General features: G+C 42.5%; 4 protein-coding genes across 6 annotated transcripts in view; 1 reads left to right on the top strand and 3 right to left on the bottom strand.

Moving 5' to 3' along the window:
• The window catches only part of UQCRC2 (ubiquinol-cytochrome c reductase core protein 2), a gene marked incomplete at its 5' end in the record, with an annotated part of 30,475 nt that extends 16,054 nt beyond the window's left edge, over positions 1-14,421 (bottom strand). Inside the window, 7 exons of the mRNA XM_079718361.1 lie at positions 5,995-6,092; positions 8,059-8,183; positions 8,616-8,672; positions 10,024-10,088; positions 11,047-11,196; positions 11,294-11,377; positions 14,389-14,421. Coding sequence (XP_079574487.1) covers positions 5,995-6,092; positions 8,059-8,183; positions 8,616-8,672; positions 10,024-10,088; positions 11,047-11,196; positions 11,294-11,377; positions 14,389-14,421 — 612 coding nt within the window. The remainder of the gene's footprint in view (positions 1-5,994; positions 6,093-8,058; positions 8,184-8,615; positions 8,673-10,023; positions 10,089-11,046; positions 11,197-11,293; positions 11,378-14,388) is intronic.
• A 13,654-nt stretch (positions 14,422-28,075) lies between these two features.
• Positions 28,076-29,263, bottom strand: LOC307063255 (apoptosis-associated speck-like protein containing a CARD; the record flags this gene model as incomplete). 3 transcript variants are annotated; one of them, XM_079719278.1, is made up of 2 exons in its annotated part: positions 28,076-28,332; positions 28,948-29,263. In XM_079719278.1, 2 exons carry the CDS (start codon positions 29,261-29,263, stop codon positions 28,076-28,078), a joined length of 573 nt encoding a protein of 190 aa, XP_079575404.1. The 3 variants fall into 3 exon arrangements, with proteins under 3 accessions (XP_079575404.1, XP_079575402.1, XP_079575403.1); XM_079719276.1 differs by having other exon boundaries at positions 28,076-28,402; positions 28,997-29,263; XM_079719277.1 differs by having other exon boundaries at positions 28,076-28,393; positions 28,997-29,263.
• A 10,892-nt stretch (positions 29,264-40,155) lies between these two features.
• CRYM (crystallin mu) lies at positions 40,156-56,722 on the top strand (the record flags this gene model as incomplete). The annotated part of the gene is made up of 8 exons (XM_079719171.1): positions 40,156-40,325; positions 40,827-40,980; positions 42,885-42,947; positions 46,157-46,258; positions 50,301-50,484; positions 53,872-53,993; positions 54,679-54,763; positions 56,614-56,722. The coding sequence occupies 8 exons, from the start codon at positions 40,156-40,158 to the stop codon at positions 56,676-56,678; spliced, it is 945 nt and encodes a 314-aa protein (XP_079575297.1). The 3' UTR covers positions 56,679-56,722.
• A 5,089-nt stretch (positions 56,723-61,811) lies between these two features.
• ANKS4B (ankyrin repeat and sterile alpha motif domain containing 4B) lies at positions 61,812-71,440 on the bottom strand (the record flags this gene model as incomplete). The annotated part of the gene is made up of 2 exons (XM_079720127.1): positions 61,812-62,886; positions 71,277-71,440. The coding sequence occupies 2 exons, from the start codon at positions 71,438-71,440 to the stop codon at positions 61,812-61,814; spliced, it is 1,239 nt and encodes a 412-aa protein (XP_079576253.1).
• Positions 71,441-71,755: the final 315 nt, after the last annotated feature.

Genomic DNA, 71,755 nt, shown 5'->3' with positions numbered 1-71,755 from the left:
CCCCACATCCAAAGACAAAGGAGAAGCCACAATGAGACGGTAGGAGGGGCGCAATCACAGCAAAATCTAATCCCATAACTGCTTGGTGGGTGACTCACAGACTGGAGGACACTTATAGCACGGAAGTCCACCCACTGGAGTGAAGGTTCTGAGCCCCATGTCAGGCTTCCCAAACTAGAGGTCTGGCAACGGGAGGAGGAATTCCCAGAGAATCAGACTTTGAAGCCTAGTGGGATTTGATTGCAGGACTTCGACAAGACTGGGGGAAACAGAGACTCCACTCTTGGAGGGCATACACAAAGTAGTGTGTGCATCGGGACCCAGGGGAAGGAGCAGTGACCCCAGGGGGGACTGAACCAGACCTACATGCTAGTGTTGGAGGGTCTCCTGCAGAGGCGGGGTGTAGCTGTGGCTCGCAGTGGGGACAAGGACACTGGCAGCAGAAGTTCTGGGAAGTACACCTTGGCGTGAGCCCTCCCAGAGTCTGCCATTAGCCCCACCAAAGAGCCAAGGTAGGCTCCAGTGTTGGGTTCCCTCAGGCCAAGCAACCAACAGCGAGGGAACCCAGCCCCACCCATCAGCAGTCAAGCAGATTAAAGTTTTACTGAGCTCTGCCCACCAGAGCAACAGTCAGCTCTACCCACCACCAGTCCCTCCCATCAGGAAACCTGCACAAGCCTCTTAGACAGCCTCATCCACCAGAGGGCAGACAGCAGAAACAAGAAGAACTACAATCCTGCAACCTGTGGAACAAAAACCACATTCACAGAAAGACAGACAAGATGAAAAGGCAGAGGGCTTTGTACCAGATGAAGGAACAAGATAAAGCCCCAGAAAAACAACTAAATGAAGTGCAGATAGGCAATCTTCAGAATATGATAGTGAAGATGATCCAGGACCTCAGAAAAAGAATGGAGGCAAAGATCGAGAAGATGCAAGAAATGTTTAACAAAGACCTAGAAGACTTAAAAAACAAACAAACAAAGATGAACAATACAATAACTGAAAAAAAAATACACTAGAAGGAATTAATAGCAGAATAACTGAGGCAGAAGAACAGATAAGTGGCCTGGAAGACAGAATGGTGGAATTCACTGCTGTAGAACAGAATAAAGAAAAAAGAATGAAAAGAAATGAAGACAGCCTAAGAGACCTCTGGGACAACATTAAACACAAAAACATTCGCATTATAGGGGTCCCAGAAGGAGAAGAGAGAGAGAAAGGACCAGAGAAAATATTTGCAGAGATTATAGTCAAAAACTTCTCTAACATGGGAAGGAAATAGCCACCCAAGTCCAGGAAGTGCAGAGAGTACCATACAGGATAAACCCAAGCAGAAACACGCCGAGACACATAGTAATCAAGTTGGCAAAAATTAAAGAAAAATTATTGAAAGCAGCAAGGGAAAAGTGACAAATAACATACAAGGGAACTCCCATAAGGTTAACAGCTGATTTCTCAACAGAAACTCTACAAGCCAGAAGGGAGTGGCATGATATACTTAAAGTGATGAAAGGGAAGTAACTACAACCAAGATTACTCTACCTGGCAAGGATCTCATTCAGATTCGATGGAGAAATCAAAAGCTTTACAGACAAGCAAAAGCTCAGAGAATTCAGCACCACCAAAGCAGCTCTACAACAAATGCTAAAGAAACTTCCCTAACTGGGAAACACAGGAGAAGAAAAGGACCTACAAAAACAAACCCAAAACAATTAAGAAAATAGTCATAGGAACATACATATTGAAAATTACCTTAAACGTGAATGGATTAAATGCTCCAAGCAAAAGACACAGGCTTGCTGAATGGATACAAAAACAAGACCCATATATAGGCTGTCTACAAGAGACCCACTTCAGACCTAGGGACACATACAGACTGAAAGTGAGGGGATGGAAAAAGATATTCCATGCAAATGGAAATCAAAAGCTGGAGTAGCAATACTCTTATCAGATAAAACAGACTTTAAAATGAAGAATGTTATAAGAGACAAGGAAGGACACTACATAATGATCAAGGGATCAATCCAAGAAGGTAAAACAATTATAAATATATACGCACCCAACATAGGAGCACCTCAATACATAAGGCAACTGCTAACAGCTGTAAAAGAGGAAATCGACAGTAACACAATAATAGTGGAGGCCTTAAACACCTCACTTACACCAATGGACAGATCATCCAAAATGAAAATAAATAAGGAAACAGAAGCTTTAAATGACACAATAGACTAGACAGATATAATAGATAATTATAGGACATTCCATCCAAAAACAGCAGATTACACTTTCTTCTCAAATGCGCACGGAACATTCTCCAGGAAAGATCACATCTTGGGTCACAAATCAAGCTTCAGTAAATTTAAGAAAATTGAAATCATATCAAGCATCTTTTCTGACCACAATGCTATGAGTTTAGAAATGAATTACAGGGGAAAAAAATGTAAAAAACACAAACACATGGATGTTAAACACTACGTTACTAAATAACCAAGAGATCACTGAAGAAATCAAAGAGGAAATCAAAAAATACCTAGAGACAAATGACAATGAAAACATGACAATCCAAAACCTATGGGATGCAGCAAAAGCAGTTCTAAGAGGCAAGTTTATAGCTATAAAAGCCTACCTCAAGAAACAAGAAAAATCTCAAATAAACAATCTAAGCTTACACCTAAAAGAACCAGAGAAAGAACAAACAAAACCCAAAGTTAGCAGAAGGAAGGAAATCATAAAGATCAGAGCAGAAATAAATGAAATAGAAACAAAGAAAACAATAGCAAAGATCAATAAAATTAAAAGCTGGCTCTTTGAGAAGATAAACAAAATTGATAAATCATTAGCCAGACTCATCAAGAAAAAGAGGGAGAGGGCTTCCCTCGTGGCGCAGTGGTTGAGAGTCCGCCTGCCGATGCAGGGGACACGGGTTTGTGCCCCGGTCTGGGAAGATCCGACATGCCGCGGAGCGGCTGGGCCCGTGAGCCATGGCTGCTGAGCCTGCGCGTCCAGAGCTCCGCAGTGGGAGAGGCCACAACAGTGAGAGGCCCGTGTATCGCCAAAAAAAAAAGAAAAAAAGAAAAAGAGGGAGAGGACTCAAATCAATAAAATTAGAAATGAAAAAGGAGAAGTTACAACAGACACTGCAGAAACACAAAGCACCCTAACAGACTACTACAAGCAACTTTATGCCAATAAAATGGACAACCTGGAAGAAATGGACAACTTCTTAGAAAGGTATAACCTTCCAAGACTGAACTAGGAAGAAACAGAAAATATGAACAGACCAATCACAAGTAATAAAGTTGAAACTGTAATTTTAAATCTTCCAACAAACAGAAGTCCAAGACCAGATGGCTTCACAGGTAAATTCTATCATTTAGAGAAGAGCTAACAGCCATCCTTCTCAAACTCTTCTAAAAAACTGCAAAGGAAGGAACACTCCCAAACTCATTCTACAAGGCCACCATCACCCTGATACCAAAACCAGACAGACATACTACAAAAGAAGAAAATTACAGACCAATATCACTGATGAATATAGATGCAAAAATCCTCAACGAAATACTAGCAAACAGAATCCAACAACACATTAAAAGGATCATACACCATGATCAAGTGGGATTTATCCCAGGGATGTAAGGATTCTTCAATATACGCGAATCAATCAATGTGACACACCATATTAACAAACTGAATAATAAAAACCATATGATCATCTCAATAGATGCAGAAAAAGCTTTTGACAAAATTCCACACCCATTTATGATAAAAACTCTCCAGAAAGTGGGCACAGAGGGAACCTACCTCAACATAATAAAGGCCATATACGACAAACCCACACCAAACATCGCTCTCAATGGTGAAAAACTGAAAGTATTTCCTCTAAGATCGGGAACAAGACAAGGATGTCCACTCTCGCCACTATTATTCAACAGTTTTGGAAGTCCTAGCCGTGGCAATCAGAGAAGAAAAAGAAATAAAAGGAATACAAATTGGTAAAGAAGAAGTACAACTGTCACTTTTTGTAGATGACATGATACTATACACAGAGAACCTAAAGATTTCACCAGAAAACTGCTAGAGCTAATGAATGAATTTAGTAAAGTTGCAGGATACAAAATTAATGCACAGAAATCTCTTGCAGTCCTATACACTAATGATGAAAAATCTGAAAGAGAAATTAAGGAAACACTCCCATTCACCACTGCAACAAAAAGAATAAAATACCTAGGAATAAACCTACCTAAGGAGGTAAAAGACCTGTACTCAGAAAACTGTAAGACACTGATGAAAGAAATCAAAGATGACACAGACAGATGGAGAGATATATCATGTTTTTGGATTGGAAGAATCAATATTGTGAAAATGACTATACTACCCAAAGCAATCTACAGATTCAATGCAATCCCTATCAAATTACCAATGGCATTTTTTACAGAACTAGAACAAAAAATCTTAAATTTGAATGGAGACACAAAAGATCCCAAATAGCAAAGGCAATCTTGAGGGAAAAAAACGGAGCTGGAGGAATCAGACTCCCTGACTTCAGACTATACTACAAAGCTACAGCAATCAAGACAATATGGTCCTAACAAGAAACAGAAATATAGATCAATGGAACAGGATAGAAAGCCCAGAGATAAACCCACACGACTATGGTCAACTAATCTATGACAAAGGAGGCAAGGATATACAATGGAGAAAAGACAGTCTCTTCAATAAGTGGTGCTGGGAAAACTGGACAGCTACATGTAAAAGAATGAAATTAGAACACTCCCTAACACCATACACAAAAATAAACTCAAAATGGATTAGAGACCTAAATGTAAGACCATACAGTATAAAACTCTTAGAGGAAAACATAGGAAGAACACTCTTTGACATAAATCACAGCAAGATCTTTTTTGATCCACCTCCTAGAGTAATGGAAATAAAAACAAAAGTAAAAGAATGGGACCTAATGAAACTTATAAGCTTTTGCACAGCAAAGGAAACCATAAACAAGACGAAAAGACAACCCTCAGAATGGGAGAAAATATTTGCAAACGAATCAACGGACAAAGGATTAATCTCCAAAATATATAAATAGCTCGGGCAGCTCAATATTAAAAAAACAAACAACAACCCTATCCAAAAATGGGCAGAAGACCTAAATAGACATTTCTCCAAAGAAGACATATAGATGGCCAAGAAGCACATGAAAAGATGCTCAACATCACTAATTATTAGAGAAATGCAAATAAGAACTACAATGAGGTATCACCTCACACCAGTTAGAATGGGCATCATCAGAAAATCTACAAAGAACAAATGCTGGACAGGGTGTGGAGAAAAGGGAACCCTCTTGCACTGTTGGTGGGAATGTAAACTGATACAGCCACTATGGAGAACAGTATGGAGGTTCCTAAAAAACTAAAAACACAATTACCATATGATCCAGCAATCCCACTACTGGGCATATATCCAGAGAAAACCACAATTCAAAAAGACACATGCACCTCAATGTTCACTGCAGCACTATTTACAATAGCCAGGTCATGGAAGCAACCTAAATGCCCATTGACAGAAGAATGGATAAAGAAGTTGTGGTACATATATACAATGGAATATTACTCAGCCATAAAAAGGAATGAAATTGGGTCATTTGTTGAGACGTGGATGGATCTAGAGACTGTCATACAGAGTGAAGTAAGTCAGAAAGAGAAAAACAAATATCACATATTAATGCATATATGTGGAACCTAGAAAAATGGTACAGATGAACCAGTTTGCAGGGCAGAAATTGAGACACAGATGTAGAGAACAAACGTATGGACACCAAGGGGGGAAAGCCGTGGGGGGTGTGGGTGGGGGGTGAGCTGAATTGGGCGATTGGGATTGACATGTATACACTGATGTGTATAATATTGATGACTAATAAGAACCTGCTGTATAAAAAAATAAATAAAATTAAATTAAAAAATTAAAAAAAAAAGTAATGTGTTTTATCAGTACCTCATCTGGTGTCACTTTTCCAATCCTATAATCAGGACAATATAAGGAATTAGCCAAGGCATTTCGGTAAGCTGCAGCATGCAAATTTTCAATGACGTCTGAAAATAAGTAAAGAAGCAGTTACAGAAGTGTGATTTAAATAAAGACAACATGACGTTTAGAGCCTAGAAAGCAACTAAACTATACAACTTTGGTCATCGAATTCAAGTATTAAGAGGACTGAAAATATAATTTCATTTAACCTCTAACAACTGTTAAAATTCTGCCACTCGAATGTGCTGAGAAAAATAAAGTTTCTATGATAGCTGCTTCTAAATGTCAGAGTCCACCTAAACCCTTCTCTAACTTTAATCGACCTGGTATGATCTGGAAACCATATATGGGTTTTAGATTCAGAAGTCTGAATCTAATTACAGTTCTGCCACTGATTTGCCGTGTGACCTTGACTAAGTCATCTAATCTGAATTTTGCTTACTTCTAGATTCCCTCTCGAGGTAACAAGGGAGTCATCAGGGTAAGAGGAGATATGAAAGTATCAGTGTTAGGTCATATTACTAGCTTACAGGGGTCAAATGCTACTGTCAAATTGTACACCTCCCTGGCACTGTTCCTACTTTCCTGGTTCAGTGCCTTTGCTTGAGGTATGTCTCTTTTATTTGCTTATTATTTGGGCGTCCCTCCATGCCAGGCACTGTGCTGGAAATACAGAGGCCAGTAAGACACATGTGTGCCGTCAAAATGTTGAGGGGGAAAAACTGTAAAATAAAGTATTATGGGTGTGATGTTAGTAGGTATATCAAAAGTGCAGCGGGGGCACTAGGGAAGGGCAGTGGGAATTGGAAAGGAGTAATAAAAGTAAAATCTGGGATGAGTCTTACAGAATGAGGTGTTTCCCAGGTGAATGATCTGGGAACAGCATTTCAGGCAGAGGACACAGACAAAGGAATAAAGTATGACAACAGTCTGATTCAAAGGGAAATTGCAGCTAGGAGGGAAAGAGAGCAAGAAACAACAGAGGGAAGCAGAGGCCAGATCATTAGAGTTACCATATATGCTAAGTTAAAGAGTTTGCCTTTAAAGGATTTTCACTGGATTTTCATGTCAGAAGGATCACTGTAATGGCAACGTAAGATGTACACTGCCATTGGTGGAAGATGTACACCTGGGGGCAGAGACACAAGCCAGGAAACTACAATAACTGTCCAGGCAGAAAGGATAAGGGCTGGAGCCTCACTGCTACCAGTGGGGAAGAAAGCTACTCTGGATACTGAAATCATCTTTTGTACATTTTTACCATTCTATCTATTTCTTTGGTAGAGGTCTGGAGTAACGAAGTTATCTCCATGAAATAATATGAGCTAACAGGAACCAAGCACTCATTATGTTCCAGACACTTGACAGGAGACCCTCTCTTGACAGGCCTGCATCTGAGAAGTCCATCCCATTCTGAGCCCCTGCAGCTGGTCACCTGCTTACACCTCAGTGGTCTACCTGCACACTTCCGCTCCTACCAGAAGCGCTACGACTTCTGAGAATCAGTGGTGATTTTTTTTAAAGATTTGTTTTGCCAGATGTGCTTGTCAAGATTAGATAACTAAACATTATATAAACACAAACATGAATACAAAAAAGTTTTTTTTTTAATTAAGTTGATTACTTTGGAAAGACACAATAAAAGTGAGTTGGCTAAACAATAATAGCAGCAGCAGCAACAATAAACTGCTGCCAGATTTAGTGTAAGCAAAACAACCACTGAAAAAACACCAGGGGTGGGGTGGGGTGGGCGGTAGGGTGGATGGGTGGGGAGATGAGGGTTGGGGGAAGACACAGGCAAAAGGCCTAGGATTCTATAGTCAATTTACTTGCTATCAAAGATGAAAAATAACAATATAAATGTTTAGAAATGAATAATATGTTTTAAAAAGTGGACAAATTTTTGGAGAGGGTATTTTCAAACCCAAGGAGAAAAAGAATTTCGATAGCAATTCTATTCTTCTACAAATTGATCTTCTCAAAAACCCAGTATCTTAGAAACAACGGAATATAATCTGAAAGTGTACTTACGAGTCTGAGGATTCTGAAAAGCCACAGCTTTGTCAATCCTTAGCTGAGACTGAAGGGCAGCTACCTCCCAGCGACGAAATTCTGGTGCTGTGGTGACATTGAGCAGGAACTCCATTAGAATATCACTACAGAAGACATGAAAATAAGGGTTACCAGTCAAAAATTTAAAACCAACATCCATTCTACATAACTGTATTGCTCTCATTATTAAACTTTAGGCAGTTTGTGAATAATAATCCGAAACCAACATCGGAGGTCATAATGCCACATTAAAAAAAAGACTACAGGGCTTCCCTGGTGGCGCAGTGGTTGAGAGTCCGCCTGCCGATGCAGGGGACACGGGTTCATGCCCCGGTCTGGGAAGATCCCACGTGCCGCGGAGCGGCTGGGCCCGTGAGCCATGGCCATTGAGCCTGCGCGTCCGGAGCCTGTGCTCCGCGACGGGAGAGGCCACAACAGTGAGAGGCCCATGTAACGCAAAAAAAAAAAAAAGACTACAACTGAGCAACTTAGTATTTCTTTAAAAGCAGATGTTCTAAACACACAAAGGTACTTACACATCATCCCGCAGGCATTCCACAGTATAAGCCATGTTTTCCCTTGTTGAAATCACACTGAGTCAAAAATAAATTACAGTGAATTATCTAAATCAGAAGAACAAGCTTTCCCTTATATCTTCGTAAGTCAACCAATTCTTTTGGAAAAAATTATTTTGAAGTACATAAAGTATAAATAATAGTATAACAAAAATACACTCAACTAAATTTAAAAGATATTTTTAAAAATCTTAAGAAAACCGCAAATATTTCAACCTTAAAAAAAAGGAAGAAAATCCTGACATGTTACACATGGATAAACCTTGAAGACATTTTGCTAAGTGAAGTCAGTCAGTCATGAAAGGACAACAAATACTATATGATTCCACTGATACGAGGTACCTAGAGTAGTCAAAATCATAGAAAGAGAACACAGAATGGTGGTTGCCTGGGGCCGGGGGAAGAGGGGGATGGGGAGTTAGTGTTTAATAGCTACAGAGTTTCAGTTGGGGAAGATGAAAACATTCTGGACATGGGTGGTGGTGATGGTTGCTTAATGACACTTATTGCCATAGAACTATACAATAAAAGATGCTAAATTTTATGTTAAGTATATTTTACCACAACTTAAAAAAAAAGGGCAACTTTAAAGTTGAAGGTCTCTTTGTACCATTCCCAGGCTAACTCTCACACTTTCTCCCACTCTAGAGACAAACATAATCATAGGCATTACATATCATTTTGTTAAAAACCTCATATCTTAAAAAAGTATTGAAACTTGTTTTTCCACAAAACATTTTGTTTTTAAGTCTGCTATGTTGAAACAGATTGAGTTCATTCTTAACTGCTGTGTAGTAGTCCCAGCATATTACTATATCATACTTCACTTATCCATGTCTTTAAAGATAGGCATTTAGATTGTTTCCGGTCTCAATAACGATAAAGAATCCCTTTGTGCATGTGGATTAAAAACTGTTAGGTTGTAGAATATGCTCATGTTCAATATTAATAGTCCTTGATTCTTTCCTATGTAGATGTATCAATTTATACTCCCACCAGCAGTATAAAATGGTTATCACACTGCTGATTATAAGTAAATATCATTGTTTCTGGCTTCCTCTTCTGGGAACAGCCTGTTCCTCTCCTGTCTGTCCATTTACTCTTTGGTTGTTTTTTCCTAATTTGTAGTTCTTTATTTTTCCAAATAATCCTCTCTATGTTACATATGTTGCAAATATCTATTCCTAGTTACTTAAATTTTTACTTTAAGGCATAAAGATGTTTTACATTTTAGGCAGTCAAATTCATCAGTCTTTTCCTTCTTGTGCCTTAAGAAATTGTTAACTACCTTGATAACAGAGAAAAGTTCCTTTACAATTGATTATCTTCTAGTGTTTTCACTATTTCCGATTACTTATTTTTAACAAACCTTAATTTGCCACCAACTGCTTCAATTCCACGGGTTATCTTGAAAGATGAAGCTCCTTTTGTAGTCTTAGAAATGAAAAAACAATTGTTTTTAGTAGTTTTTTAATGCTAAGCTTGCCAAACATCACTTTATGTCAAAATCTAAAGTCTAATTGTCATTAAATTCAAAAGGAATGCTAACTGAATAGTGAATCCTTTTTAGTTTAAGAATTATAAAACAAAGTTGACCAAAAATCACAAGTATAGACTTTTATACAAAGTACATTTAGGTAAAAATTCCATTATCAAATAAAGCTTACTGGATTCATCCATTTATTCTGAAAGAGATTTGCATACGAGAAAGAGTAATTTTCTTTCCGTTTCTGGCACTTCTTTTTTAAAATTAAAAATTTTGTTTTTTACTGATTTCTTATGCTCTAGCACTAATATTTGGATGGACACTAATTTAATGCTTCTCTATGGTAAATATCCTGTGGTTTTTTATAATGTATTAGGGGACTGTACTGGGTTGAAAGTGTCCCCCAAATTCATGTCCACCCAGAACCTGCAAATATGACCTTATTTGGAAATAGCCTTTGCAGATATAAATATTTAAAATGAGGTCATGCTGGATTAGAGTGGGCCCTAAATCTAATATGACTGGAAAAATTCAATAAGAGGGATATTTGGACACAGAGACACAGAGAGGGCCATGTGAGAACAGGGGCAGATATTGGAATGATGCAGCTGCAAGCCAAGGAATGCCAAGGATTGCTGGCAACCACCAGAAGCTAGGAGAGACAAGGCAGCAAGATTCTTCCTAGAGCCTTTAGAGGGAGCACGGCTCTACTGACACCTTGACTTTGACTTCTAGCCTCTAGAACTGTGAGAGGATAAATTCCTGTTGTTTAAGCCACCCTGTTTGCAGTAATTTGTTATGGCAGCTCCAGGAAACTAATATAGGGATGGTGCTTTTAGTTTTTCTTTTCTGTAGGACCAAGGTGTCACAGATTTCTAAACATATTGAGGTAGTAAAGATGCTTACCAAACTGGATGCAAGACGAAGCAAGTGAGAGGTTCCTAAATTGTTGGAGTCCTCATATCTGCTGCCTGCTTTAATGAACAAACCAATTCTTGATGCAGGAGCATAGTTTTCAAGAGAAGCAATCACTAAACCATTTGGTAATTTGGTAAACTGTATTTAAAATAAAGTAGGGATGTGATTAATGTCTTTATATTACCAAGGACAGTAAGGCACGTATGTGTCCAGTGAGCAACTCAGTGGGACTAACCTCAAGGTCCTGAGGATGTGGAGGCGCTCCTGCAGGGGCAGTTGTGGCTTTAGCTTTGGGAGCAACTTTGAGGGAATAAAATCTCTAAACACAAAAAAGACAGGTTACCACATTTCTCAAAAGAATAGTGCATTGTATCCAAGTGGGCCCAAGCAATAGAGGGTGTTCAGTGGTAAAAGAACTCCATGGGAGGATTTAGTTGATTAACTTTACTATGAAATTACTATCCACCAGTTTACCCATGCCACTCTTAAATCTCTAGTTATTTGTGATTTGTAGAGCCTGAAGGAATACTGAGTTGAACATGTTCATTTCGTACTATGTAAAGAATTACTGTATTTTCTTTTACCTTTTAACTACCTTATTAAAACTTCAAGTGGTCCTCTCTAGCTCTAATGCTTTGGAATTTTTTGAAAAAAAATGTGGAATAGCCACATTCATACCCTTTTATAGATTTCAGCATTATTGCTTTCCTTATCTGCCTAAAAAGTCTCGTCTTTTTAGTCTATTTTCCAATATGACTTCATTTCCTTCATCAGTTTAGTAATCTTTAAGAAAGACAAAGTAGGGCTTCCCTGGTGGCGCAGTGGTTGAGAGTCTGCCTGCCGATGCAGGGGACATGGGTTCGTGCCCCGGTCCGGGAGGATCCCACATGCCGCGGAGCGGCTGGGCCCGTGAGCCATGGCCGCTGGGCCCCTGAGCCATGGCCGCTGGGCCTGCGCGTCCGGAGCCTGTGCTCCGCAACGGGAGAGGCCACAACAGTGAGAGGCCCACGTACCGCAAAAAAAAAAAAAAAAAAAGACAAAGTATATCAAAGAAAACTTCTTCCAGCCCCCAATATTTCCCATAGTATCTTCACTCTCTTCTGTGCTACATTAAGATTATACAACCAAAGGTTTTATCTTCTTTGACTAATATACCCTGAGATTAACAAGAGCTTCATCCATAGTAGATTCTCAGTAACATATAATATGCAGCCACTGGAAGGGTAAAGGGGTCCTCTTAAATGTCAGATAATGGATCCAAAATGCATAACTTTATTCAGTTTTTTTTTGGCGAATGATATACAATGCCACAGAATTCATTTTGATTATGTCTAAGGATCTTAAGGTTACTAGTGGAGATGCTGAGAGTCAATCCTTGGTACTCCCAGGATCAAATGAACATGCTGCTAGAGTTTCCCAAGGACCCCCCTCAGAGGCTACAATGCCTCTACTCCGTGTTGTCCAGGACGGCTGTCTGTTGTGCATTCAGCATCAGTGCTATACTATCGATAAGCTGGTTCCTAGTTTTCATTTGCTGTTAGTGCTTTCAAATTATAAATTCTAATTAGCTTTGCTTTATCACCATCAATTTCATTTCCTGGGTGTGGTATAGTTAACCCTACTATTGATTCTAGCTTTTGATTTTCCAGAAAGTAAAAAAACTGCTGTGGGCACAGCAGTTCAAATAATCCATAGTTTTACTGCTAAGGTACATTTAGGTGCTCTCCTCTCAAATGTGCCTGAACAGTGATACTTTGTTGGTTAGGTTCTTCCTATAATTTGCCCCATTCAAATCTGTTGCAAAATATTATCCTAGTAATTGTCCATACAACTCCTATTTTGTTTAAATAACAAAAGGTGTATAAATTTATTCTTATATATAATGTGTTATAAGTAGAAACAATTGCTTTCAAGCTTATTGCAATTTGTTTACATTGGTCCTCTTCAACTGTTATCTTTGAGTTCTTTTTTCTACTGGAAGGTGGGGATGGATGCAATGGAGGAAAATCTTTTGGGGCCTTCTGCCAGTCTAACCGGGCTTCTCTCTAAGGGTTATTAATCACTGGTAGTCTAGGGGTGCTAAGAAAGGTAAGAGAATTACAGCCATTTGTATAATTCATATTTTATCTATTTAAACATTAAGCACAGGGAAACTCCATTCCCCGGTCTTCTGCACCTCCTTCTAGAAGGTTACCAGGTTACTCAGTAACCCAGGTACTCTCGGCACTTTGGGCTGGAAAATTCTTTGTTGTGGGTGGCTTTGTGCACCGTAGGATGGTCAGCAGTAGCACTCCCCCCCCCCCCAGGCTGTTACAACCAAAAATGTCTCTAGATACATTGCCAACTGTCCCCTGGGGGGCAAAATTGGCCTCGCTGAACTTTTTTTTTTTTTTTTTTTTTGCGGTACGCGGGCCTCTCACTGCTGTGGCCTCTCCCTCTGCGGAGCACAGGCTCCGGACGCGCAGGCTCAGCGGCCATGGCTCACGGGCCCATGCCGCTCCGCGGCAAGTGGGATCCTCCCGGACCGGGGCACGAACGCGCGTCCCCTGCATCGGCAGGCGGACTCCCAACCACTGCGCCACCAGGGAAGCCCCTCGCTGAACTTTTCTAATCTCAGAGACTGAGACTGCCCCCCCTTGACAACCACCGGTTCACACTGATATAACACTGACCCTAGAGGAGTTTTCCCCAAGCGACAGCTGTGTTTCACTCGGGCTTGAAGGAGGAGCCTTAAGAAGCTCTAGAGGGCACGCCAAGAAACCCTCCTGGATAAACTCTAACAAGAGATCAAGAAAAGCACACTTTATACAGCCAGGACACCACAGTAACAATCAAGTTCCAGGCACAGTGAAAAAAGCTATAAAGGCATTAGCTCATTTCTTCTTTATGATTTTACTCATAAGCCCACTTAACCGTTGGGGAAGCTGATGCTCCGTGATACGCCAAGAAGCAGAGACCGCAATTGATAGGTTAGGGATGGGGTACTAGGTCTACGCCGGCCTCCTGCGGCCCAGATCTCGCGGTCTCCTCCTGCACGCCAAGTGCAGCAGTGACCTTCAAAGGTGTCTCCACCCGAGTCGCTTCACCTCTGCTCTTAAGCCCTCCCCCTCTCTTCAGGTTTTCCGGCATTTAGTCTCCTCTGCTCAGAGCAGGAGCTGGCCTTCCGACGCCCGATACCCCCAGCCTGCAGCCCACTTGGCCGGCAGGATTCACCTGAAGGGCAGAACAAAACCCAAGGCCCCGGGACCCCAAACCAGGCACCTCCGGTACGTATGACCTTGCTGACAATCTGCTCCCCCACCCTCCTCCAAGCCCACCAGATGTACTCACCGAGAGGGACCCGACTCTGGCTATTAACTTCATGGCTCAAGATTCCTCTGAGCCGCGGTCACGACCGCTTTAGAATAAAGCAAGATGGCGGCGGGCGGCGGAAGCGGCCCAGAACGCCCCGCGACACTCTTTCCCACGCCTCCTACGTGAGGGGACTCTCTATACGACCGACCGCACTCTACTGCTCCTTGGAGGAGGTTGGAGCAGTCCAACTCCTCCAAGACGCAGGATACGGAGACGCATAATTTCGTAACGCAGTTTTCAGAAGATAATTTAAGTTACCGCTTTTTGGGTTCTCTTCCTGGCCCGGATATCCGCTCTGTAATCCTCTTTTGACTACGTCTGCCACAGCCCATCGCACCCCCCCCCCCACTTTGGATTCTTCCAATCCGGCTGTCCAATGAAAGAGCCCCGGTTCGCCGGATTCCACCCGCGGCCTCTGGGCTCCAGCCTTCTGAACTTCAGGACTTCCTGCATTGTGGAAGCCGCTGACTTTAGGAGACTTGTCCGTATCTGCCCTTCTACAGAGACATAGGCTTTGAAGCCGGGTGTGATCGCCTCTTGCTTGGTGAGGTCCTCACTAGCTCATTAGCTCCATAGGAACAGAGCCCTTGTCCAATGAATTCGCCGCTCTAACTCCCAGACCAGGCCTGGGACACACATAGGTGAGACCGAAACCTAGGAAATACTTACGACTAAGGTCTCTGGTCTCATGGAGTTTATATTCTAGGCTGAGATTACGTAGAAAATAAAAACTGAAATATAGTTTTGTCTTAGAAAAGTTAAAATGTTTTGAATAGTAGTGGTGTGTGTGAGAGAGACTTCTGATCTGAAGCCTGCTTATGGAGAGTCACGTGACAGCTTTTGTGGGAAGAAAATTCTGTGCTGTCTTCAACGAGTGTTAGCTAATAAGTTGCCTGTGCCAGACACTATACTAAAGATTAAGGCACGGTTCCCCCCCTTCAGGGACGTATAATCTCGTACCTTGCAACGTTGCGTGGTTGGGAAACCAACATTAATGTCATTTAGGGGTTCGTTAGAAATGCAGAATCTTCAGATTACATAATGGATCAAAATCTGAGTTTTACAAGGTCCCAAGGTGATTCGTATGCACATTAAAATTTCATAAGGGCTGGTTGTAGGCGTTACAGAGCATAGACAAAATTTATGCTCTCGGCCTGTGTCCGAATTTCTTCACACTTACAAGTGGTTCTCTAACAGGAGATTCCAGGTGACATCTAAGACCCGGTCATTAAGAATCCGGCAGGAGTTCCCTGGTGGCCTAGTGGTTAAGATTCGGTGCTGTCATGGGTTCAGTCCTTGGTCAGGAAGAGAGATCCCGCAAGCCACGGGTGGTGCGGCCAAAATATATTAAACAAACAAACAGACTTTAAGACTCTGGCACAAAACTGTGGTAGATTTACATAGTGGTGCATGAGATGATTTAAAGTAGGTACATAAATGAACATTGTTCTACTTTAATAGTTATATATTTATTTTGAATATTTTTTATGGCAAGCAATGGTGGTAATGAGTTTCCGCTTGATACACGTTTGTAAAAGAATAAAAGGTTGGTTTGAACAACATTAAGTAGATTAACTGTAGGTGATATGAAGATAAGGCAAAAATCATGAAGGTGTTATAATGAGTGAAGTTTGAGAAGCATTTTGCTGATCAAGTCACCCACCTGCTTAAACTTTTTCACTGATTTCCCATGTTTTTCAGGATAAAGTTCAAATTGATTAACATGGAATACAAATCTCTGTCTCCAGTACTTTTTTGAATTTTTTAATCCCACCACTCTCCCCCACTTCCCCCCCTTGGTGTCCATACGTTTGTTCTCTACATCTGTGTCTCTGTCTCCGCCTTGCAAACCGGTTCATCTGTAGCATTTTTCTAGATTCCACATATGTGTGTTAATATATGATATTTGTTTTTCTTTTTCTGACTTACTTCACTCTGTATGACAGTCTCTAGGTCCATCCACATCTCTAAATCACCCAATTTCGTTCCTTTTTATGGCTCAGTAATATTCCATTTTATATATGTACCACATCTTCTTTATCCATTCGTCTGTCGATGGGAATTTAGGTTGCTTCCATACCCTGGTTATTGTAAATAGTGCTGCAATGAACATTGGGGTGCATGCGTCTTTTTGAATTATGGTTTTCTCTGGGTTATGCCCCATAGTAGGATTGCTGGATCATATGGTAATTCTAGTTTTAGTTTTTTAAGGAAACTCCATAATGTTCTCCATAGTGGCTGTATCAATTAACATTCCCGCCAACAGTGCAAGAGGATTCCCTTTTCTCCACACCCTCTCCAGCATTTGTTGTTTATAGATTTTCTGATGATGCCCATTCTAACCTGTGTGAGGTGATACCTCATGTAGTCTTGATTTGCATTTCTCTAATAATTAGTGACGTTGAGCAGCTTTTCATGTGCCTCTTTGCCACCTGTATGTCTTCTTTGGAGAGATGTCTATTTAGATCTTCTGCCCATTTTTTGATTGGGTTGTTTGTGTTTTAAACATCGAGCTGCATGAGCTGTTTATATATTTTGGAGATTAATCCTTTGTCCGTTGATTCATTTGCAAATATTTTCTCCCATTGTGAGGTTTGTCTTTTTGTCTTGTTTATAGTTTCCTTTGCTGTGCAAAAGCTTTTAAGTTTAATTCGGTCCCATTTGTTTATTTTTATTTTTTATTTTTTTTTGCAGTACGCGGGCCTCTCACTGTTGTGGCCTCTCCCGTTGCGGAGCACAGGCTCCGGACGTGCAGGCTCAGCGGCCATGGCTCACGGGCCCAGCCGCTCCGCGGCATGTGGGATCTTCCCGGACCAGGGCACGAACCCGTGTCCCCTGCATCGGCAGGCAGACTCTCAACCACTGCGCCACCAGGGAAGCCCTATTTTTGTTTTTATTTCCATTACTCTAGGAGGTGGGTCAAAAAATATCTTGCTGTGGTTTATGTCAAAGAGTGTTCTGCCTATGTTTTTCTCTAAGAGTTTTATAGTGTCTGGTCTTACATTTAGGTCTCTAATTCATTTTGAGTTTATTTTTGTGTATGGTGTTAGGGAGTGTTCTAATTTCATTCTTTTACATGTAGCTGTCCAGTTTTCCCAGCACCACTTATTGAAGAGACTGTCTTTTCTCCATTGCATATGCTTGCCTCCTTTGTCATAGATTAGTTGACCATAGGTGCGTGGGTTTAACTCTGGGCTTTCTATCCTGTTCCATTGATCTATATTTCTGTTTTTTGTCAGGACCACATTGTCTTGATTGCTGTAGCTTTGTAGTATAGTCTGAAGTCAGGGAGTCTGATTCCTCCAGCTCCGTTTTTTTCCCTCAAGATTGCCTTTTGCTATTCAGGGTCTTTTGTGTCTCCATACAAATTTTAAGATTTTTTGTTCTAGTTCTGTGAGAAATGCCATTGGTAATTTGATAGGGATTGCATTCAATCTGTAGATTGCTTTGGGTAGTATAGTCATTTTCACAATATTGATTCTTCCAATCCAAGAACATGGTATATCTCTCCATCTGTGTCATCTTTGATTTCTTTCATCAGTGTCTTATAGTTTTCTGAGTACAGGTCTTTTACCTCCTTAGGTAGGTTTATTCCTAGGTATTTTATTCTTTTTGTTGCAGTGGTGAATGGGAGTGTTTCCTTAATTTCTCTTTCAAATTTTTCATCATTAGTGTATAGGACTGCAAGAGATTTCTGTGCATTAATTTTGTATCCTGCAACTTTACTAAATTCATTCATTAGCTCTAGCAGTTTTCTGGTGAAATCTTCAGGATTCTCTGTGTATAGTATCATGTCATCTACAAAAAGTGACAGTTGTACTTCTTCTTTACCAATTTGTATTCCTTTTATTTCTTTTTCTTCTCTGATTGCCATGGCTAGGACTTCCAAAACTGTTGAATAATAGTGGCGAGAGTGGACATCCTTGTCTTGTTCCCGATCTTAGTGGAAATCCTTTCAGTTTTTCACCTTTGAGAATGATGTTTGCTGTGGGCTTGTCATATATGGCCTTCATTATGTTGAGGTAGGTTCCCTCTGCCCACTTTCTGGAGAATTTTTTATCATAAATGGGTATTGAATTTTGTCAAAAGCTTTTTCTGCATCTATGAGATGATCATATGGTTTTTATTATTCAATTTGTTAATATGGTGTGTCACATTGATTGATTCGCGTATATTGAAGAATCCTTACATCCCTGGGATAAATCCCACTTGATCATGGTGTATGATCCTTTTAATGTGTTGTTGGATTCTGTTTGCTAGTATTTCATTGAGGATTTTTGCATCTATATTCATCAGTGATATTGGTCTGTAATTTTCTTCTTTTGTAGTATGTCTGTCTGGTTTTGGTATCAAGGTGATGGTGGCCTTGTAGAATGAGTTTGGGAGTGTTCCTTCCTCTGCAATTTTTTAGAAGAGTTTGAGAAGGATGGCTGTTAGCTCTTCTCTAAATGATAGAATTCAACTGTGAAGCCATCTGGTCCTGGACTTTCATTTGTTGGAAGATTTTAAATTACAGTTTCAATTTCATTACTTGTGATTGGTCTGTTCATATTTTCTATTTCTTCCTTGTTCAGTCTTGGAAGGTTATACCTTTCTAAGAATTTGTCCATTTCTTCCAGGTTGTCCATTTTATTGGCATAGAGTTGCTTGTAGTAGTGTCTTAGGATGCTTTGTATTTCTGCAGTGTTGTAACTTCTCCTTTTTCATTTCTTATATTGTTGATTTGAGTCCTCTCCCTCTTTCTTGATGAGTGTGGCTAAAGGTTTATCAATTTTGTTTATCTTCTTAAAGAACCAGCTTTTAGTTTTATTGATCTTTGCTGTTGTTTTCTTTGTTTCTATTTCATTTCTTTCTTCTCTGATCTTTATGATTTCCATCCTTCTACTAACTTTGGGTTTTGTTTGTTCTTCTTTCTCTAGTTACTTTAGGTGTAAGTTTAGATTGTTTATTTGAGATTTTTCTTTTTTCTTGAGGCATTGCTATAAATGACCCTCTTAGAACTGCTTTTGCTGCATCCCATAGGTTTTGGATTGTCGTGTTTTCATTGTCATTTGTCTCTAGGTATGTTTTGGTTTCCTCTTTGATTTCTTCATTGATCTCTTGGTTATTTAGTAACATATTGGTTAGCCTCCATGTGTTTGTGTTTTTTCCTTTTTCTTCCTTGTAATTGATTTCTAGTCTCATAGAGTTGTGGTCGGAAAAGGCTCTTGATATGATTTCAGTTTTCTTAAATTTACTGAGGCTTGATTTGTGACCCAGGATGTGATCTATCCTGGAGAATGTTCTGTGTGCACTTGAGAAGAAATTCTATTCTGTTGTTTTTGGATGGAATGTCCTATAAATATTGATTAAGTCCATGTGGTCTCTTGTGTCATTTAAAGCTTGTGTTTCATTATTAATTTTCTTTCTGGATGATCTGTCCATTGGAGTAAGTGAGGTGTTAAAGTCCCCACTATTATTGTGTTACTGTCGATTTCCTCTTTATAGCCGTTTTATAGCATTTGCCTTATGTATTGAGGTGCTCCTATGTTGGGTGCATATATATTTATAATTTTTATATCTTCTTCTTGGATTGCTCCCTTGATCATTATGTAGTGTCCTTCCTTGTCTCTTGTAACATTCTTCTTTTTTTTTTAATAAATTTATTTGTTTATTTTATTTACTTTGGGCTGCATTGGGTCTGTGTTGCTGCGCACAGGCTTTCTCTAGTTGCAGTGTGCAGGGGCTACTCTCTGTTATGGTGCGCGGCTTCTCATTGCAGTGGTTTCTCTTGTTGCAGAGCATGGGCTCTAGGCACGCAGGCTTCAGTGGTTGTGGCACGTGGGCTCAGTAGTTGTGGCTCACCGGCCTAGTTGCTCCACAGCATGTGGGAACTTCCCAGACCAGGGATTGAACTCATGTTCCCTGCGTTGGCAGGTGGATTCTTAACCACTGTGCCACCAGGGAAGTCCCCTATTTGTAATTTTATTGATTTGAGTCTTCTCCCTTTTTTTTCATGATGAGTCTGGCTAATGGTTTATCAATTTTGTTCATCTTCTCAAAGAAGCAGCTTTTAGTTTTATTGATCTTTGCTATTGTGTCCTTCATTTCTTTTTTTTTTTTTTTTTTGGTACGTGGGCCTCTCACTGTTGTGGCCTCCCCCGTTGTGGAGCACAGGCTCCGCACGCGCAGGCTCAGCGGCCATGGCTCATGGGCCTAGTCGCTCCGTGACACGTGGGATCTTCCTGGACCGGGGCATGAACCCGTGTCCCCTGCATTGGCAGGCGGACTCTCAACCACTGCGCCACCAGGGAAGCCCCCATTTCTTTTTTATTTATTTCTGATCTGATCTTTATGATTTCTTTCCTTCTGCTAACCTTGGGTTTTTTTTTTTTGTTGTTGTTGTTGTTGTTGTTGTTCTCTCTCTAATTGCTTTAGGTGTAAGGTTAGGTTGTTTATTTGAGATGTTTCTTGTTTCTTGAGGTAGGATTGTATTGCTATAAACTTCCCTCTTAGAACTGCTTTTGCTGCATCCCATAAGTTTTGGGTCATCGTGTTTTCATTGTCATTGTTTCTAGGTGTATTTTTATTTCATTTTTGATTTCTTCAGTGATCCCTTGGTTTTCTAGTAGCATATTGTTTAGCCTCCATGTGTTTGTATTTTTTACAGTTTTTTTTCCTGTAATTGATATGTAGTCTCACAGTATTGTGGTCAGAAAAGATGCCTGATATGATTTCAATTTTCTTAAATTTACTGAGGCTTGAGTTGTGACCCAAGATGTAATCTATCCTGGAGAATGTTCTGTGTGCACTTGAGAAGAATTTCTGTTCTGTTGTTTTTGGATGGAATGTCCTATAAATATTGATTACGTCCATCTGGTCTAATGTGTCATTTAAAGCTTGTGTTTCCTGGGGCTTCCCTGGTGGCACAGTGGTTAAGAATCTGTCTGCCAATGCAGGGGGCACAGGTTCTAGCCTTGGTCTGGGAAGATCCCACATGCCACGGAGCAACTAAGCCTGTGTGCCACAACTTACTGAGCCTGCACTGTAGAACCCATGTGCCACAACTACTGAAGTCCATGCGACTTAGAGCCCATGCTCCAAAACAAGAGAAGCCACTGCATTGAGACACCTGCACACTGCACGGAAGAGTGGCCCCAATCGCCCCAACTAGAGAAAGCATGCGGGCAGCAACAAAGACCCAACACAGCCAAAAATAAATAAATAAAGTTAAATTTAAAAAAAAAAGCTTGTGTTTCCTTATTTATTTTCTGTTTGGATGATCAGTCCGTTGATGAAAGTGGGGTGTTAAAGTCCTCTAGTATTATTGTGTTACTGTGGATTTCCCCTTTTATGGCTGTTAGCATTTGCCTGACGTATTGAAGTGCTCCTATGTTGGGTGCAATTTACAATTGTCATATCTTCTTCTTGGATTGATCCCTTGATCATTGTGTAGTGTCCTTCCTTGTCTCTTGTAATAGTCTTTATTTTAAAGTCTGTATTGTCCTATATGAGTATTGCTACTCCAGCTTTCTTTTGATTTCCATTTGCATGAGATATCTTTTTCCATTCCCTTACTTTCAGTCTGAATGTGTCCCAAGGTTTGAAGTGGGTCTCTTGTAGACAGCGTACATATGGGTCTTGTTTTTGTATCCATTCATCCAGTCTGTGTCTTTGGTTGGATTGTTTAATCCATTTACAGTTAAGGGAATATTTGATATGTATGTTCCTATTACCATTTTCTAACTGTTTTGGGTTTCTTTTTGTAAGTCTTTTTCTTCTCTTGTTTTTCCTGCCTGGAGAAGTTCCGTTAGCATTTGTTGTACAGCTGGTTTGGTGGTGCTGAATTCTCTTAACTTTTGCTTGTCAGTAAAGCTTTTGATTTCTTCATCGAATCTGAATGAGATCCTTGTCAGGTTGAGTAATCTTGGTTGTAGATTTTTCCCTTTCAACACTTTAAATATATCCTGTCACTCCCTTCCGACCTGCAGAGTTTCTGCCGAAAAATCAGCTGATAACCTTATCGGGATTCCCTTGTATGTCATTTGTTTCTTTTCCCTTGCTGCTTTTAATATTTTTTCTTTGACTTTAATTTTGGTTAGTTTGATTAATATGTATCTTGGTGTGTTTCTCCTAGGGTTTTCCTGTATGGGACTCTCTGTGCTTCCTAAACTTGGGTGGCTATTTCCTTTCCCATGTTAGGGCCGTTTTTGACTATAATCTCTTCAAATATTTTCTCAGACCCTTTCTCTTTCTGTTTTTCTTCTGGGACCCCTATAGTTCGAAAGTTGGTGCATTAACTGTTTCCCAGAGGTCTCTGAAACAGTCCTCATTTCTTTTCATTCTTTTTTCTTTATTCTGTTCCTCGGCAGTTATTTCCACCATTCTGTCCTCCAGCTCACTTATTCATTCTTCTGCCTCAGTTATTCTGCTATTGATTACTTCTAGTGTATTTTTCATTTCAGTTATTGTGTTGTTCATCACCATTTGTTTGTTCTTTAGTTCTATGTCCTTGTTAAACATTTCTTATATTTTCTCAATCCATGCCTCCATTCTATTTCCGAGACTGTGGATCATCTTTACCATCATCACTCTGAATTCTTTTTCAGGTAGATTGCCTATTTCCTCTTCATTTATTTGGTCTAATAGGCTTTTACCTTGCTCCTTCATCTGTAACACATTTCTCTGTCGTCTCATTTTTGTTGATGGGTGGGGCTGTGTTCCTTTCTTGCTGGTTGTTTGATCCGAGGTGTCCAGCACTGGAGCTTGCAGGCAGTTGGGTGGAGGTGGGTCTTGGTGCTGAGATGAGGACCTCTGGGAGACCTCTGGGAGAGCTCACACCAATTAATATTTCCTGGGGCCTGAAGTTCTCTGGTAGTCCAGTGGCTCAGACTCGGTGCTACCACCACAGGGGCTCAGGCCTGACCCCCGACCTGCAAACCAAGATCCCGCAAGCAACATGGCATGGCAAAAAACAAACAAACAAACAGAAAAACCCTAAAATAGACAAAGCCCAAGGCAAATAATAAAAACAAAACCAACCAAACAAAAACAGACAAACAAAAAAAGAAAACAGACAAAACCTGAGACAAATAACAAAAACAAATCCAAGCAAACAAAAAGCAAACCAACAACAACAAAACAACATGGATATCAAGAAACAAAACACCCAAACAGAGGGCCCCCAAACCATAACCAATAATAGAAATGAAACTAAACAGAAACAAGCAATAAAACAAAATAAAAAACAAACTAAAAGAAAAGCTAAGAGAAAAGACAAACACTAAAATGACAAAAACAAACAAAAGATAAAAAGCAAAAAAAAACATGAAAGAAAACAACACAAAAATATCAAAAGAACAAACCACCACCACCAAGAAAACAAAAACAGACAACAAATGGAAAAGAGCAGAACAATAACAGAATAAAAAACAAAATAAGAAAAATAAAAAATATATTAGAAAAAAATAAAAATGAAGCAATGACAAAACGAAAGAGGACAACAGCAAAAAATAAAATTGAAAAAGTGAAAAATTCCCTGGTGCCTCTGCTATCAGTGTCCTTGTCCCTACAGTGAGCTACATCCAATCCCCGCCTCCCCAGGAGGCCCTCTGAGAACTCTAGGTAGGTCTCTGGACCTGCTGTGTCAGCCCCACCTCTGCATGTGTTCTTTTTACCAGCATCTGCTCCTGAAGCTGGCTTGGAGCACACATGCTCGTGCAGGCCAGGTGGACACAGGCTTCCACAAGTGTGTCCACAGGGGCCAGAGGAGGCTTTGGAGGGTGGTGGCACTTGGCCCGCCTGGACCCATGTGGCCAGAGGAAGCTTTGTCAGGGGTGGCCCATGGGCCACCACAGAGGCTTGGACGGGGGAGGGCCGGTGCTCAGGTCCATTGGGACTGCGGGACCCTCAGAGGCTTTGGCGGACATGGGGCTCAGGCCCGGGACCTGTGCAGCCATACTAAAATTCCTAATATGCTTGAGGCAGGAATAGATGTATGTCAGGAGTTTGGGTCTGAGAATAGTGCTCTGTGGATGGATTGTGCTCTCTTAGCTTCTTGGATTGTGGCCTTAGCCTTAAACCTTGGGGTTATAGTGCTAGCAAGAAGGGCTCCTTTAACAGGAAGGATGATTGAGAGCCACCGGTGTGGGGGGTTGGAGACAGGAAGGGAGCTTGGCTTACAGGGTCGAAGATTGCGGGTTCCTTGTGTGTAGCGGGGAACCAAGCTTAGGCAATTGCAGGTAGAGAATGCCGAGGAGGGTGGGGTGGGGTGGGTATGGGAAGAAGAAACTGAAGGGAGAGGGAGCCAGGCTTTCTAGGTAGCGTCTTGCACATGCACCTCAGGGTGGCAGTGTTGCACAATTGCGCTGATTCCCTGTAGCTGTTTCTGCAGGATCCTTAGGGCCTCACTGCAGCCTGCTCACGGTAAGAACCTGTCTGTTAGATCTAGCCTGACGGCTGTTTTTTATTTGTTTATTTGTTTTATTTTATTTTTTCCCAGAATTTGAGGGGAAGCAGGCCCATCCTGTGTACTCTTTCCCTGAGTGAAAAGCAAGGCAAATCCCTATGTAAGAAGGCTTCTGCAAACCTGTCGCAGTCTAACTGGGGTGGCAGAGCCAAATCCTCCCTGTAGCGTTGTGTGTCTAAGTTGAATACGTACCTGAATCACTTGGCAGTATGGTTAGCTGGTGGGTTCTAATTCCGTGTGTAGTTCTTGGTGGGGTACAAGCTCTCTGGTGATGTTGATGCTGCTGTTTCAGCAGCACACTTTTGGAGCCATGCTCTAAAGTTCTGCAGAGACTCCTGTTCTGCTCGTTCCCCCCACCTTCTCTGTGAAAGGGTAATTGATTTTGTATAAAACTTTCTATGTAGACAGTTTGAGCCAGGAGCTAAGAAAAAGGTCACTCACAGAAGGCTGGGTCTTGCATATGGGTTTTTGTTCTAATTAGCACAGGTCCAGTGAACATTGGGTATTGATCTGCTTGTTCATTTTTCAGTCTTGTGATGCTTAGAGGTTTGGGCAGAGAATGTTGATTGTTTCAGATTGAGGGCCACTGGGGAGCCTAAGCCATTGAACAGCTAGGAACGAAAACATCCTGGAGATCACTGTTGACACTAATGTGTGCTCGCTGTGGGCCATCTGCTGTTAGGTGATGAGCTGTGTCCTGTTATCCCTACTTTATAGACGGGATGCTGAGGTACAAACCGCCCTTAAGTCTCATAACTGGTGAGTGAGGTGGAGCAGGGATTTGAATCTATCCTCTGGCTGCAGAAGTTGTGTCCTTAACCAGTATGCTGTGGCTGGTAGAACTCTGAGCCTCGCCCTTCCTCCGCCTCCAATAAAAAGGAAAAATAAAGCCCCCAAGAAGTCTTTCAACTTAGGGGAGCTTCTTCTTAGAACCATACCTTTTGCCTCAGGCCTGCCCTGGTTTTTGTAGCTGCTCTGTTTGAGCATCTGCTGTGCAGGGAAGTGTTAGTTATGGCTCCATCTCATGAGAAGCACTGGGTTCCTGTGAAGTTTTTGAAAAAATCCTCTCTCAGACACTAGACATACACAGTAACTGCTGTTTATTATTTTTCACATGCAAGTCACTGTACAGAGGTTGAAAATATGTCTTTTTATGGGGCTTATTCTAATGGGAGAGCCTTGTGTGAAAATAGACATGACAATATGGTTTGCTCTCCCACAGGGACAGTAGGTGAAAGTGCCACTGGAGACCAGAGGAAGGCCACCTGTGGGCATGCTAGGACAGATGGGTTTCAAGGTGTCCAGAGTTAAGGGACCAATGTGTGCTAGGGCATGGGGTATAAGTAGTGTTGGGATCCGGGGGTATGTGAAAAGGAAGGTAGGAGAGGTTGGATGGATCATTCAGGATCAGGCTGGAAGAGGGGCTTAGGTGTCCTAGTGTTAGAAGGGTGTCCATTTCCATCATCAGTTTCAATCACTCAGGGCCTTGAAGGTGGTTGACTAGAAGCGGGGAGATCAGGAAGCCTGTTGTGGGTAAGACATGAAGGCATACGCCAGGTGGGGGCAGTGAAGTTGAAAAGGAAGGTGTTTGGGTATAAGCTGGAAGACTGACTAAATCTGGGCTTTATGGAACAGGCTAGGATTTCTTGTTTACTGGTTAGGCTGCTGCTGTTGCCGTATGTCGAGATACAGGGGTAGTAAAAGGAAGGCAACTTCAGTTTGGGAAATGGTAAGGTCCTTGCAGAACATAAGTGAACAAACACATCTCAGGGATTGAATAAGTCTTGGTTTATAAGATTTAAGAAGACTTGGTAGAAAAGGGCTGAGGGTGAAATGGGGAGCATCAGCATTTATTTTATGGGGTGGCTGACTAAAGAAGATAAGCCCAGGGGATCCTGAGTATTGGGGCCGGTTCCCGATTTGGGGGAAGCTCAGCTTTCCTCCTGGAGTCCTAAATGGCATTAGGAGCAGTCCCATGTGACTGTGTAGCCTTGACAGTGGTCATTAGCTTAGCTTCTTGGTAGCTTCCTCCTACAGCAAATTACTTGTTTTCTCCTGTTGCTCTGGTGATCTGGTCATCAGAATAGGGAAATGTTACACAGACTGTGTGTGTGTGTGTGTGTGGAGGGAGGCGGGGAATAAAAACTACATTTGCTAATTCTTGTGTCTAGGGAGGGTGTTCCAAGTGAAGACTTCATACAGCTTTGTTCATTCTGCACTGGTGTATCATTGTGAATGGTACACCTTGCACCCTCATACCTGGATCCCTGAGTCTGATGATCTGACTCCTAAGGATAGGATAACTGGCGTCCTTGGGGCCTGCCTGTTGCTTTGCATCCACCCCCTGCAGGCCAGAAAGAATTTGGGTGCAAAATGTACTCAGGATGTGGTCCTAGGATCCTGGTTCCCTAACAGCCTCTGGAAAGGCTCCTTAAGTGCTGTTTTCTGGAAATAAATATCTGTATTTTCTTTTGTTGGCACAATTCCATCGAGAGAAGAAACAGCTACTAGAACTCATTTCCTAAAGTTTTGCTTTTGTGGTTGGCATGTTTTCTGGGCAAAGTGTGACCTATAACCCCTCTTGCAGTAGGTGGGAGGGAGCAGAGGGAGGAGTGACGCCTGCTGGTGTCCGTGCCAGAAGGAGCTCTAGGGACACTCGGTGGCTTGTGCTCTTCTGACCTGTTTAGATGATACTCTTGTCACTTCCCCTGAAAATTGCTCTCATTTTGCAATTTTTTTTCCTATGAAAAAGTGAGAGATTGAGAAGCTTGGTAGACGAGTCTGTTTCTAAATGCATCTGTCAAATATGGCCCCCCACAGTTCCAGGCCCTTTGTACAAACCTCTATTTTAATTTTTAGACCTTGGCCACAAGGCTTACTTGTATTCACAGGTCTCAAGGGCAGACCCTCTGGGGTGGCATTGAAGGAGCCACAAAATGGTGAGGGACTATTCCATGGTGACTGAGGCAGGAAGGATGAAGTGTTTGGGGAGCCTGCTGCCCCAGGAACAGGCGGAAGCTAGAGCTTCACCTGAGCCGCTGCGGGGCTTGGATGTGTAGCTCAGCTCCGCATGTGCTTCCAGGTTGGAAATAGGAAAACACACCAAGTACAAGCTGGTTTTTCATATATCGTGTATAAGAAATAAATCAGAGACTCCAGGTAAGATGGCTGGAACTGCCTGGGGTTGTCTGTGGGACCGCTGCCGGGGAAGATGCCTCAGCTCTGCTCTAGGTCGACCACCAGGTAGGGCTGGGTGTCCCTCAGGGCCTGGAGGAGCAGATCCTTGCAGGTCAGGTTCCAGGCTGGAGCAAAGCTGAAGAGCTTCCTCATCTTGGTAGGATTGGTGCGCTCCGCCCGCACCGCCTGGTACTGCTCCTCTGTCAGGACCTGCCCGTACAGGGCGTCCAGCACCCCGTCCACGTCTGTGACCCGCGCAATGAGGGCCGCCCGATGCTGCTCCACAAAGTGCAGTGCTGGGGCGGGAGGGAGGAGAGGGGATGAGCTGGGACCAGGGTGGGTGCTGGAGCCTGTCGCTCTTGAACACTAGGTTTTCTTCAGAAATTGCCCTGAATGCAACCCTAAGCGGTGGGGCTCAAGGTGGGCATGGCATGCCACCAGGACTCTACCTATAGTGGGATGAGTTTAACTTTGTCTCCCTTTCTCCTCGCAACCAGGCTTGGGCCCTGGAGGTGTGTGAGTAGGTGGGTGGGGAGGGTTGGCCTAGCTTTGCGCTCTCTGGCTGCTCTTGGCCTTGGGACAACAGATCTAGGGTGTGCAGGGGTGCAGTGGGGCGGGGCTGGTGAGGTGCCCAGGTAGGTGAGGTTGGGTGTTGAAGGCTTTACTTGGCTTGGCTGCTGTCTGGTGAGGGGCCTTGATCTCGGTTGGCACGGTTCCAGGGCCTGTAAGAAAATGTTAAGTGGTGTCTCCAAGTCTTTCTGGGATCAGGGATCTCTTGGTCCGGAAGCCAAGGTCAGTACCAAGCCTCCCCAGCAGGAGAAGCTTTTATAAAAGGGTAGGAGGAACAGGAAGCGGAAGCGCGGGGAGAGGCAAATGTTCGGGTTGGGAGGAGGGTGCAAATGAGGGCATACTGGTCTGGACCTCTGCGCGGAGGGTGGAGGAGGTGAGCTCCCCCTTGACCAAGGTCTCCTGCAGCTGCTCCGCCACCTCCTGCATGCCCGTGTCGCGAAGCATGAGCGCCGTGAGCTCGGCACCGTACGCCTCCAGGTAGTAGCTGATGAGCTTGTCGGTGAGGTCCACAGCATCCATGGGGAGCAGCATCCCCCGTGGGATGCGTGCATAGCCTTCGCGCAGCGGCACTGAAAGCAGCTTCATCTTGAACTTCTTGAACTCGTCTGCAGTCAGGTTCTCCAGCGCATCCAGGATGGCATCACGCGTGCACCCCATGGCTCCCGGGGTCCCCCACTGTAGCTCACTCGGGCTGTCTGCCAAGCAGGATGTCTGCTCTGCGGCGGGACCTGGAACTCCCCACCTTCTCTCAACTCCGGCCTCTGCCCCAGAACATTGCCCTCTGGTGTAAGTCTCCCGACTATCCCGTTCCTTCCCATCCTCTCCTGGCCATCGGGGGGTGCCCAGATCGCATCCTTTGGCTGGTCTACAAAGTGGGACCCAGGAGACCGGGTGGAAAAGGGCTCATGGGTGGTGCCTGCCTCTCCAGGCTTGGACTAGCTAGCACACATCAGGAACCTGGTTTATTGGAGCACTAAGGCTTAGAACTGTGGAATTTTAGAACCCTGAAATCTCCATGTTTCCCTAAACCTTAGCATCCTCTCTGACATGTCATAGAATCAGAGTCATAGAATCCTAACAGCCAGACCATGTAGCTTCCCAAATTCTGGGGACTACTGGGGAGAAATGAGGTGTCAAAAAGAGGGTAGAGATAACTGTGTGTGCTTTATCTCTCCAAACCTCAGTTTTGTTATCTATAAAATGGGGATAATAACCCTCACTCTTCCACTTAGTAAATATTCCAACATAACATGGGCTACCTGATGGTACCTGAGACCTTGCCAAATGCTTCCTGGGAGAGCCAGAATTTGGTCCCCCAGGAACTGAATTTCTTGGGAAGTGCCGACAAGAGACACTTGCAATGGTTGAGAAAATTCTTGACTGGAGGGAAAGTCATGGGTAGAGAGCAATTCTGGGGTCAGAGGGCTTGACTCAGGAGAGCAGATGAAAGGTGGTGTGGGATAGCATTGGAGGCCAAGCTGTGCCCAGAATCGTTAACTTGCCCTTAACATGGCTGGGAAGGCCCTGCTGGTCTGCCCCTGTGGACCTCACCAGCCTTGTCTTGCACCACGCCTTGCCCCCCACTCCACCTCTGAGTTCCAACCACACTGGCCTCTCAGTTCCTCAAATCTGCCAGGCTCCTTTGCTTCTCCAAGCCTTTGCACATGCTGTTCCCTCAGCCTGGAGCTCTCTTCCCTCACTCTTTGACTGACAAACTCTCAAGACTTTAGGTCTTAAGTTAAATGCTACTTCCTCTGGGAGGAAGTATATTAACACGTATATGTGGAATCTAGAAAAATGGTACAGATGAACCGGTTTGCAAGGCAGAAATAGAGACACAGATGTAGAGAACAAACGTATGGACACCAAGGGGGGAAAGCAGGGGAGGGGTGGTGGTGGGATGAACTGGGAGATTGGGATTGACATATATACACTAATAAGTATAAAATAGATAGCTAATAAGAACCTGGTATATAAAAAAATAAAACAAAATTCAAAAAATATATATAATGATAAAGGGATCAATTAAGAGGATACAATGTTTATAAATATTTATGTACCCTACCTCAGAGCACCTATATAAAGCAAATATTTAAAGAACTGAAGGGAGAAGTAGAGAGCAATACAATAATAGTAGATTCCCATCACCAGCCTCTAAGGCAGTGTGCATACCTGTGGCAATATCCTGCAGCCATGGAATTGCACACTGACGGCTGGGGCCCCCACAGCTGCCCTGAGGGCTCAGCTCTGGCCTTATCTCCTGTCACTGGCCTGCACCACTAGGCTCACCTGCAGCTGTCCCCATAAACTGTGCACCTGCACCCAGCCAGCTAGATCCCCATTAAGCCTCCATTGCTGTGCATGTCTGATGTGAGATTCTGCAGGCACGGAATGTACATACACCAACATCCAGGGCCTCTGAAGCTGCCTGTGTACCCTCACGTGGCCCTGGCCCTGGCCCCTACCACTGTGTGTGTATCCGCAACCAGCCTCTGCCATTACTTAGGCACCAGTTGGTGGTATGTACACACCACCACCAGCTCCATGCCACTGCTGCCTGCCCTTGTATGTAGCCTCTGGACCTGGAGGTACCACAAGGACCCCAATAGCCCTTGTAGCCATTGAAGATACCCCACTATGCTCACCAAGGACCACATAGTTGTCAATGCTGTGGACCCCTGTGGCCTGACCCAGAGAGACATCATGCCCACACCCCCACCCTGGACCCAGAGCTGCCACATGCCTCTGCACTTGGCAGCATGCGCCACTAGATACAGAGTCACAACAGACTCCAGCATGCTCCCACCCACAGAAGGTCTTTCATTACCAGAGTCAGTCCATAAAGTCTGGAAGAGGTGACTTTCTTCAGCTGTGCAGACGCCTACACAAGACTACCAGGGTCACAAAGAATTGGGGAAACATGACACCACCAAAGGAACATAGCAAACTTCCAGTAACTGACCCCAAACAAATGGAGATAATTTAATTGCCTGGCAAAGAATTCAAAATAATTATTCAAAAGATGTTCAGAGAGCTCAAGAGAACACATAAACAATTTAATGAAATCAGGAAGACAATACAAGAACAAAACGACAGGCTCAACAAAGAGACAAAAAACAATCCCATTCACAAAAGCATCAAAAATAATAAAATACTTAAGGAGTAAATTTAAAGAATTGAAAGATCTATTCACTGAAAACAAGACATTAATGAAAGAAATTGAATATACAAATAAATGGAAAGCTATCCCTTGTTTATGGATCAGAAGAGTTATTGTTAAAATGTTCCTACTGCCCAAAGTCATCTATAGATTAAATGTAATCTCTAGGTTGCCATGGCTAAGGGGTGAGGGAGATGGAGAGAGGCTGGCAAAAAAGTACAAACTTTCAGTTATAAGATGAATAAGCTCTGAGGACCTAATGTAAAACATGGTGACTATAGTTGATAATACTGTATTGTATAATTGCAATTTGCTAAGAGAGTAAATTGTAAGTGTTCTTACCAAAAAAGGAGAGGGGGCAACTTTGTGAAGTGATTGATATGCTAATGAACTTGAATGTGGGAATTCTTTCACAAAGTATACATTGTTGTACACTTTAAATATAGTACAATTTTATTTGTCAATTATACCTCAATAAAACTGGGGGAAGAGAAATTAAAGAAGACCTAAATAAATGAAGACAGCCCATGTTCATGAAAAATTCAATATTGTTAGCATGGCAGTACTCCCGAAATTGATCTACAGAGTCAGTCAATTCCCAGCTGCCTTTTTTGCAGAAATGCACACACTGATCCTAAAATTCATATAGAATTGCAAGGAACACTGGATAGCCAAAAATTTCTTTAAAAAGAAGAACAAAGTTTGAGGTCTCACACTTCCTGATTTCAATACTTTCTACAAAAGTGACAGTAATCAAAGCAGTTTGGTACTGGCATAAGCATAGATATATCTTAATCTAATGAAATAGAATTGAGAATCCAAAAATAAGCCCATATATCTATGGTCAATTGATTTTCAGCAATAAATAACAGTCTTTTGAACAAACAGTGCTTAAACAACTAAACAGGCGTGAGACTGGAAGACAAGAGTACAGCCATTTTTGAAAAGGACCCAGGGAACGACCTTGCGCAAGCAGGCTTCACAGATCCCTTAAAACAAAGTGCCTAAAGCCTTCCAGTTCCCTCAAAGATATAGATAAAGGCCTGGCAGACATTCCCAAGTTGTTTTTGCAGGAGGCAGATCCCCACCAGATGAAAACTGCTGACCGCAAGTGCATAGACCCCCACACCAGTTGACGGTTGATGATTCTTGAAACTTCATCTTGATGCCAACCAATCTGAGAATCGAGCACAAGCTGATTGGGCACCTGCTGCCCCCTCCCTCACACTCGCTTTAAAACCTGTTCCCTGAAAGTCCTTGGGGAGTTGGCACTCTTTTCTGCCTTCTCCCCTGTGCACAAACTATCCTTTTAATAAAAAGCTTTGCTTACCTAAGAGCCTTGTGGGAGTGAAATTCATTTCTATGGTATTGCTGTCCAAGAATCTGGAGAGGGCCTGGTAACAGGCACATGCAAAAGAATAAAGTTGGACTCTTACCTCACAATATATACAAAATTAATTAAAAATGGATCAAACACCCAAAAGTAAGAGCTAAAACAATAAACTCTTAGAAGAAAACATAGGTAAATCTTCATAACCTGGATTCAGCAATGCATTCTTAGATATGACACCAAAAGACAATATACATTAATTGGGCTTCATCAAAATCAAAACTTTTGAGCATCAAAGGACAAAAATGTGAAAAGACAAGTCATAGAATGGAAAACATATTTTCAAATCATGTATCTGATAAGGATTTCACGTTATGAACGAACCAAGAACTCTTACAACTCAACAACAAAATGACAAACCAATAAAGGGCAAAAGGATCTACAGACATTTCTCCAAAGAAATTATACAAGCACATGAAAAGATGCTCAACATAGCTGTTAGGGAAATTTAAACCAAAACCACAATGAGAAACCACTTACCCACTAAGAGGGCTATAAATTTAAAATTTTTAATTTTTTAAACAGAAAGTAAGTGTTGGCAAGAATGTAGAAAACTGGAACCTTCACACACGGCTAGTGGGAACGTAACGTGGTATATAGCAGCTGTGGAAAAGTTTGGCCATTCCTCAAAAAGTTAATCATATAATTACCATATTGTAATAGCGGCCTCCCCAGCCCGAACCCAGACTGTGACGGGCCCTTTCCTCCTCCCTCTCTGGCGCCGGCGGCTGCGCGGTTGGGGCAGGGGCTGCTCCGCTGCCCCTCTCCGCGCTCCGGCTGGGCCTAGCCCACCGGCCTGGCCCCGCACCTGCCGGCCACCCACTGCGCAAGCGGGCAGGCGGGCGGGAGCTCCGCTCTGGGGACACCCGCTCCCGGGCCACGTCATCGGTCATGAACTGACTGGTGAGGCCAGCCGCGGGTTGAGCCCAGGGGTCCCGCCGCCTCAGACAGCGATCCTAGGAAAGGGTGTGTCAACCGCCTCCACGTGGCCACCGGGGTCTCAGCGGCTTCTGCGTCTCGCTTCACCTAGTGCTGGAGCAACCTGGTACTTCTTCAGATCTGGCGGCTTTCTGGCGTCGCACCTTTCTACTCAGGGTGTGAGAGCTAAGAGGCAGCCGCGAGCTGTAGCAGTCCCGCTCAGCCATTGGTCGGTGCCACAGTGGCCCCGCCCCCTCCCACTCTGGTATATAAAAGGAGCCCGAATTCGAACTGAGGTAAGGTGGATTTTTGAGACGCTAGTCTGCTGAATTCTCGGTCTGCTAGCTTTCCCATTAAAATCGTTATTCCTTGTTCCAACAACTCCTCTCCCAATTTATTGGCCTGTCGTGCGATGGGCAGAAGGCGCTTGGGTTTGGTAACAATATGACCTTGCAATTCCATCCCTAGGTTTCTAGGAATGGAAAGCATATGTCAACACAAAAACTTGTACACAGTAGTATTATTCATAATACCCAAAAAGTGGAAACAACCCGAAAGTCCATGAGAATGGATGAACAAAATGTATTATCCAAAATGTAATACATGACACAACACTCATGAGTCTTGAAAATATGCTAAGTGGAAGAAGCCAAACACAAAAGACCATACATTATAATGATTCTATATATAAATGTGATGGAAGAAATTTTCACCTATTGGGTTATGAGGCAGTCATTCTAGCTTATACAGGATTTAACTTGAATTTTATGCTAGCTAAAACAGTCTGTTTGTATCCTATCAAACATACATTGTACATCTGCTTTAATCATTAAAGAAAAGGGTACCTGAAGTAAAGAATGTCCTTTTTAAAAATAAAGATTAAATGCCTCCCTTCCTGGGATGTCAGTGCTGCATACTTCTTTGATAAGACTCCCTTCCCAGGTGCCAAGGCCATACTGACTCATTGTATACATGCTGATCTGTTTTTTTTGTTTTTGTGAAATCTTGAAGGAATGTATTCCTGACTTGTTTGGTGTTCTTTGTTCTGATGAGATATAAAACTATGCGGAAAACCATGCTTCTCTGGAGCAGTTCCTCAGAGTTATCTGAGAGACCGTCTCCCAGGCGATCATCCTAAATTTGGCTCTAATTGGCTTATTGATTATTTCCATCCACATAAGAAATGCCCAGAATTGGCAAATCCATACAGACAGAAAGCCGATTTGTGGTTGCCAGTGGGTGGAAATACGGGGAATGAGGAATGACTGCTCATGAGTACAGGGTTTATTTTAGGGAAGATTAAAATGTTCTGGAATGAGTGGTGACAGTTTCACAGCATTGTGAATGTAATAAAAGCCACTGAATTCTAATACTTTAAAATGGTGAATTTTACCTCAATGTTTTTTTGTTTTGTTTTTTTGCGGTACGCGGGCCTCTCACTGTTGTGGCCTCTCCCGTTGCGGAGCACAGGCTCCGGACGCGCAGGCTCAGCGGCCATGGCTCACGGGCCCAGCCGCTTCGCGGCATGTGGGATCTTCCCGGACCGGGGCACGAACCCGTGTCCCCTGCATCGGCAGGCGGACTCTCAACCACTGCGCCACCAGGGAAGCCCTACCTCAATTTTTTTTGAAAAGAAAAATACTATGGGATGGGTAAAATGATGTTCCTACATAATAGCTGAGATTCAGAGGTCAACTCTTTTGTCTAAAGTCAAATTAAAATTAAAGCTGACTGAACCTCCCAAAACCTTCCTTCTAATCACTGTTACAACCAAAATAAAAAATAAAAACAGTTAAAAATTAACTCTAAGTCCCTAGTGGGTTTTTGCGTGTTTGTAGGGCGTTGGGGCGGGGGGCAGGAGAGGAAGCACGCTCTTGGGCTGGAAGGCGGACGGTGAGGTGTAGGCGGAACATCCCGATTAGAAGTGCTTCGGAAGGAGGAGGAAGGGCGAGGAGGTCAGTACACTCACGGCCGAGGCCTTGGTAAGTGCCTCCGCCCCGCCGTTGAGGGGCGCCAGTCGACCCAGCGCGGTACCTCCTTCCAACGCTTTTCCCGAGCGCCCCGCCGGCGGCCCCGCGGACAGGTTTGCAGCCTCTGCCCCGCGCGGACCCCTCAAAGGCGAGGCTCGACCCCGTACCAGGCGGGCGGGAGGACCCAGCAAGCGCTGCCTCGGCCCCTTTCCCGCCCACGGACCCTGGAGCCCCTACCTTCCTAGCAACCTGCCAGCTCCTGGCTCGCCCAACCCACCTGTCTCAGGTTTCCCAAATATTTTACCACTTGCTCCTCCTGGCCCACCACACAGTCCCCCACTTCCCGAAGACAGACTAGGAGTGAGAGGAGTGAGACACTTGCCTTGGCATTATTAAAATAATGAAAGTAGTATTACTAGTAATGACTTAATAGAAAGAATATTAATAAACTTATTAGTAATGTAGGGGCCAGTAACCAGGATGCCTTGCCTGCCTGTTTAAGGGGAAACCAACTCAATAAGCAAGATAAATACTTTAATATGACATTAAAAAAATTTTCAAAATAAAAAACTTAAAAGTACCACAAGGTGCTATATGAGAGGCTAAAACAGAAGGAAAAATCAGTAATCCTGATCCTAGCTTTATTTAAAATTTTGGTAGTTTCATTATCATGGAATTTTTTTAGTGTTTTTTTTTCAATATTACATTTAAAAGGTTTTTTTTAATCTTCAGTACTGAGTATCTTGAGTTCTGAGTATGTCCCTAAATTTTGCGCTGCAAGTGAGTACTTCAGTCACTGTGCTTGGCTCACCCTAGTGACAGCCCTGCCCTACTGTCAGCTTCAGTGTGGTAGTGGCAGTAGGGAAGGGTAGGGAAGTGCAAGTGGCCACCTTCTCCCCAGAGTCTGTGGAGGCTTAGCAAGGAACTTCCAGAGGTGCCGGCACAGGGGCCTGTAAACCCTCTAGACGGGTCCCAGCACAAGGTCTCAGTGGAGGGCAGGGAAGGAAGAGTTACACCAGCATCCTGGTTACTGGCCCCTACATTACTAATAAGTTTATTAACATTCTTTCTCTTAAGTCATTACTGCTAATAGTAGTTTCATTATTTTAATAATATAAACTAAAAAGCATCAATAATACTTATATAATATAATACTTATTAAACACCTACTAGCTAAACACTTCACAAAATGATTTCATTTATGCCTCACCACAACTCTGGGAGGTTGGTTCTAACATTACTAATACTATCTGATTTTACAGTGCAGGAAGCAGGATCAGAGTGGTTAAATCTCTTGTTTAAGGTCATCCAGCATGTACAGTGGCAGAACTAGTATTCAAATCCAAACTGGCTGACCACAGAGCCCTTACTTGGGAATCACAAAGTACAAAGTTCCTAATCCTCTACCTGGAAATGACTTGGGGATTTCATCTCCAAGCATTAGAACTGCAATAAAAACCTTAGAAACAAATTGAGATGTTAGGATATCTGCTCGTACAATGTATCACATCAATGGGTTAAAAAAATATATATGATAATTTCCATGGAAGCTCCTTGTAAACTAAGCCTAGAAAGGTATTTATTTACATGTTATACAAAACTATGCTAACTCCATAGCCCAGCCAAGTGGTGTGGCACCAGCAACCCCCTTCCCTCTGGACAATTTGGGCCAGTGTTTGTTGTACACTGGTTAATCTGCTGTCAGTCCACACTGCAAAACAGCTTCTAACCTATATTCTAGATCATTGCTCTTCAGTTGGCCACCAGACCTGTGCTGCTCCCCTGGAATTCCTACCAGCCTCCCCAGAACCACTGCTGCTACCACCAGGCTGGGAAGGAGGAAGAAGGCTGCCCTCCCCTTTTATGATGACTTCTTTCCAGACCCTTGAGCTAAAACCAGACCACCATGTTTGGCAGCTAAAACTTTGCTGAGGACCTGGGTGATATCACCCAAAGCCTTATGAGGAAGATGATTTGAGGTGACTCACAGACCTACTGTCTTTTGAATAATCATACATTTATTTTGATGCAAATTCAAAATGATTGAAATAGCATATTAAACTACAATAGCAGGCTAATTTTGCTCCTAGTGAAGCTAAAAAGAGTAGTAAAAATTTTAACACAATATATTTAAAGTAAATAATAAAAGAGATCTCAAGGAGGTATTAGAGCTTCAACAGAACCTGGCAGTTGGACTCCTAGCATATGTGATCACCTAAGAATTCCCTTCTACCTGCCCAGGTTGTACAACTCCTGACCCTAACCAGATATTGCATATTGCATAACTTTCATTTTGGAAAGGCTCTGGATACTTGGGATCAGTTAGTTCCCTGGGTCTCCAGTCCCGACAGAATTAATTCAATCAAGACCAATTTTCCCAGTGCTACTTTAGTGAGGGCTTGGGTGATGGTACGCAAAGCTTTATAAAGAACACGATTTGAGGTATTTACAGACTAGTCCTGTTCCTACAGGATTTGCTAGAAACAAATACAAAAGCTTTCCACTTGACCAGGGCTCAATTTTTAAATACACAATGGAAACAAACAAACAAAAAACCATCTGGCTTTCCTATTTCATTTCTCTTTTAGTTGGTGAGTATTTGGTTTTGCTTTTTTTTCCTCAAGAATATGAGACACACTGCTATTTTCTTTATACCTCTGTCATTTTTTAAACCCAATAATTGTTACATCATAATAATTATAACAACATAAATAATGAGCCGTAAACACTTCCATAATCCCAGCAGCCCTGGGCCTGCATTTCTAAGGATGGTGAACTGAAGAAAAAATTTGTGTAATTGAAATAAGCTTTTTCAACCACTGTCACATCTTCTTTGTGTTTTGATGATATAAGAGGTTTTCATGTATTATGTGGCTACTCTGTGCCAAGCACTGTGCTAAGTACATTACATGTGATTTATTATTTCATTGGTACATATTTTGACACTGTCTTTCATTATGATGTGACCATTTCCTAAGAAGTGCCCTATGTAGCTCCCAGTGAAAATATCAGGGGAGCACAACTTATGCACTGGAGTCTCCTGACCTGTCTCCCAGGCTACACTCTTGCTCATTTGTTTCACCCTCTGCATTGGTACAAGAGCCTTCTATCTAGATGTTCAATCTCTTTAACCATGTAATTCCCTTCCAAAGAATCACCCTCTTAGCTGCTTGACTTCAAGAAGCATCCCAGTTTTATGTCTTGGTGCTCCTAGATATCAGTCCCTGGTTCCAGTGCAACTCTGTCTGGCAAGACACAGTTCTCAAGGAGGAGACAACATTCCTTCCACCCCTGGGTTTAACCTGGCCCGAAATGCCCTCCTACACCCTCTCTGCCAATGTAGCCTAATGGCTAGGGGTAGAGTTCTGGAGTCTCACTTCAAGGGCAGACCCCAACTCCTCTGCTGACATGACATCTTATGCATTTGGCGATTTGTGACTAAGGCCATTATATCTTGTCCTGGGAACTTCCCCCTTTTCTAAAGGTGAAGGTTAGTTCAGTTAATTAGCCCAGAAGAATACTGTGCACTCGAAGCGGTCAACAGCCCAGGATCTGGGGGTGGGGATGGGGTAGGGGTGGGAGGGAGGTTGGGATAAGAGACTCCAGATGGGGACAGAATTGGAAGGAAAATGTTTTCTAATAACCTTCTATCTCCTTTCCTCTAAGAGCTCCTAAAAAGCAGGCAATAATTTAAGAAGTAAGGGAGCCCATCATTCTTTGCCCCCATCTCCCTCTGTCTCCTCTTTCCTAGGCAGCAGGACCTAGACTGCGAATAGTGGCGTTGGCGGGAGGGAGGAAGGTAGGGCGCCAAACTAACATGTTTTGCAAGGAATGTGACTACAGGTAACTACAGGAATTGAGAAAGTGGACCCAAGAATACTAACTCCCAGCCAGCCCGCCGCCTCAACTCCAGTCTTGGGGAACCTGTGTCTGGAGAGGACCCAGCTCGCCCAGCCCTGCGGATGGGGGTTGGAGGAAACCGGTTTTGCTCCGCCCCCGGAGCTGGGCGGTGACCTGTAGGCGGCAGCGCGCCCTGGGCGCTCTCGCATAGGGCGCAGCGCTGGAAGCGCGGATCCCTGTGAGCTCGCGGAGGTAGAAGGCCCGCGGCGACATGAGCTCTGTGCCAGCGTTCCTGAGCGCGGCAGATGTGCAGGACCATCTCCGCAGCTCCAGCCTACTCATCCCGCCTCTGGAGGCGGCTCTGGCCAACTTCTCCAGCGGCCCCGACGGAGGGGTCATGCAGCCGGTGCGCACCGTGGTGCCCGTGGCCAAGCACAGGGGGTGAGTGAGGAAGGCCGGGCCAGGGGCTGGAGAAACTGGAGACGAAGAGGAGGGGTGAGAATGGAAGCAGCGGGAGGAAGGAAGGGAGGGCTTACCTAACCACTGCTAATAACAGCTCCCACCTGATTTGTGCGACCCACTGTGTCAAGTGGGCGCTTTACAGGAATTACCTTGTTTAATTCAACACACTCCATATATAGGGAGGTATTGATGCAACATTTACTGATGGGAAAACCGAGACTCAGAGAGGTGAAGTGAATTACCCAAGGTTACGCAGCTAGTAAGTGGCCGAACTGGGGTGATTTTTCTCATCCAGAGCCGGATTCTTGAACGTACTCAGCATACTGCCAAAGGGAATGGCAGACGGATGGGGGTGGGGGGGCGAGGGAGAAGGCCAGTAGGGCATTGAGCGAGGAAAGAGAAAGGAAGGGACATGGGGACTTGATAGGATACCTCAGCATTGACCGGAAGGGGTTGAAGCTGCTCCCTCTCTTCTTGTAGTTTCCTGGGGGTCATGCCCGCCTACAGTGCAGCAGAGGACGCCCTGACCACCAAGTTGGTCACCTTCTATGAGGGCCACAGCACCACCTCCACTGTCCCCTCACATCAGGCCACTGTGCTACTCTTCCAGCCGAGCGATGGCTCCCTTCTGGCGGTGAGCAACTCCCTGGCCAGGGGTGGGTCAGGGCCCCTGTGCCCAGAGCTAGGCTCAGAAGTTAGTTCTCTGTTGACCAGGGGGAGTTTTGAGTGTGACCACACATGACCCTCTCTGAGTGACTGGATGCCAGTGACAGTGAAGGTTATCTGTGACTGTGTATCTGATTCCAGGACTGCCTAAGGATGCATAACCCAGCACCAGAGCCCACTGCTGCTTTAAGTGTGTGACAGTGTGGAAGTAATAATCTCGTCATTCTTGTAATGTTCTTGTTTTATAGTGGTTACTCCAGATATACAGCTTGCACAAACCCAGTAGCCAAGGAAACATTTATTTAGTGAATCTCTGCAATGTGGAGTTACGTGAGTTACAGAGTAGGGCTGCTCTCTAATACCTGGGAGTTTTTTTCTAAGGGGTACACAATGACCTGTTTTAACATTTAATGATAATATCAAAAAATAGTAGTAGTTCAAATTTATTAAGCACCTTGTGTGTGTCAGGCACTGTTCTAAATACTTTGTATGTGTTAATTCTCTTAATACTTAGAACCACTCTGTGAGGTAAGTAAATTTATTACCTCCATTTTGCAGATGAGAAAACTGAGTCATAGAGCAACTATGCCAAACTTACCAAAATTTACATAGCTAATAGTGGCATGGATGGACTTCACACCTACTCTGTGTAAGTCCAAGGCCTATACTGTCTTAAGACTGTGCTCTACTGCCTTTCTCACTGCTGCTTACTGAGCACTTATCATGTGCCAGGCAGGAGAAATTGATCTCATTCAATTCTGACAACACTTCTCTGTGGGGGGTTTTATTACACCCTCACCTTCCCACCCATTTTCTTTTGAGGTTCCTGAGGCTCAGAGTATTAGAGTCACTTTGCTTGAGGTCACACAACTGGTTAGTGAAAGTGCTTTGTGCCCTCCAGCCTGGCTCTGAGGCCAGCCAGTTGAGTCCTCATCAGGGACAGACACCTTAATTCTACCCAAACCACCCCTAGATCCTTAGACTCTCCTTCTCAGAATTTCTGGTTCCCCAAGGAAGCTGGCCATTTATTACTCCCCTGAAAAGAGTATTTAGCTCTTCCCAGTCTCTGCTCATCCAATGGAAATGGCATCCATACTACCTACCAACAGTGCTTCCCCAGGAAATTGGGACCACCTCAGGCTCTGGAACTAAATGACAAGGCCTGAGATTCTTCCTGAATCCAATCAGTAGCCAAGCAATTCACTTCCTTGTCCATAAAATGAGAATACTTATACTACTTGTTGAGGACCAATTGAGATGATTAATATAAACAGAGAACAGTGCAAAGGATGGTAGTTATTGTTAGCAAGGCGTAATTCAGAATCACCTGGGGAGGTTTTAAAAACAGCGATGTCTGGGTCCCATCCCTAGTGTTCAGATTCAGTCAACCTAAGGGTCGTGTCTGGGCATCTGTGTCTTCACAAACCTCCCCACATGTGCAGGAGGAGTTGAGAGCCACTGAGATAGAGTTTCAGGGCCCTTGCACAGATGTCAAGTGACTTACTCTTATTCCTGAAGTTTCTCCTTAATTTGAGGTTTTGAGAATCCCAGGGCAAGTAAAGCAAATGGGCAATTCTTGAGGGCTCGCCATATGCTAGATGTTTTCATGTATGCCAGTGTATTTAATCTTCACAAAAACCCTCTGAGTGGTTGCGATTATCTTTGTTTTTACAGATAGGAAACCGGTGCTTAAAGATTAAGATATTTTTTCAAAGTTGCATTTCTTATAAGTGGAGGAATTGGATCCAGGCAAAACATTCTCTTTATAGAATATTATGATGCTTTCTAAGGCTAACTCTTTTAGAGCATCTTCTCTCTGCTTAAGTGGTGGATAGGGGTGCCCCTTGTTCACTGTCTCTCCTTTCCTCCAAGGTCATGGATGGAAATGTCATAACTGCAAAGAGAACAGCTGCAGTGTCTGCCATCGCCACCAAGGTGAGATTAGTGCCTGGCTGTGCTGAGCTGGTGGGTGGGATTGAGTGTCTCAAGTTTGAATGCCTAAGGTAGAAGTGAGGGACTCATTTTGATCTTTGGACATAGCTGGAACTTCATATGCCAAATATGGGATGTCAGCTGAGCACAGTGATTCACGAAATGATTGGCTACCATTTAATGAGCCCAAGATTCCAGGTACCTCACATGTGCTATTCCTGATCTTCACACCAACCTTGCAAAGTAGATATGGTTATCTCCATTTGCCAGGTATAAGGAATATGGCTCAGAGAGGTTGTGTGTGTTGATCAGGGTCACACAGCTAACAAGTGGCAGAGCAAGAATTTAAAACTTGACCTCTGTGACTCTCAGGACTGCTTTCTTTCCCCTCTACCACACTGCTTCTGGCAAATCAGTGTGGTTGCCCCATAGGCCAGAGTCAGTACTGCACAAGAAGCAGAGGGGGAGATAAACAGATCCAAGCCACACAAATGTATCCATTCAGCAAGTATTGACTGAGATCCTACCACATATCAGGCACTGTTCTAAATGTCAGGGATGTGGTAGTGCACGAAACAGAGAGTTACATGCAGAGGGGAGGTGAGACAATAAATAAAATAAAAAGGAAAATACATAGTATGATTTGCTAAAAAAAATAACCAACAGCAAACCCCTTTTGAGTTTACTAATAGGCTAGGACTTGCTTTAAAAAAATAACACGCCCACCCCCACCACCAGCTAGAAGGATGAAAATAAAGCAGAATTGAGAGCATTGGGAAGGGGTGATATTTTAAATTATCGAGGAAAGACCTCACTGAGAAGGTGATATTTGAGTAAAGACCGAAAAAGAAGTGAGTGAGTGAAACAGGAAGAGGGGAGGAGCTCTCCAGGCAGAAGGAAAAGCAAGTGATAGAGGTGATGATATTTCTAAGCAGTGCAAGGGCATCCTACAAGAAGAGCAGTATTTTTGGAGGCTAGGGTTAAGAAGACGAGGTATCTGTAGGAACAGTTAAAGGCTGGAATCTTTCACATTAAAGGTCTGGGAATGCTGGTTTATGAGGCCTAAGCATAAAGGAAATGTGAGGTCTATCGGAGGGTTGGAGGAGCAAAGACCAGGTGTTCAAATTGTGAGTGTGTTAAGGTCTCCTAAACACATAATGGGGAGGGAAGACTGTGGGGATAAATCTGGTAATTATATAGGAAGGAAGTAGACTACAGTGTGCAGCTTGATGAACTGGCTTTGAAAAATTATATCCAGACCCAGTTCAGATTGAAATGATCAAGGGACTCTGAAGTATGTTCCCTGGTAACTTAGGAACAGAGGGACTCTAACAATACTGCCCTACATTTGAAAAGGACTTTGATCTTTTCCAAAATAATTTCCAAACCATTGTTTGATTTATTTTTGGATTTCTGGGAGGAAGGCAGAGCAAGTATTACTGGCCTCATTTTGTGCAGAAGGAAATGGAGTCTAGGGTTTCCTGTAGTCAGACAACCCAGGTAGCTATGGGTCTTCTCATCCCAGATCAGTAGTTTCCAACCCAGGCTATGCAGCAGCAGCAGCATCTGGGGAATTTTTTTTTTATTCAGATTCCCAAAACCACTGAATTAAAATCGCTGAGGGTAGGGCCTAAGAAACTAGGTGTTTTGGTTTTTTATGGTATCTGGTTGATTCTGATGATCAACCAGGTTAATTCTTCTATCAGAGGTTAAAGGTTACTTTACAGGATACTGCAACAATTTCTGAAGCCCACGTGTCCTTCCAAGAATAGATTCATATTAACTGAGAACAGAAAAAAAAATTTAGTTAAGGAAAAATTACATAATTCTCCTTATTGGACAAGAGCATAAGATTACTTGTGGATATTGTCTTGTGGATATTGTCATTTTGAAAACTTTTCAAATCAAGGTTCTTTGAACTATAGTTGATGGCACAAAATGGTATCTCTCCTTCTGCAGCTACAGGAGACATCATCTCTAATCACCTGCCAATATTTGAGACTCCTTTTTGCAAGTGATTAATAATTAAGAATAGTTTCATTTTTAAGGTTGCACTCCAGAATCTCAATAATTAGCATTGTAAGAAAGAGCAGCCCCAAGGAGCTCAGTTTTTATTAAATGAAATAGAGGAAAGGCAGAAGATGGTCTTATTTAATATGGATGGTTTGAGGAGCAAGTGATGTCATTCCTCAATGCCAGTTGTTCTTAACTGAAAACAATTTGGCCAGCTGCCCCGGAGACAATTAGCAATGTCTGGAGACAGTTTTGGTTGTCACAACTGAGGACATAGGGGGTGCTAATGGACAGAGACCAGGGATGCCACTCAACATCCTATAATGCACAAGACAGCCCACCCACCTGCCAACAAAGAATTATCCAGCCCAAATATCAGTAGTGCTGAGGTCAAGAAACCCTGCTCTATTTCTCATAGGTAATGGTAGATATGTGCCAATTCTGTGCAAATAAGACTACCTCTGTTTTCACAGGGCTTACATACCAGTACAGGAAAATAAATTTGTAAACAAACAAGTGCTATGAAGTGAAATCTATCAGGGTGGTCAGAAAGACTTTACTGGAGAGTTGATCAGAGAACCTCACTCACAAATAAAGACACACATACACCCTTAGCAGGTGCCACAAATGCCATCTCTACATTCCTCTTTAAAGGAAGACGGAGGCTGAGTCAGGATCCACAGAGAGTGGGCACAGCAAATATAGCTGAGAACCTAGGCTCGCAAGGATTCATGGATTCCAGAAGCAACTAACAGCTCTCAGAAGTAGGTGTGGCTTATCATGCCCCTGAGATGGAGTAGCACAGCAGAAAGCATGTGGGCTTTGGAGAATGAAAGATGTGGTTTTAGAGCCGCACTGTGCCATTCAGTAGTCACAGGGCCCTGAGCAAGTTACTTAACCTCTCTGGACCTCAATTTCTTTATCTGTAAGAGGAGGATAACAATGCAAGTATCTAGCTCATAGGGTCAATTGTCTGGACTAAATGAGATCATGAGGCTTAAGCACTGGCATATGTTAGGTACCCAATGAAGGCTCCTTCCCTCCCTCCCCACTCTGCAGAGTGGAAACGGAAATACACAATGACATCTCCTTGATTGCCTGAGAGGTCTTGAAGTTCACCTGATTCTCAAACTGTATTTGATCTTCTCCTGGCTACTAGAGTCTCCCTTGACCTTTTCTATCTCATTTCTCTCAAATAGTTTTTGAAACCCCCCAGCAGTGAAGTGTTGTGTATCCTTGGAGCTGGCGTCCAGGCTTATAGCCATTATGAGGTCTTCACAGAGCAGTTCTCCTTTAAGGAGGTAGGTCCAGGGAGGGTTGCGGAGGAAGCAGCAGTGACCTTTCTCTGTACTACTTTGTTACAGCATGGATTATGCTGAAATTGTCAGGTTGAGAGTCCCACCATCTAGACCATTCTTTTTTTTTTTTTTTTTTTTTTTTATTTATTTTTGGCTGCATTGGGTCTTTGTTGTGGTGCACGGGCTTCTCATTGTGGTGGATTCTCTTGTTGCAGAGCACAGGCTCTAGGTGCGCGGGCTTCAGCAGTTGTGGCGCACAGGCTTAGTTGCTCCATGGTATGTGGGATCTTCCCAGACCAGGGATCAAACCCGTGTCCCCTGCATTGGCAGGCGGATTCTTTTTTTTTTTTTTTTTGCAGTACGCGGGCCTCTCACTGTTGTGGCCTCTCCCATTGCAGAGCACAGGCTCCGGACGCACAGGCTCAGCGGCCATGGCTCACTGGCCCAGCCGCTCCGCGGCACGTGGGATCTTCCCAGACTGGGGCACGAACCCGTGTCCCCTGCATCGGCAGGCGGACTCTCAACCACTGCGCCACCAGGGAAGCCCTGGCAGGCGGATTCTTAACCACTGCACCACCAGGGAAGTCCCTAGACCATTCTTTTAACAACTTGCCCAGAAGTCCCACTGGACGTGAAGAGTTGGGGGAAAGGCCTGAATCACCTCCTCCAGTTTCTCAGTTTGCAGGGTATGCCGAAGTACGCAGAGAGCCTACTCGGTTACTTAAAGGATTGTGTCATATCCATTACATACATTCAGGTGTTCTTTTGGCCCCTTTCTGTTGTTTCTCTTAGGAGAATCTGGGGTCCTTAAGAATTCAGGCTTAGGGATCCAGGAACTGGGAATGAGGCCTAGAGAGCAGGAGGCCACAGCATGCCCCTTGTGCAGCCTAGATATTAGTCTACTTTTCCCCATTCTGGCTGGCTCACACTTCCTATTATTTTTGATACATTTGATGCCACTTTTATTTTATTTTTTTCTGTGTGTGTGAGAGGGGTGGGGTAGATTTAAGGTATGATTTCTTATGGTAAAAATAATACTTCTGCTTTGAGAAATGAAGACTGTAATGAAGAAAACAAAAGAAAAATTCCCTTTTATCTGTTTTCAAAGACAAGTAGTTAACATTTCCAATCTCGTCTGCTTTTTGTAACATAGTTGTATGGTTTTTCTCTGCTTTTTTAATTAAAGTATAATTGACATACGATATCTTATTAATTTCAGGTGTACATTGTAGTGATTCGATATTTATATACATTTCGAAATGGTCACCATAAGTCTAGTTACCATCTGTCACCATACAAAGTTATTACAATATTATTGACTGTATTCTCCATGCTGCACATTATATCCCCATGACTTAATTATTTTGAAACTGGAAATTTGTACCTGTTAATCCCCTTCACGTGTTTTACCCATCCCCCAACCCTCCCCCTCTGGAAATCACCACAAGTGGTTTATTTATTTATTTATTTAACTTATTTATTTATTTAACATCTTTATTGGGGTATATTTATTTTTTTAACATCTTCATTGGAGGTTATTTATTTATTTATTTATTTTACAATGGTGTGTGTTAGTTTCTGCTGTATAACAAAGTGAATCAGCTATACGTATACATATATCCCCATATCCCCTCCCTCTTGCGTCTCCCTCTCACCCTCCCTCCCCCACCCCTCTAGGTGGACACAAAGCACTGGGCTGATCTCCCTGTGCTATGCAGGTGCTTCCCACTAGCTATCTCTTTTACATTTGGTAGTGTATATATGTCAATGTTGCTCTTTCACTTTGTCCCAGCTTACCCTTCCCACTCCCCGTGTCCTCAAGTCCATCCTCTACGTCTGTGTCTTTATTCCTGTCCTGCCCCTAGGTTCTTCAGAACTTTTTTTTTTTTTTTTTTTTTTAGATTCCATATATATGGGTTAGCATAAAGTATTTGTTTTTCTCTTTCTGACTTACTTCACTCTGTATGACAGACTCTGGGTCCATCCACCTCACTACAAATAACTCAATTTCATTTCTTTTTATTGCCAAGTAATATTCCATCGTATATATGTGCCACATCTTCTTTATCCATTCATCTGTTGATGGGCACTTAGGTTGCTTCCATGTCCTGGCTATTGTAAATTAATAGCCAGGACACAATGCTGCAATGAACATTGTGGTACATGTCTCTTTTTGAATTATGGTCTCAGGGTATGTGCCCAGTAGTGGATTGCTGGGTCATATGGTAGCTCTATTTTGAGTTTTTTACGGGAACCTCCATACTGTTCTCCATAGTGGCTGTATCAATTTACATTCCCACCAACAGTGCAAGAGGGTTCCCTTTTCTCCACACCCTCTCCAGCATTTGTTGTTTGTGGACTTTTTGGTGATGGCCATTCTGACTGGTGTGAGGTGATACCTCATTGTACTTTTGATTTGCATTTCTCTAATAATTAGCGATGTTGAGCATCTTTTCATGTGCTTTTTGGCCATCTGTATGTCTTCCTGGAGGAATGTCTATTTAGATCTTCTGCCCATTTTTGTTTTTTTTGTTTTTTTTTGCGGTACGCGGGCCTCTCACTGCAGTGGCCTCTCCCGTTGTGGAGCACAGGCTCCGGACGCGCAGGCTCAGCGGCCATGGCTCACGGACCCAGCCGCTCCACGGCATGTGGGATCTTCCCGGACCGGGGCACGAACCCGTGTCCCCTGCATCGGCAGGCGGACTCTCAACCACTGTGCCACCAGGGAAGCCCTGTATGTCTTCTTTGGAAAAATATTTATTCAGGTCCTCTGCCCATTTTTAAATAAGGTTGCTTATTTTTTAATATTAAATTTTATAATTTCTTTGTATATTTTGAATGTTAACCTCTTAAAGTTTTAATCACGTTAGATATATATACTGTTGTATATACTGTATTTTCACTGAATGTTGTAACACCATCACTTTTCCAGATTACTTAATTTTTGTATGGTATTTCATATTTTTCTATCAAAGGTTGTATAGTTAACCATTCTCTTATAAATGGACATATTGTATTGTTTTTCACCTTAATGAACTTACTCAGACATAACATTTATTTCCATATTTATTATATTTCCTTATGAGAGATTCTTTAGGCCTTATTTTCAGTTGAAGGCTGACAGCTGCCACCACAGACATCAAAATCTGTTAAGCAAGCTAGCAAGTCCCCACCTCCTGGTGATGCCAGTGACCCACCCTCTCCCCGCCAGCGCTTCCCAGGAATCGTAGCTATTACTCTTGGCCTTCTACTCTGCTGCACCATTCACTCCTGAAACCCTTCCAAATTTTAATTCCCTATATATCCTTCAGAGATCAAGCTATTCCAAGCACAACCCTGCACATCCTGTTCGTGAATCTCATACCTGTTATGACTCCTTTACAGACTCCCAAACATAAACTGTGAGTTTGATACTGACTTTGCCTGTTATCATTTGTATTTTACAGACATGAAAACTTAGGCTGGGGCTTCCCTGGTGGCGCAGTGGTTAAGAGTCCGCCTGCCGATGCAGGGGATGCGGGTTCGTGCCCCGGTTTGGGAAGATCCCACATGCCGCGGAGCGGCTAGGCCCGTGAGCCGTGGCCGCTGAGCCTGCGCATCCGGAGCCTGTGCTCCTCAATGGGAGAGGCCACAACAGTGAGAGGCCCGCATACTGCAAAAAAAAAAAAAAAAACTTAGGCTGAATGAAGTTAAATATGCTTCAGAAACAGTAAGTGACAGAGCAAGGATTGATTCTAAGCCTATCTAGCTCCAGAACTTGCTCTGCTAATTATTAAGCTATATAGTAGCTATTAAGCTACTGAGGCTGTGTGTCCCAAGCTAGAAGTGAAAAACCTCCCCCCTTCTTGAAAGGGGAATGGGATAGAGAAAGGTCATTTTCAAATATCTGGCCCAGACAAATGTACACTCACCATACGGAATGATTTAAATAACTACAGCCCTAACCCCAGAGTGGTTCAACTTTTCCTTGCACCCCTGGGCTTAATGAAACATAAACAGCCAAATAATCATGGCACCAATGTCCCTCTTGTTACCCCCAATGAAGGTGAGGATATGGAACCGCACCAAAGAAAATGCAGAGAAGTTTGCGAACACAGTGCAAGGAGAGGTACGGGTCTGTTCATCGGTTCAGGAGGCTGTGACAGGGGCAGATGTGATCATCACAGTCACCATGGCAACAGAGCCCATTTTGTTTGGTGAATGGGTGAAGCCCGGGGCTCACATCAATGGTAAGCAGAGTGGCTCCATGAGCCTTGGGTGGCCAGACTCTCCCTTGGCTGGACCAAGGGGGCTGCATCTGCAGAGCTGTTTTACCCATGCAAAATGCTTGAGCTTTTTAATAGCCTCAGAAACATCTGAGTCCTGAAAAAAATGATACTCACTCCAAAATATGAAACAAAAATCACAAACCTGAAACTAATAAATTTAATTAAAGTTTTATAAAGTGTATCATTTAGCAAAAGATCAATTATAGCTCAATTCTTAAATGTCGTGAAATTTAAATTACAAAAGCCAAATGACTCACTTGTTCTTTAACAACACTTGGAATTACAAAAACAAATTTTTAAAAATTACAACACAAAAGACATTTAATGTGACATGTGGATGCTTTTTAATATGTGGGATAGGATGGTTGGGACTCTAAACATAAGAGTTCCTGGGGCCTCTGAAGATCCTCAAATGGCCCTGGGGGTTATAACAAGATCTGGTCTATATTGAATACTTACTATTGCAGGTGCTGTTCTAAATTCTTTGTATGTACTATATCACTGAATCCTCACAACAACCATATGAAGTAGGAGCTATTATTATCATGGCCCCCATTTTACAGGTAGGTAAACCAAGGCATGGAAAGATTAAGAAACTTGCCCAAAGTCAGAGGTTCTTAGAGGCAAAACTAGGATTTGAACTGAGGTAATACACCCTCAGAGCCCAGGATCTTAAATGATACCCTATGTTATCTTTCCATAAGAAGACTGGATTCTGATGAGCAAGCAATTGAAGACTCAAGAATTTGAACATGGTATCAGTGCCCCATGTTTTAGTGACAAGCACATAGTGTGATCTCAAAATCTAAAATGTCTGCACACACATGCAAGGACCAAGAATCATGATTATGCGTTCATTCACAAATACGTATTGAATCCCTACCATGTGTCAGGCACTGCTCTAGATGCTGAGGATGCCACAGTAAACCAGCAATCAAGATCACTGCTTTCCCACTGCTTACATTCCAGAGAAGGGAGGTAGACAACAAACAAGTAAACGAATAGATGAGCTAGATAGTTCCAGCTGAAGATAAGTTCTATAAAGGAAACAAAATGTGGTATGATTGAGGAATGGGCCATAGCAAATTGAAGGTCTCAGCCTGTGTGGGACTGGTATTATGAATGTGGGTCCAGGGGGTAGGTCTTACTATTCATAAAGCCAGACTCGAACAGTAAGACCATTTCTGGAAGGACTTAGGGAATCAATAGAAACCAGTTCTTGGTGAAATGGACAAAAGCTGAATCTTCAGCAAGACTGACTTGATATTTTTTCAGCTTCTTTTTTTTTCCAACTTAAAACAGCACGTATTTATTATCTCAGTTTCTGTGGTTAGGAGTCTGGGCATGGGTTAGCTAAGTCCTCTGCTCACACAAGGATGAAATCAAGGTGTTCAGGTGGCAATCTTATCCAGAGCCCGGAGTCTTCTTCCCAACCCACATGGTCATGGCAGGTTCCTTGTGTTGTAGGACAAAGGTGCCCTTTTCCTTGGGGCTGCTCTCAGCTCCTAGAGGCTGTCCACATTCCTTTTCATGTGGACGCTCTACCTTCAAAGCCAACAACAGAGACTCTCCCTCATGTTGGATCCCTCTCACACTTTGAGTGTCTCTCCAGGAAGGGCTGACTTGATTTTGAGTCAAGCCATCTCGTATCTTTCCCTAGCCTAAAGACGAAATTGGTTTATGTATTCACAGAGGCATTAAATATACTTAAGTATGTTGTAAGTGCAGTCAATAGGGAAACACCAACGACAGATTTTACTTACTTTACAGCTTGGCTAAAGATACACCCAATTCTAACCTCCCCTGCACGTCCCTCATCCTGTCCCTGTAGCCCAACAGCCAGTGTCTGACCCTCACCCATTCTCACCCCACTGCAGGAAGGCCAAGGCCCAGCCCGAGTCAAGCCCCTCCCTTTGCTACCCAGACCATCTCCATCAGCCTGAGTGGCCTTATGCAGCCCTTTGAGACCTCACCCTGCTCCAGATTGGGGGGAACAAGAGCAATCAGAAGAGGTGGCTTGAGAAGCTAGGGTTTTTCCCACCAACTTATGATTTATTTATGAGCTTCATTAGTTGGTGCTTCTGTTCTATAGAACTTCTCACACAAACAGCCTTCAAGATGGACATTTTTACATCACTCTCTTTGAAAATTAGAATGAGGGAGAACAGCAGGAGAGGGAACAAGTAGAGAAAACTGGATGGCAGTGAGAGAAGGCTTGTAAATGCTGCCTTATATTTGTATAAAGCTTTATAGCAGTTTCCAAAGACTGGCTGGCATGGGCCGGATCCAGCTAGCAGATGTGTTTTTTTCAGACCATAGAGTGTTCTGAAAATCAAGAACTAACACATGCGAATAGATTTCCTGCTTCTCTTTTAAAAAAGGAGCAGGGGTAGGGGAGGCTTTCTAACAGTGGCCCTGCATTCTCACATGGCAACAATTAGCTTGAGCTGAACAATAACTGTCCCCTTTAGAAGGGTCTGCTTTCTTCTCTATACCTCAGTCTCCACCATTTCCAATCCACTTCCTCCGACCAGTTCTGCTCATTTTCATTACCTTCCTGGCCCTGCAGGCATTTGGTTGCAGCCTCTGCGTATTCCTGTGTTCCAGTGCCAGGAGTCCTGATTCCTTGGATTCATCATTATGGTTCTGGGCTCTGCAGAGGATGTGAAACCTTGGTGCCAGGGTGCAGCCAGTTTCCTCTTTATTGGGGCTTCTCTCTGACCCTAACACTGGGCTCTTTTCTCGTGAATTAAGAGAGAAGTGGTTGGGGGTGAGGAATGGGAATGATTGAAGAGCAAGCAGACAGACAGAAGATAGAGGAGTGTGGGGTCTGAATAAGCTCCAAGTAATGTCTCTGTTTTAGGGGTTTTGTAAGGAAGTCTCTGTTCCTGTAAGTGGAAGAAGCGTGAAAGGCATGTACTGTCTCAGAGCTATAGATGCATTTATTAGATACTTAACCTTGGCATGTACCACTTCTTTGAGCCTCAGTTTGTGTACTTTTTAAATGGGAATCAGATGTGAAGTGTGCTTGTGAGGACTATAAATAGTATGTGTGAAACATCCCACAGATAGTAGGCACACAGTGAATGAATGCTAAGTTGCCTCGAAATCTTTTTTTAGTAATGAGAATGGATATGAAATGGAAAGGAAAAAATGCCCGGGTATCATTCTTATTAGTGAATTCAGTCTTGTCGATTGGGAGGGAGTTGGCCTGGGGAAATGAGGCATTCCACATCTGTTCCCATGTGTCCTCTGTCACCTCCTTTTCCCCACCCCTTTCATTCTTTGGAGTGTTTGGTATCCCTTGTGACCATTTCTAGGCTCAGGGTCTGTTTTGCTGTCTCTTAGCCATCGGCGCCAGCAGACCTGACTGGAGAGAGCTGGATGATGAGCTCATGACACAGGCTGTGCTGTATGTGGATTCCCAGGAGGCCGCCCTGAAAGAGTCTGGAGATGTCCTCTTGTCAGGGGTGAGCCTCCTTTCTGGTGGGCTGTTGCCTGGATGGCCTCACCTGGATCCCAGGGTTTCATTAACACCCCCTTCTGTCTGGCCTGCTTCAGACCTCGGTAACCCTTACCTCTTTGTGGGATGACAACTCCCAAACATCTCTCAACCTTTTCTAATCCCCTCCCAGAATAATGTGGCCATTATGTGGTGATGTGTTTGTTTTCCTGTCCCCTTTGCCTGAAGAGAGCAGCTTGATGGACTTTTCTGTTGGACTGGGCTGTCCTATAAAGCAGTAGGATTGGAAGATAGGAGCCTGTTGCAGCCTGGAAACTTTCCCAATGTGGCCAACAAATTAGGACTAGGGTAGGCCACTTTCTGGCCTTTTTTTTGTAATCAGGGCATAGAAGCAAGAAGGGGGCTGCCAAAATGAGTGTTCAGATAAGAACAGGCCTACTTCCTCACTGACAGTATCCTGGCAGGACATTCCCCTGGCTACAGATTTGTATCTCTGCAATCACAGTATCACAGAGGCAGGTGGTACCCATGCCTGCCCACCCCCCAAAAAAAGGTTTAAGGTGGAGGCTTCCTTCCTGACATCATCCAGTTTATCCCTTATCCAGTTCAGGGACACCCTGTCCTGGCTTCAGAAGCTGGCCCTGAGCAGACATTAGCCCCATGGCCTGGGTCAGTGTGTATTCATTTGACAGGCCAAGATCTTCGCTGAGCTCGGAGAAGTGGTAAAGGGAGTGAAACCAGCCCACTGTGAGAAGACTACGGTGTTCAAGTCTTTGGGTAAGAGCCATTGCTCCCAACGCACAAACTTAACCAGAGCACAAGGTAGGTTTACCCACTGGTGGGAAGAGGAATGAGTCAGCAGGCTCCACAGCTGAAGCATTGTGAAATCTATCACTCAGGTCAATTATTTACGTCGGCATAGTGGTGAAGCCCATGAACTCTGGAACTGGTCAGTCCTGGGTTGGATTCCCTTCTCTGCCACTCCCTGGACACGCGTCCTTGGGCAAGTGACCTCTCTTGAGCCACAGTTTTCTCACCACCTGTTCCCTGGAGTTTTTGTGAGAATTAAGTGAGATGTGTATATAAAACAATGTGCACACAGCAAGTGTCAGCATTAAGACATTAAGACAATGACACTCAGAAGAAGATATCCTTCAGAGATGGGAGGGCAGGAGAAAAAGATGTTTAAAAACAGGGAGCTTAAGAGAAATAGCAGGGAGCCCCAACCTGACAGAGACCCAGACAGGAAGTACAGCCTGAGACCTTTTTTTCCCCTCCTTCCCTACCTTTCTGCTTGCTGATTTAAGAAGGTCTTCAGTGGGGAGCCCCATTACTACCTGAGTTAGCACAGGCAGAAGCCCAACAAAGAAGGGGCTCCCAGTGGCTGGTTTGCCCCTCAGCCCAGCTCTCTCATCCCACCAGATTTAAGGAAATGGACACACATGGTAACAGAGCTAATATTCAGCTCCTACACCTAAAATATTGAAATACTCTCAAAATGGTTGGTAAATATTTGCTGCCCTGAGCCCCTCAGCCTCACCAGACCTTACATATTTTTTTAATGATTAAGCAACCAAAGCTTTAATGCCTGGCAGAGTATTAAGAGTACTCTGACCACCCAGCACCCATGCCAATCAGTCTGTATCCATGCCTTGCCATCTGTTAAATATTTGTTTTAAATCTCTCATGCACAGAAAGACAGGCAAACACAATATAAGCTTTATCTAGAGCCTGGTTCAAAGACATCACACTGGTCTAGTTGGGTCTGAAAGTCTCATTGTTCCTAGCAGATCAGAGGTCAGCTGGCTCCCTTCAGGAGACACAGCACTGCGTAGCCCTGCTCTACACTTCTGAGCAATTTTTACTTTCTCTCCTCTGGGGACTGGTTTATCGGCACATCCGTTCATCTAGCAGGTGCATATTAAATACCTGCTATGTATCAAGCTCCATACAGGGTGCAGTGGTAGCTACAAAAATTAATAAAAACTGGCCCCTGGCCTTTAAGAACATATGTCCATTCAAGCTTAAGGTATATGCGCAAAACTATAAGACAAAGGGGACGTTACTGAAGGATTCAGCGTTTGGACTAGACCGGGGGGTCCAACAAACTGCAGACCGTGGGCTAAACCCGACCTACCACCTGTTTTTGTATAGCCCACAAGTGAAATGGTTTTTACATTTTTGAATGATTGGGGAAAAAATTAAGAATATTTCGTGACGTGAAAATTTAAGAAATTCAAACTAGAGTGTCCATAAAGAAACTTTTCTTGGAGCACAGTCAGGCTCATCTGTTTCCCTGTTGTCTATGGCTGCCCTTGCACTCCAGTGGCAGAGTTGAGTAATTGCAAGTAATTGGCCTGCAAAGCCTGAAGTATTTACCATCTGGGCCTTTACAGAAAGTTTTCTGACCCCTGAACTAACGTCTGAAGGATACGTAAAATTTCTTTGGGGGGCATTGCTTGCCTTGTTCTGCCCTTTGCCAATACTTCAAGCCTGAACTCACCTCTGGGCATCAGTCCTTGTTACCCTGATGGACACTGTATCAGGGGACTGCCAGTTCTGGGATCTGGGCTGTTTGAGGAAACGTTGTTCTGACAAAAGGTGAACCAAATTTCTGTCCATTCCAGGAATGGCGGTGGAAGACATGGTTGCAGCCAAACTTGTGTACGATTCCTGGTCATCTGGTAAATAAAACGAAGGAACTTTGTGTTGAATGGATGCTACAGCTCAAGGGGTATTAAACTAGTTGTCTCATAATCTCCCGATTAAATGAGGGAGCCCAGTGCCCAGTGATCTATAGTTTTGTGCTTATCCTGTCTTACCTTAAATAATGAGATCCCCTTTTGTGTTTGTAGTTAGAAAGCAAAACTAAGTGGCCATTCTCTGTTATGCCAGATTATATTAGCACTCCCTTTCCCCTGTATTTCACTACCTTTTGTAATTCCTTGAAATAAAGCTTTTTCCAGTTCTGCAGTTCTTGCTTTGGTAACTTCTATCCCTCACAGCAAGGAAAGTGAGGGGATCAAGTGCTCCCGTTCACTCCCTGCAGGAGCTCCGATGGCTATAGTTAAATTTTTTCTGTTTTATTCATTGAGATACAATTTACATATCATAAACTCCACCAGTTTAAAGTATATAATTCAGTGTTTTCTAGTATATTCACAGGGTTGTGCAACCATCACCACTGTCTAATTTCAGAACATTTTCATCACTACCAAAAAGAAACCCAGTAGCCATTAGCAGTCAGTCCCCATTCCCCCTTCTTCTCAGCCCCTGGCAACCACTAATCTACTTTCTGTTGTTATGGATTTGCCTTTTCTGGACATTCATATAAGTGGAATCATATATTATGTAGCCTTTTGTTTCTGGCTTATAATTGAAATTTCAAGGAACAGCAGAGCTTCTCTATTGGTCAGAACTCCTTCAGTCATGATCGGTAGAGACCACAACTCACACTACCTTTAGTTGAATGAATGAGTGAAGAATGGAATTCATTGACTCATATAATTAAGAAGTACACAGGTAACTGGTTTCAGCTGTGGCTGTATCCAGGGGGTCCAAGTATCATCAGGACCCAGTCTTGCTCTCTCTGTTCCTTGGCTCTGTTTTCTTCAGTGTTCGCTGCATTATCAAGTAAGCTCTCCCCTGATAGTGGCAGGATGGGTGCCAGCAGCTCTCGAATCATAGTCTGTCCTCTTCAGCAACCTTGGCAGAAAGAGACATCCTCTTCCTTAACAGTTAAAAGTCTCAGAATGGAGACACACCGGACCATCTAGGGCCTAGGCCCATATGCATAACATAGTGGCTAAAGGAAATGGAATATGCTGTTTGGCCAGGTCAGGCCCATATGCTTATTATCCCTGAACCACTGCATCATCCAGGGGGATCTAATTCCCCTATTATCCAGGCCTGGGTCACATGCCCCTGCCTTGAAGTCAGCAGTGCAATCAGCCCATCTGACCACATTAGCTAACAAAAGGAAAGGGGTCTCTTAGCAGAAAGGGGGAGGACTGTATATTGGGTAGGCAAAATCTACAGGTGTGCACTACAGTATCAGTTTTGAAGGGCCATTAGGAATTATCCAGTCCAACCTCTTCAACTTACAGGTGGGAAAACTGAGGTGCAGCAATGCTTTCCTCAGGTCCCCTGGGTTACTAGCAGAGCTGTGTTGTTCGTGTCCTGTCAAAGACCCATTCAAATACTCTCTCTCCAATCCCTAGGCTGGTTATAAGTCAGCAGCAAAGAGAAGCATGTTATTTTGCTTTTGTTTTCTTACCCAAATTCCTCCTGGCAGGTCCTCTTCATGCTGTAGGTAGCTTACCCAAAAGTTTATCTTGTTTGCCAGACTGTCTAGCCTTTGTGGTAGAACAAAATACCCACGTGATCTGCTCTGCACACCTCAAGTGACTATGGAGTCTTTCTGGGGATCTTAATGGTCACAAGTCTAAGGATGTGTAGAGAAGGGTGTGTGATGATGAGATTATCAAAAGCACCTTAATTTATTCATAGATTCCTTCTTTCATTCATAAGAGTCCCTACAATAACTCATGCTAAGGCTGCTAACAGAAAAGAAATAGTCTTCACACAAAAGAGCACAGATGACTCTCCAACTATATTAGAGTTAGGGCAGGAAATGGATCGAGAGTAGTTTTGCGGGCTTCCCTGGTGGCGCAGTGGTTGAGAGTCCGCCTGCCGATACAGGGGACACGGGTTCGTGCCCCGGTCTGGGAAGATCCCACATGCCGCAGAGCGGCTGGGCCCGCGAGCCATGGCCACTGAGCCTGCGCGTCTGGAGCCTGTGCTCCACAACGGGAGAGGCCACAACAGTGAGAGGCCTGTGTACCGCAAAAAGAAAAAAAAAAAAAAAAAAAGAGTAGTTTTGCAATAAGAAGTTTTTTGCCTTTCAAAGTTACTCTTTTCCATTTCACATCGCCCACCCACCTCAAATGCCGTGTGAACCACTGAAGTCGGTCAGAATCATAGGAATCAACAGACCAGAGTAATCTGCATCCCGCCTTCAGCCTAGGCATCACATTCTGTTGTTCAGCAATATTTATTGAATACCTGCTGTGTGATGGATTGGCATTTGGTACAAGGGATATATCAGTGAATACAGGACAGAGCAAATTCCCTGTCCTAAAGGAGCTTACATTGTAGTATTCTCTGCTAGGGAAGTGGGCATAGGAGAATTCCCAGGAGCTGGAACCGTTTAATTTGCCTCCTTTGCTCCTTGATATGTAAGACCAAAGGTAATTCTGTTTGGTTCATACACTTTAAGCCAGTCTTTGCAATAATCATCAATATAGTATTTACCCTTTAAATGGAACAGGAGTTATTCAGAGAATGGTAGATGAGCCTATGGAGTCTATAAGCTGGGATACCTTAATAAAAATAAAATGCAACTATTGGAAAAAAAAAACACCTTCTAACAACCCATTCTGGCCTCACTGTGTTTTATGTTATTCACTGTTATTATATAAAGGGATTATGTCTGCTCTCTCCTTTTTAATCCAGCAATGTTAAGGAAGTTTTATGTGAGGTTTTAAAACCCACAGAACACGCACTCGCTTGAGGTGTTCTTCAAATTCATATCCCTTTATCTCATCACAGAACTGACATAAAGTCCAATGGGATGGTCCTGGTGAGAACTTCCAGTCCTGCTGGGCAAACATCCCCTTCCCATATTTCTGAGCAAATTGCTACCCCCGCCCCCCAGTAGGGCAACACGGACAAATTCCAATTAGAAATAATCAAATCCCATGAAGCAGGACTAAATCCTATAATGCTGAATTCCAGTAACATTTTTGCTGGCCTGTCTTTTCTTATTTTCCCTAAGAGCACCTTTCCATTTACTATTCTATCATCTTCCAAGTAGCAATGCTGGTTGCCAGCTCAAAATTCTTTATGCTACCTCTCATTTGCTAGAATACATTGTCAGGCTTTCTATATTATTTTTACCTCTGACAACGATGTACAAAGCACTGCTGGAAAGCATCCTTTTTGTTAACAGTAGTACTTTCCTAGTGGCTTATACTTCTCCTATATCCTAGCAATGAGTGTCTCATCAGGCAGATTCTGGGGGTTACTTGGAGAGAGGATCCTGGCATCTACAATAAGGACATACTAATAGAGAAAGACTGAGACACTACAAACTTTTTCTGAGTGCCTTCTATGTGACTACTGCTTTCATGTACATTATTTCATGTACAACTGCAGTTTATTCCAGAACAATGAAATGCAGTATTTGTAAACATAATCATCCCCTAGTATAACATATTTATTCAATGACTGACAACCTTTTCGATCCATTCATTGAGGAAGAATGTGCCAATTGTTCATCAGATTTAAGCATCTGTATCCCCCATGGTGCCTCTTAAAGTAACACAGACAGCTGTGAATCAGGAAGCATGCTGAAGCTTTTTCTATATTATACACATAATCAATGGTAAATTCCATTTAATGCAAGGCTGGCTATAAAAATCCAGTGAAACTTAGCTATTCAAGTAGTGTTTCCACTTAAATTTGGGATTTCCATTTAAATAACATCAGCAGCAGTATTAGTGTTGACAATTTATATTGTAGAACCTACATGTATTCAGACGTGCAGAAATGGTGATAGACAACAGTAAATAAGAGATACGTATATAATAAGCATAAAAGGTAAAATTTACTTTTACAATTGAATTTTCCCTACAAAGAACCTAGATTTCTTTTTCCTTTTTTTTTAAGTTTCAGGAGGCACTTACCTTTAGGAAAAATCATCTAACAAGCCAGAGTTCTTTTCTGTATCCTTCTTTCTTTCCTCCCTGACTCTCTTGCTTAAGTGCTGTATTAGTCTGCTAGGGCTGCCGTAACAAAATACCACAGGCTGAGTGGCTTAAACAACAGAAATTTATTTTCTTATAGCTCTGGAGGCTGGAAGTCCAAAGATCAAGGTGATAGAAGGTTTGGTTTCTCCTGAGGCTTTCCTCCTTGGCTTTCAGATGGCTGCCTTCTTGCTGTGTCTTCACATAGCCTATTCTGTGTGTGTGCACATCTCCAGTGTCTCTACCTCTTCAAAGGACAACAGTCATATGGAATTAGGGCCTCACCTTTATGACCTCATTTAACCTTAATCAGCTCTTTAATAAAGGTCATATCTTCAAGTACAGTCACATTAGGGATTACGGTTTCAACATAAGAATTTTGGAGGGACAAAATTCAGTCCATACAGGTACCATACATTCTGTTTCTTTCTTCTCTCTCTCTACCTGCCATCCTCTCTCTGTTCCCAGGCAGGAGTACTATAGACCCATTTCTATTACTTGTAAACGTGTAAATATCTGTTGAGGGGTTAGACACATTTAAGTTGGGCATAACGCCACAGGCCAATGGAGGAACTTTAGTCTCCAGCAACAGGTAAAGTCATAGAGCTAAGGACAGAACTGGAGTTAGAATCCCTAGCTATGAGGATCAGAAATTAAGCAGCAGCTAATGTGATGAGAGATTATAATTTTCAGTCCAGAGTTAGGAAAGTGAAGAAAGTTTTTTCCCTTCTCTGTCATCCATTTAATCCTTTCTATATTCAAAAATATCAAAAAGATAATTGAAGAGAAATGTCATTTTCTTATTCCCAGGTCTCCTTGAGTTTCTCATTAGTGGTTTATGTGGACAGGTATAGAGTATTTCTCAGAGTAGAATTTGGGCCTCTTAGATGGACACCTCCAAAATCCTAGAAACCCAGTAGTCTGGTACTGGGTAGAGAGTGGGTAATGCCTGAAATGTTTCCAGTGGGCCACAGCATCACCCCACTGCTGCAGACTCACCCAGTTGACCCAACACTCCATCAGAGGCTGGTGTCAACCAACTGCCCAGGCTGTTGTAGCACCTGCTTCCTTCTGTTTATGGCATTAAGGACTTTCTTCCTGGGACCCAGCTGCATCTGTATGCTCTGAAGGTCCTCATCAGAGCAAAGCAGCAGAGCTTCCAGATCAATCTGCTCTCTCATGAAAATAGGGAGGAATTCTTCCAGGTAGTGGGACTGCAAGAACACTTCCAGGGGAGTAGCATCAACCACATCTTCCTCCCATTCCACTTCCTCCTCATCCCAAGGCAGATCATCTTCATGGTGGTTTTCCGCTCCCTCTTCATCAGCCTCAGGTCCTCCTTGTCTCTGAAGCAATTCACTGGGCATTTTAAACCCTAACTCCCTCTTGCTGTCTGAGCTGTCTTCAGGGCTCAATATTCTGTTCCTTCTAAAAACAACATTTCCGAGACCTGGACGGTTGAGAATGGATTCGTGTTGCGCACAGCTGTCTGCCTTTACTGAGAACTGGAGCTTCTCTTTGAAGTCCCCTGAGAAGGGGTCCTCCTCCTCCTCTCTGAACACTTCCATCACATTCTTCTGCCCACTTGTTCTCTCCTTCCCTAACGGCTCTGCTGTATCTTTGTTCTTCTTGAACCTTATTTTAAAGGTGTCTTTAATGCCCTTAGACAGTGACCCAAATGTGTTGGAAGCAGAAACATTTGAAAGGGATGACCTGGAGAAAGTGCCCTTGGAAGAAGAAAGAGTCCCAGATTCCTCCTTGTTGTAGGTGCAGGCCATCTTATTTTGGTGCTTCTCCTGGAGCCTCTCACACTCTTTGATCTGCCTCCTGGCATTCTTCTGAGCCCGCTCCTTCAGCCTAGTGACCTTCTTGGGGTTCATGATGTTCTGGGCAGTGGCAGCCTTATCCAAGAGACCAACACATTCATTCTGCTCTCTGCTGGCAGCAGCATCCAGTGGAGACTGTAAATCATTGTCCAGGGCAAAGATGTTGGCACCAAAGTTGATCAGAAATGAGACACAGTGGGCATGACCATTGGAGGCTGCATAATGTAAAGGAGTATTTCCCCAGATGTCACATCTATCAGGATCCCCTCTAGAAGAGAAAATATAAAAAATACATGCTAATTTTCTTCTCTGAACATGAGGTCTAAAAAATAAAAACTAAAAGAACAAAATGCATGTTAATCCTGCCTTGACACTGTTACAAGATAACTTCTGAAGGTCCACATATGTCACATCCAGACATCACATGGCCAGAAACAGAAAGAGCCCATATCTACCCTGTATCTCCTCGTTAGAAGCAAGAAAAACTTTCTGAGAAACTCCCAACATGAGCAACTTTCTTGTCTCATTGGCCAGAATTGGGCCACGTGCCTAAGGGAAAGGAAATAGAGCTACCTTGTTTATCTTAAATCAATTAGATTTTTCCCCTGTATAGGATTACCCTGTGGTGTGCTGGTAAATGTTAACAACCAGCTCACCCAGGAAAAAAATCAAGCTCTGATTTATATAGCATGCGCCAATTTCTGTGGTGTAAACACACCACCATAGCACATTTCAAGCTCCTAATGTGACATTACTGGACACAGAATTTGGAAGAGGTGCACAGTCAATTGAGTATAAATTATTCTCACCACATAGATATTTAATAGATGTGCGTAATCTTAAGAGCAAAGATAACAGAAAAATGTGGTAAAATAATTAGAAAGTAGTAAGTTTTGAGTATTACCTTTTTAATATAGTTTATTAAATTTTAAGTTTATATAATTTTATTTTTAATAACGGATTGTTTATCTGATTCAAACTTCCTAAAATTTAGCAGTCATCTCTCCTCAGCTGGTAAGAGCTGGTTCTGAAACTATACCTTGTACCTTAAAGGATCTTGGTCCCTAAGGTAGAAACAAGATAGAAACAAAAATCATAACATGGAGAACATCAAGCTTGTTTCGCAGAGTATCAGGGAAACCACAGATATGCAAACAACTTGCTGACAGCCCCTCCAGTTGAGCATGAGCATCACACAGGCGCATTGAGGGACTAGAATGACTGATAGCACACTTTGAATGTCGCAGGCTGAAAATCCACTGCATGTTACGTACTGGACTCCTCCACCTCTGAAATTGTACATGCAACCCATGAAGAGGCATGAAGGACTGTCTGGCCTGTGCAGGGAACCCTTGAACTCCCGAAACTTATGTTGAAACTTACACTTACTTTCCATCAATCATTTCTGAGCACGCTTCCCCTCTTGTTCCCTACTTCCAAGATATATACTCCATTCAAATGCCAGTCGAGGAGCCAGATCTAAAGCAGTGCCTCTTGTCTCCTTGTTTTCCACCCCGCAATAAAGCCTTTTCTCTCTGCAAAAGACCATTGCCTTGGTCTTTCCATTGCACAGTGGGCAACGAGCCCACGTGCTCAATTCCAGTTCCAATACACCACTGCTACCCTCCTCTGAGTCATAGGTAGGGAAATGAAAACTGAACAAAACTGGTTCCCCATCAGCAAGAAAGAAGAGAAGAATGGATACTGGGCAGAAAGCAAACAGTGTCTAATACAACTAATATTTGTACAAAGAGTCTATTGATTCCTCAGTTTATTTCCACATAATTATGAGTAGTTCTGCAATGGTTTAAGGTAGAATTGGGGGCATTATTAGATAGCATTATGGCCAGGGACCCCATGCCTGATGCAGAATCAGGTACATGGTAGATAAAAAAGATTTGAGGAATGAATATCTACTGGAATCCTGCCCCAGGCTCTAACCCCCATCCCTTGCCCTTCTCCTGTGAGGCCTTGAGTTACAAACAGGCACAAATGAAAAGTAAAGTAATAACTTATTGTTAACTATGGCTCTGACCCCAAGCCACTGTTGAGAACTCTGATAATACAGGTACTAAAGGGCATCTTCCTTTGCCCTAGTCTAGACTCCAAAATCAGGATCTCAGTAAACTTTGGCCAGGCTGGCCCCATGGGATGGCAGGAGAGAGAGCCTGAGAAGGCCTCTTAACATTCCTGGTAAGTAGCAGGTGGAAACAGGAGAGAAGGTCCATGCCCTTGCGACTGGCATGTTAATGCACTGTGGCCCTTCCATTCCTTGCCACTTAAAGTTTGGTCCCTGGACCAGCAGCAGCAGCAGCAGTAACATCACCTGCAAGTTGTTAGAACTGCAGAATCTGTGGCCCTTCCATTCCTTGCCACTTAAAGTTTGGTCCCTGGACCAGCAGCAGCAGCAGCAGTAACATCACCTGCAAGTTGTTAGAACTGCAGAATCTTGGACCGCATCCCACACTTCCTGAATCAGAAACTGAAGTTTAACAAGATCCCCAGGTTAGGCTCACTGCAGGTTGAGAGCTATACTAGTTAAGGTGACCCAACCAGTGTCCTATAATTTGGTGAATCAGATTTGTAATTCCTCCATGGGAATCCTTGGCTTCTTCAGGCTTTTTGGTTACAAAGCACTTACACATTCTCTGCCCGCCCCCCAACGACAAGCACAATCTTTCTCTTAGAGAAGGAAGAAAAGAATAATTATCAGAGAGGTAAAATAAGACTCCAAGCACGTAATTGGTTTTCCCATCAGTACATGGGCAATACACTTTGGATCAGGCCTGCCTCCAAGTCTACTGGTCTCCAACACAATATGGTCTTATGTTAGCTCACTTCAGCTTTTCCCTTTTACCTGCTGTGAGGCCTCAAGTTCAACTTTTCTAGGACTCAGTGTCCTCATCTATAAATTTAGGATAATATTACCTACTCATAGAACTATTAGGTGAATCAGTCAACATACATATAGCATTAGAAACGTGCTTGGTACATAATGAATACTCAATAAACTTTACCTGTTACCATTTCCCTTGTGTCTAAACTCAAAATCCTTAATTTCATATATTTATTTTTTTCTCACACCCATCTAGTAAATTCCTGCAGCACTGCGATGACTCTTGTGGCTTTTTAACACTTATAGTCTTAATTTGTCAAACATGCCCTGCCCCCCAACTAGATAATATGTCTCAGAGGGAAAAACCTGTGTCTTTTGTCCTTTATATCATCCATATCTCATAGCAGATGTCTCAAACTCAACCTAAAGAAGCCAAGAATGTAATGTAAGTAACTTAATGGGGCCAGGTTTGTTCTTTCAACAAAGTCATAATTAAGTGCAAGTTCCATCTAAAATAATAGACATTGATCAGCTGTGGCTGATTGCTACCTTGAATAAAAGCAGACACAATATTGCCAGAGTTTCCATTTTCCAAACAAAGCCAGAAATCCAGAATTTCATGTGAAGCTTTTTGATTTTTAAATGTTGGCTCAAATTTAAGAGAAAAATACAGTGAAATCCAAATAAAACATATTTGTGGGCTAGATCCAGCCATAAGCTGGCAGTTGGCAACTTCCTTCTGAGCAGAGAGAACAGTGTAAGCAGATGCACATATAGGTGATGTTACATATTTGTGGCACCAGGAGTATACTTCAGTGTGACCAGAGATAAGGGAAGGGAAATAAGTTCAAAGAGGAAGGAAAGAAAATAAAGTTGAATCTAAGGAAAGCAAATATATTAAATAACACAGTTCTGTTGCACAGCCTTTTTTCTGATTTACTTGTCTTGGATCAAAGGAAACCTCTTTCAACCTTAAAATAGCTGTATATCTTAGGGGAGCACAGTACCTCACCCCCAAAGATGGAGTTTCACTTCTTATTTATTTTAACCAAACACCACACTCAAAAGACATAAAAGAGGGATTGTAAAACATCTAAGACATTACTGTAAACATAAACATATGGATTAAATTTGCCTGAAATTCGATTGGGTAAGTTAAAAGAGAAATTACTGAGAGGAATGAACTGTGGTAAGGATGTTAGAGGTATTAAAATGTTTGGGTTAAATCTACATGCTTCAGGTCATAAAATAGTGGAATTTTCCCATCCTGAGGGATCTTAAATGATCCTTCAAGATAGGAAGAACATGAAGAAAATCTGAGGTGACCCCAAAGACTGTTCTTCTCTTAAGAAACACAAAATTCCAAATTTAAAGATGAAACTGTCAGTAAGCTGATTCATGAGTTTCCCTGGTACATTTAAGCTATTTCCACTTGAAATAAATTCCGTTTACAGACAACTTTCCAAACTGATGTACAACTTAAATCAAAATGTTTACTATTGACAAGTTGGGGGTCCTTCTAAAATCAGTCTTTGTCTTTCAATCCCTGATATCCTTCACATTTCTTGATAGAACCATTACACATACCTGTCCAGATAGTCACAAACTCATTTGATGATCTGAGTCCAATACTGATGTTATTCAATATATTGTTTCCTTCAGCTAAATTCGTAAAATTTTGATTTGACTTTTTTCCTATCCTTTTTTTTTCCCAAAAGATAAACTCAATGAAAAGATTTTAAGTAATCATATTTTGCCCTTGCTTTTTTGTAGATTAGTACATTTGGGCAATAATTTTTAGAGCTGGATTGCTATTATTGTCACAAAATAAGCAATTTGCTTATATTAAATTACTCTGAGAATCTGTTCCATTTCAGTTTCTCCTTTTGAAGTTGATTTGATTTTTTTGGAGTTGTTCTCAGAAAAAAAATCACTCTTTCAAGAAATGTTTTTCTACACAGGAAGGAATATTTAGACTCACTAGTAATCAAATAAATGCAAGTGAAAACAATGCACCACCATCTATTTGCCTATCAGATAGGCAACAAATAAAAAGAATAATACTACTCAGTTTTGGCAGGAGTGAGAGGAAATGAACAATGCTGGAGGAAGCATAAAGTGATTCAAATTTCCTGGCACAATATGTGCCAAAAGCCTGTAAAACATAGCACCCATTTGAATCAATAATTCTGCCTTAAGGAATTTATCCTGAGGAAATATCAGACCCTTGTGCAAAGAAGAATGATCCAGGATGTTCATTCCAAATTATACAAAAACTGGATTCAAAGTAAATGTCATGAACAAGCAATTGATTAAATAAATTGTGATGAAACCATAAAACAGAATACCATGTAGCCATTAAAAATAATGGTGTGCATCTCTACTTTTAAGTGCAAATGGTCCATGAGGTATTATTAAATAATTAGAAGAAGATTCCAGAACAGTTTGTATAATGTAATTGCCTTTTTAAGGGCTGAACATACGTACATTTAAGTGCATGTTCTCAAAGGGAAATGTCTGAAGGGATATACACCCAAATGTTAATGACTGAGAGAATTCATGTGAGTTTTACTTTATTAAGTATATTTTCCAATATGACATGAAATGTTACAAAAAGTTTGTATTCCTTTGAGAATCAGAAAGGAAGAAAACATTCCACTTTAGAAAATGAAAAAAAAACTAAAAAAGAAAAATTCATGCACATTTTAAAGGCAAAATGAAATTTTGTGTTATTGAGGCCATCTTCCCAGTGTAGGATAATACATGTAATTGTTGCTTTCCATCTTTAAAATTAAAAAAGAAAGAAAAATAGGTTTTAACAAAGCCAGAGTTTGAATATTAATGGTTGCCACATGATCCATGGTTCAATCAGGTAGCGGCAGGAAAACACTAAAATCATCAGACTGCGATAGACCTCAATAATTGATTCAATTTTTGATTGGTTTCTCTTTTTAGCCCCCTTAAATTTAATGGGCAATTTGTTTTCACACAAGCGCCTAAAGATTGGCTATGGTGAAAATGGGAGGTGACCTATGAAAACCCTTACAAGACATTTTTATAAGACTACACCAGGCCAACTTAACAGATCTTAAATACTTCTGGAGAGAAGGAAACAAAATCTGGGATGTACTAGAATTGATCCAGGAGATAAGAGTTGAGAAGGAAGGACTAGAAAAATCAAGGTTAGAATGTTGATGCCCATAATCAGTTTTTAATAAATATAAATCAATAGACTGGATTTTGACATTACATTGAGAGAAATTACCATGCCAAATAAATAGGTAAAGGGTGGACTATATAACAAAATGTTTAGGGACAAATGACTAACCACTTGGAGAAAGCATAGTCAGATCATAACCCCAAATCTTAAATCAAAGAAGTGATATATGAATTATTTAAAATAAAAACTAAAACTAAAAAAAGGACTAAAGAAAATATCTGTCAATATTTAGGCAGGACCTCAAAGTTGGAATTATATAGTAAATTGACAGACTTACATATATAAAATATATACTTACATATATTTGTATTTTCATTTATAGTAAATATCACTGTCAAAAATATGAATTATGCATTGTGAAAATATTTGGAAATATAATGACAAAAGACTGATATTCTAACTTTAAAATCATTTTTTAATAAATCAATGAGAAATGTTGAAGACCCCAATATATAAGTGGGACAGGGTTATAAATACATAGTTCACAAAAGTGGAATTATTATGGCCACTAAATATAAAAAAATGTTCAACCTCACCAGTAACCAAAGAAAAGAACATTAAAGGCACATAGATATATCATTCTGGACCTATAATAATGACAAAAATGGGTGCTCACTTTCTGAAGGGCAATTTGTCAGTAGACACCAAAAAAGTCTTTAAATTGTGTACATGCCAATTGATCCAGAAATTTCACTTTGTAGAATTTTTTTTCTGCCTTTTTTTTAGCCAACACTTTGTAGAATTTGTTCTCAAGAAAATGTGAGCAAAGATTTATGTACAAGGATAATCATCACAGTACTGTTTAAACTATGAGAAACAAGTTATTTGTCTGAAAGAGAGACTGACTTAGAAATGTATTTATATATTTATTAACTAGAATACTAAGAAGTCCCTGAAAACTAAGTTGTAAAAGAATATACACTGACATGGAAAAAATGTTCATGATGTATTGAGGAGTAAAAAAAAAAACTGCATACCACAAAAAAATGTCTACTTAGTATACTATTTCATGTGTGTGCACAAATATACATGCATATTTATTTATACATAATATATATACATATATGCATATATTTATATACACTATATATATACTTATACACACTATATATATGGCATTACAGGACATTTTATTCTTTATAATTTGTGTGCATATATATGGTTTAACTTTCTGGGCTTAGCTTATGTTACTTTTGTGATAAATGAAGACCAGTAGAACAATTTGTACAAGAAAATGTTTCAGGCATACAAAGGGGAGAGAGAGAGAGAGAAAGAGAATGTCTAGGCATTCTCATTTAAATTGGACCTCAAAAGTGCAAGGGCTTTCACTGGTTGTGAAGTAACTGACATCTGCACTTGCAGAGGTGGTATACTTTGAGTAGGTGGAGAAAGTTTGGGAGAAGAGGAGAGATGATGCAGTGTTACATCTGGAGAAGGCTGACTAAAGGGGTTGGGGTACAGGGCAGTGTCTGGGAAACGGAAGTTAAACAAAAGGAATGGAGTACATCAACTCTACTTACTTCCTCATTCAGTTTTCAACTCAGGAACTCTCTCCAGCTTTGGTTCCTATAACTTCCTAAAGTGCCCCTCACTTCAATAAAGGGTGCCAACATCCACAAGCTGTCAAAGCCAGGATCTGGGGCCTTGATCCTCCTCTTCCTTTCACCCCCCAGCATCCAGTCAATCATAACCAATTCTACATCACACCTGCCACTCAAATCCATCCACCTCTCTCTATTCCCACTGCCACTATCCTAGTCCAGTTTATTCCTCATCTCAACTGTTAAACCAGCCCCAGAACATTTTCTCTGACCACTGTACAACTGCCTGAGCAAATTTTGTAAACAAAAACCTACATGTATAAATATGTATAAATAAATATGTGTTGGATCGAAATAAATTCACTTGTCTCCTTTACTCACATTTTCTTTTTTTCTTTCTTTAGCCTTTTTGGGTTGTAGTTGCCAACACTGCCTAGCCCCTCCAGTAACAAGCAGAAGACAAGAGCTAGCTAATTTCTGCTTCAGAATTTGCAGGGAGAGTGTGTGTACGTGTATGTATCTAACAGCCAGAGAGGTAATGAAGTTAAGACAGGCTGAAGGTCCCTTTTATAGCCTATAAAGCCAGAAATTTCACCTAAGAATCATGAGCTTGCACTAGGATTGAATATTTTTTTAAAACGCTGTGAGATTTTAATGGCATAGATGAAAAAATAAAAACACATCATTTGTTCCAGTCAAGGTTGACATCTTAAAACCAAGTAGATCAGTGATCTCTTTTTAAAAAGTCAAGAATTTGCACGTCATGGAAAATATTTTTAAAGACACAGAATTAAAATATCTTCCCCCAAGGCAAATAATAGCGCCTTAGAGTTCAGGATCTGTGTGAGTGTGGCTCATAAAGGATCAGCCAACACATGGTGCCAGTTCTCAGAGTGAAAAGAGAGCATCTCTGGAGAATTTTCTCCTTTTCTCTAAAAAGACAATTTTTTACACAGACTAGAAAGAAAGCAAAGTATTTTCACTTTTTCCCTGCCTCTTGCTGTTGTCTGCAAAATCCTACCATAAACAGTTTCCAATCAAAACCATCAGGTTGATATTACCCTCTGCTGCAGATTATTTCTAGGGCTTCCAAGTTCCCATGGTAGGCTGCCAGGAGTGTGGGAGTCATGCCATCTTCATCAGAAAGATTCAGATCTCTCTTGGTAGCCTCTTTCAGAAGTTCCAGGTAGCTATCACTAGCAGCTTGGTGGTAGCGAGTGGACATTTTTTCTGCTCACCAAAGCTTTGCTAAATATCACTCTCCAGGCAGAGCAGGATGTCAGTGAAGCAGACTTCCTACTAAGCTTGTTAATCAGTGACAAGGAAGAGTGTCAGCCCAGGGCAAAGCTCATTCCAACCTCCCTCCATGGAAGGCAGCCAGAAAGGTTCACAGCACTGAACTTAGACCTTTTCTTTCTGGAATGGCCATGACATTGAATACCGAGGACTGCTGTGTTCATCTTGAATGTTTTGAGGCACTGTTTTTTTTTCTGTCCTTTAACAAGTCCTGAATGTAATATTGGTCATCTAGGCACAGAAT

This window comes from Hyperoodon ampullatus, assembly GCF_949752795.1.
Source record: "Hyperoodon ampullatus genome assembly, chromosome: 14".
NCBI lineage: Eukaryota > Metazoa > Chordata > Mammalia > Artiodactyla > Ziphiidae > Hyperoodon > Hyperoodon ampullatus.
The sequence above is the reverse complement of the archived record's forward strand: the minus strand, read 5'-3'. Positions and strand labels throughout refer to the sequence as shown.